This window comes from Lutra lutra, chromosome 14, assembly GCF_902655055.1.
Source record: "Lutra lutra chromosome 14, mLutLut1.2, whole genome shotgun sequence".
In the NCBI taxonomy this organism is placed as follows: Eukaryota; Metazoa; Chordata; class Mammalia; order Carnivora; family Mustelidae; genus Lutra; species Lutra lutra.
This window is the reverse complement of record NC_062291.1, coordinates 20372627-20444715: the sequence shown is the minus strand read 5'-3', so window position 1 is coordinate 20444715 and position 72089 is coordinate 20372627.

Here is a 72089-nt window from a genome sequence, read left to right as displayed (position 1 = left end):
ATATTGAAGTGTAGTTGACACTAATTGTTACATTAATTTCAGTTGTATGACATAGTGATTCAGTAATTCTATACATTATGCTACGCTCACCACAGTAAGTGTAGTTATATTACCATACATTATTACAATAGTATTGACTATATCCTCTATGCCCTACTCTTCATCGCCATAACTTACTTATTTTATAACTAGAAATCTGTCCCCCTTAATCCTCTTTACCCATTTTGCCCATCCCACCATCCACCTCTTCTTTGCTAATGTGTAGTTTGTTCTCTATATTTATGAGTATACTTGATTTTGTTTGTTTGTTTGGATTACACATATAAGTGAAATCATATGGTATTTGTCTCTTTCTTTATTAACATATAATATATTATTAACCCCAGGGGTACAGATCTGTGAACCATCAGGCTTACACACTTCACAGCACTCACTATAGCACATACCCTCCCCAATGTCCGTAACCCAACCACCCTGGTATTTGTCTCTTTAAATCTGACTTATTTCACTTGATATTAAATACTATACCCTCTAGTTGTATTCACGTTGTTGCAAATGGCAAACATTTTTATGACTGAGTAATATTCCATTATCTATCTGTCATCTATCATCTATCTATCTATATATATCATAATTTCTTTATTATTTATCTATCATTGGACACTTACATTGTTACTGTACCTAGGATATTGTAATAATGTTACAATGAACATAAGGGTGCATGTATGTTTTCAAATTAGTGGTTTCATTTTATTTAGGCAAATATCCCTGAGTGGAATTGCTGAATTATGTGGTATTGCTATTTTTAATTTTTTAAGATGTTTTATAATGTTTTCCATTCTGAATTCATCAGTTTACATTCCCACCAACAGAGTGCAAGGGTTCTCTGCATCCTCACCCATACTTGTTATTTCATGTCTTTTTTTTTTTTTTAAGATTTTATTTATTTATTTGACAGAGAGGGAGAGAATACAAGCGGGCAGAGCTGCAGACAGAGGGAGTGGGAGAAGCAGGCTCCCCAAGGAGCAGGGAGCCTGATATGGGGCTCCATCCCAGGACCCTGAGATCATGACCTGATCCAAAGGCAGACACTTAACCAACTGAGCCACCCAAGCACCCCTATTTCATGTCTTTTTGATGCTATCCATTCTGACTAATGTGAGCTGATATCTATTATGGTTTTGATTTATATTTTCCTGATGATTAGTAATGTTGGACATCTTTTTGTATGTCTGTTAGCCATCTGTTAGTCTTCTTTGAGAAACTATTCATGTCCTCTGCCCATTTTTATCAGATTGTTTGGATTTTTTGGTGTTGAGTTATAGAAACATTTGTATATTTTGGATAGTAACCTATTATCAAATATACAATCTACAGATATCCTCTCCCACTTCATAGGTTGCCTTTTTATTTTGTTGTTGTTTTCTTTGCTGCACAAAAGCTTTTTATTTTGATGTAGTTCCAGTTAATATTTGCTTTTGTTGCCCTTGCCTGAGGAGGCATAGTCATAAATATGTAGTTGAGGCTGATGTCCAAGAGATCACTGCCTATGTTTTCTTTTATGAGTTTTATGGTTTCAAGTCTCACGTTTGGCTCTTTAATCCATTTTGGGTTTATTTTTGTGTATGGTGAAAGAATGTGCTCCAGTTTCATTCTTTTGCATGTAGCTGTCCAATTTTCCCAGCACCATTTATTGAAGACATTGTCTTAGTCATTGTGTATTCTTGCCATCTTTATCATAGATTAATTGAGCATGGGTTTATTTTATAAATACCCATTAATAAAGCATGGGTTTATTTCTGGGCTCTCTCTTCTGTTCCATTGGTCCGTGTGTCTGTTTTTGTGCCAGTACCATACTGTTTTGATTATTACAGCTTTGAAGTATATCTTGAGATCTGGGATTGTGATACCTCTAGTTTTCTTCTTTTGTAAGATTTTTTTGACTGTTTGGGGTTTTCTGTGGTTTTATACAAATATTATACAAATATTAGGATTATTTGTTCTAGTTGTGTGAAAAAATCCTGTGGTATTTTGATAAGGTTTGCATTAAATGTGTAGATTGCTTTGCATGAGCATGAAATATCTTTACATTTGTCATTTTTAATTTCTTTCCTCAGTGTTTTATATTTTCAGAGAACAAGTCTTTCATCTCTTTGGTTAGGTTTATTTATAGGTAATTTATATTTATCGTAAATGAGATTGTTTCTTAATTTCTCTTTCTGCTAATTCATTATGAATATATGGAAACACAACAGAGATCTGTATATTAATTTTGTATCCTTCACCTTCACTGAATTAATGTATTGGTTCCAGTAGTTTTTGATGGAGTCTTTGAGGTTTTCTATGTATAATATCACATCACCTGCAAACAGTGACAGTTTTACTTCTTCCTTACCAATTTGGATGCTTTTTATTTCTCTTTCCTTTCTGATTGTTGTGGTTTTGCCTACTTCCTTGCATTGCGCAGGGTTTGCAGGCCATGCTCTTGAGAGGTCCAGCTGCAGCTCCTATTGGCTTGTTGGTGGGCGGAGCTGGTACCCACCCTGGTTATCTCTGATTCACATCTCTGCCACAGGTGCAGGTACCCCAAAGGGCAGAGCTTGCTCCCTGCACAGCCAACAAGAGGCCCAACTGCAGGAACTGTGGGTGTGCTAGTGGATGAGGTTAGCTCCTCCTTTGTTCAGAGCAGGAGTCACTTTGGAGTGGTGCCAGTCCTCCCGGGGGCTGCCTGCCAAGAGTGTTGGTGCAGAAACTGTTTTAGACAGCTGCCAAGTTGGGCATGTTGGGTGGGGCTGGTCTGCAGAGGGCTGCCAGGGCAAGGCACGTGGTGCTAGTAAAGTCAATGGAGAGCCTTACTGCTGGCTCCAACAAGTGCCCAGCTATCTATGCTGGGTGAGGGGCAGGAAAATGGCACATCTCAGTGTTCTCCTTCCAGAAGAAATCTCCTAGACATCCTTGCCCTTCTGGCACATGATGGAAGATGAGTCAGTAAATCTTCATGTATGCCCTGTGCTCTTCGCATACTGCTGCTTCTATACTGTCTCAGGCAGACTTACTTTTCTGACTCTTCAAGGGCAGGGAATTGGTTTCCTTTTGCCCTCTAGCTTTTGCTGAATCACACCTGCTGATTTTTGAAGTACCCAGAGTTAAGGCCCATTGGTTTTCAAAGCCACACGTTATAGGGCGTTGTCTTTTCAGCACTGTTCTGAGATGCTCCTCCAGTGCTCCATGGGGGTTTGATCCTCTCGCTTCTCTGCCTTGTGAAGTCTGTCCCATTTGTGGTTAGATGTACTGGGAGTTGGTTCCCAACCACGCCTCCACCTCTCCAACCCTTTTTGATGTGGGCTTCTTTCTTTGACTAGCTGTGGAAGATCTGCTCTGCGAACTCTTCCTTCAGGTCATGTTCAGGGTTAATTGCATCAATGTAGCTGGTGCCTCAGTGTGGTCTGTGGAACAAGGTGAGCTCAGAATCTTCCTACTACTCTACCTTTTAAGGCTTTTTCCTAAAATTGTGTTTAATATCACACACATTCATGAGACAAGGCAGGTGTATGTAAAGGTGGATATGTATAAATACATGTTTATGTGTTATATATGCATGGAGAAAGTATGAAAGGATAACTACTAGGTTTTTAAAAGTATTTAATTGCAGCTGAGCAATTTAAAAAGACAAAAGAGTTAATCAGAGGAGAAAAAACAAAGGTACCCGCCAAAAAAGTAACACTATGTGTGACAGGCTAATATAAATCCATTCAAAGATTTATTTATTTATTTATTTATTTATTTATTTATTTGACAGACAGAGATCACAAGTAGGAAGAGACGCAGGCAGAGAGAGAGGGGGAGGCAGGCTCCCCACTGAGCAGAGATCCCAATTTGGGGCTTGATCCCAGGATCCTGGGATCATGACCTGAGCCGAAGGTAGAGGCTTCAACCCACTGAGCCACCCAGGTGCCCCTATAAATCCATTTAAAATAAAATTTTAAAAAGAAAGATAAATACTTAATTGTTAAAGATTAGATATAATTGATTAAAATCTATTGTTTGCATTTATTAAATGTTTTAATATCTAAGCTAAAATTTGCATTTGTGAATTAAGAGATGTGCAGACTAGATAAGATTCTTTGTGACATGTTTTAAAATACTAGATATGTGAACAATGAAATATCATTGTAAAGTGGATAAGAATTCTTATCAACACTAACAAATCTAAGTAGTAACTGTGTGTATTTTTTCTATGAGTTTCAATTAAGCTTTTGTATTATGAACAGCAAAAAATTGTGGACAAGTTTATTTTGTTCTCTTCTGAGCAAAGTTACATAAAAATGTTCCATGTCTATAGCCCTGCTCAGTGATGATATTGGTAACTCTGCAAATTCCTCTGTGTGACATACAGGATTTCCCAGATTTGGACTCAAGTTAACCTGACTAACACACACAACACACTCCATTCTCACCCAGTTGTTTCTTACCATCTTATCTCCTGCAACATATTGCACTTACACAGTCACTTAATCTTATTTATTATGTTTTTAATTGTGGAATCTCTTCTTGTTTACCTGCTGAAATACTCATCAATTGTGGAGCCCGCCTGTGTCACTTCCATCATTACAATGACTCTTGGAGAGTCTGATGACCTCCTCTCTCTTGCACAGTCACACACTCTGTCTTCTGTTAAAGATAATTGTGCATATTTCAGTCTCTACCACTAGAATCTGTTTTCTTTATGGCAGAGGTTACATCTTACTTATTACTGAATCTATCTGTGCTCATGGAAAAAGAACATTCCACAGCACATGTTGGAGTGACCTGAAAGTAATTGTAAGGTGTTCTCACTTCACTGTGTCCCACAGCACTGATCTTTCAAGAAAATTGGTGATGATAGGTGGTGATTTCCTGAAATTTCTTAATGCCACATTGTCACAGATAAAATGCGAGTTATGGCCAGCTTTTAGGCAGTAATCCAAGAGTGTTTTAAAATAATCTCCAAACTGTGTAAAGTGCAATGAAATATCAGAGATGATTAATTGGGGATATATCCTGTAAAAATATTTTCAGATAGCACTCTGTTAATAGCTTTTACTCAACTAGACATTAAGCTAAAAGTTCCATTTCATCCATACTGCATGAATCATTTCTCCTTTTTTTCTGATGCCAATGTTCATGTTTATATAACTGTTTTTAATTGTGCTGTAGAATGAAAATGCCCACATTTTTTATTATTCTTTTTTTATTGGATAGAGAAGGAATAAGGGAAGACCATTGAATAAATACTACAGGTCAGAGTGGAAAGATTCTATTCTAAGGAGATAAGACCTGGAACAGTGGATCAGTCATGGGAGGGAAGGGGTAGTCTAAGACTTGGAATGAGAAATGAAGAATTTTGAGTTTAATGTGAAAGTTACATGCCTCGAGAATAATTGCAGATGATATGTCCTACCCTAAATTGATTCATTTAAGAAAAGAACTGGTTTGGGGCATCTGGGTGGCTCAGTTGTTAAGCATCTGCCTTTGGCTCAGGTCATGATCCCAGGGTCCTGGGATTGAGTCGGCATTGGTCTCCCTGCTCAGTAAGAAGCTTGCTTCTCCCTTTCCCACTCCCCCTGCTTGTATTTCCTCTCTTGCTGTGTCTCTCTCTATCAAATAAATAAATAAAATCTTAAAAATAAGAGAACTTGTTGAAATTCATTATGTACTAGGCTTCAGTGAAATAGCAAAAAGCTGTTCAAAGATCTCGTCTCTCACCTCATTTGAGTCCTACCTATTTTCTCTTACTAAGTATCCATAAATGAGATTGAGAAACTCGGGATATTATAAAAGAATATAAAACTCTCATAGTGAAAATACACCTGGGAGATGAACATGGTAGAGGTTGTGAATAGTGTAGTCCAACTTTATTGCCTGTATTAAAAAACAAGTTCAGTGGGGGCACCTGGGTGGCTCAGTGGGTTAAAGCCTCTAACTTTGGCTCAGGTCATGATCCCAGAGTCCTGGGATCAAGCCCCGCATCAGGCTCTCTGCCTCTGCTTTCCCCTCTCTCTCTGCCTGCCTCTCTGCCTACTTGTGATCCATGTCTGTCAAATAAATAAATAAAAATCTTCAAAAAAAAAAAAAAAGCTCAAAATATGATACTATAATGCTGAGCTAGTAACATCATTTTCGTATGAGATGGACCACCTGTTGTATAATATACATATCACTTAATACTTGGAAGAAGAAGATCTACATTAATAAATACATCAAAATTATGTATAGAAAGCTAGTATATATATACTCTCTTAGCTTATATTATATATTATCATAAATTATATATTATATATGTTATAGGAATCTAGTATCTATATACACATCTTATATATATATCTAAGAGAGTGTTTATGTATGAAGGTATATTATATGCCGATTATATTTTGGTATAGTACTATATAATATATTAATATTTCTATATTAATATATATTCATATTATATATATATGCTAAGAGACCGTTTTTCTAGAATAAACCTGACTTGGCTTGATTCAAAATTCTACTGTTAATTATCAAGTAGTAAACTATACTTGTATCTCTTGAAAACAGAGATTGTCTTGAAGCTTTCTCAGAATTGTACTTTGTAAGAATATAGATTAGGGATAATAGCAAATGTATACAATGAATGAATGAATTTATACATGTAAAGCAGCTGGCTCAGTAGTTGGAATATGAGAATGTTTGATAAATAGTAAGTATACAGAAGGTAAGATGTATAGTATTAATCAAGAAATGTGAGTATTAGAGATTCACACTTTAATATGTTCAACATGATAAAACAAGTCATGTAATTATAGATTTGGGAAATACTGAGAAATTTAAGGATAATTTGACATGTGTCTTCTCCCCCAATTTGCACACAGGACATAAGGGACCCAAAAACCCTTTATGTAAGGTGATTATAATTAAACCAGAAGTTATTCTTGATCCTGAAAGAATTAAGAACATAATTTGCATTGTTTTATTTTCATAGCTTATCAAATTTTACTGCTTATGAAAATTAACTTTGTTTCATACAGTAAAAGCCCACTTTTCTTAGTGTCAGGGGAATCCAAGTTCCTTAATTTACCATCTTCAAAGTAGGAGATGATTGACAGGTGTCCAGAACCGAGAATATAAGCATTGCCTGGCACATTCATTTCTTCATTTTACAGAGCAGATATTTTTGTGAAGTGTGCCATACAGTCATTGAACTACACAAATAAAACATTACTTTTCAGTTGAAATATCTACTAGTAAAGGAAATAGTTTCAAGTTTGAATGTGAGTCAGTTAAAATTCCCATTCTTAGTGGATGGCCAAGAATTCTGTATGGAAACAGTGACGGGTGATCATAAAGCATTCTGAAATGCTGGGAGGGATCTTCTTTCTGCAGTGTGATAGTTACACATTTCATACAGACTCTGTATTATTTCTAGTGGTGGGGTCATGGAACATGTACTTGTTTGTTTGATAAGCTTTTATCTTTCCTCTGACCAGCTCTTATTTATTACATGATAGCTTCACTTAGAGGAATTTTCTTAATCTTTTTTATGAAAAAAAAATTTAAAACAATCTATATACATTCAAAATCTTGCATGTATTTATGAGAACTGTAATTTTATATGATGTATATAATATTGCTCCTAAAACATAATTAAAAGGGGAAGACCCTCTGGGGAAAATGCTCAAGGACAAATAGAATCATATAGATTTTTCCACAAAGTACTGTTTTGTTCTGTAGAACCGTAGCTGAGATCAGGACAGAAATATAACCGTGCATTTTACTTTAAATTCCTGTCAAGTCTTTACTTGTGCTACAGTTCCTCTAAACATATAAATCTCATTGTCTTATTACTAGGTAGCAATATTATGTGATTGTCATCCCAGAGAGACAGATATCTTTCTCTCTGTGCTGGGAGGGATTTGGCAAGACTCATGGAAAGCAGAGTTGACATCACTTGAGAATATTTAGTGAGCTTAAAAACAGGAACATTTGTTTCAGATTTCCTCAGAGAATAATATCTTTTCTATCAAGGATGAATTTCTAAATATAGGGCAGACACTCTCATTACAGAGCACTCACTGCCAATATGTCCTTCATAATGCAATTATAGGAAAACATTTTCTGTATTCTATGGTAATCAATGTGTAAACATTATTCCACTGTACAAAGTGCAATATTATCGAAATTTTTGTTGTTTTTGGACTATTTGAAATGCCTTTACAGGTACACATAATTCTATAATAACAGGGCTGGTTAGATTATGTGGAATATAATAACATAATAACATACATAAATAGAAATAGAAATAATTGCTAAAATATAAAATAATTGCTAAAATAGAAATAATTAGCTATTTCATTCTAGGAAAAACTTCCAAAATTTTAACCAACATGCCACTATGATTAGACTTGTAGCTGTTATTAAAGGACAAACATCTTTATTACTTCTTGGTCTCAACAGTTGACCCTCTGACTAACTTTTAATAAATGCACAAAGAAAACTGCATATCATTGAGAAGTTGGACTTGAATAGTATTGGATCCTAAGTTCTTTCCTCCCAGGAAACATGGATCCGCCTGCTAAAGCCTATATCTGATATGAATTTTTTAAAGTGCCATTTTAGCCAAAAAAGATATCCTTTAAAAAAATGAGCATCTCTCTGATAAGACATTACTTTTTTTTTTCTCCAAAGATTTATTTATTTGAGAGAGCTTGCAAGCAGGGGGAGGGGCTGAGGGAGAAGGAGAGAGAATCTCAAGTAGACTCCCCATAAGTGTGGAGCCCAAGAAGGGCTTGATCCCATGACTATGAGATCATGACCGTGGATCATGACTGAGTCAAAACCAAGAGTTTGTCATTTAATTAGCTGAGCCACCTAGGTACATCCCTGGTGAGACATTTCTTAAATAATCTAACCATCATGGTAGGCAAAGTTCTAGAGATCATGAAACAAAATAGGAGACCATTACATTATTCTATTGAAAAGAAACTCTCATCTGTTGACAAGATGCTCTAGCATCTTAATGAGATGTTCAGTTCTGAATTCTTTTTGTTTGAGACACATTCCAGAGTTGTGTATTCTAGCTATATTTATATAGTTTAACAAAGAGCAAGACTTAAATAATTGATTGGATGTTTATGTGAAACATAAATGTGCATATGTGTGTGTTTGTGTTTGTGTATTTTTGTGTGTATATTCCCTGATATTAATTCCTTGATATATGGCATCACTCCTAATCTTAAGTTTTCATATAGTTTAATATATATATAATATATATAATTTTCATATAGTTTAATGAACATAGTTATATGTTAACCTCTTAGAAAGAACATGCCATTAGTAATTTATAAATGTCATGAAGGTAGGAATTTTTCTAAGACCTGTAAATATTAGAAGAATGGGAGAAATACACAGCATAACCTGTTTACATTGATTGATGATCCTGTTTCCACACAGAAAGAAATAGGTGGAAAGTTAGAAAGGAAGAAATGGTATCTTTGTACCAAAAATGCACCTTTGTAATCCAGTATGAACTATGCTATCTTCTCTTGGTATTTGTAATCTTTATTTCCTGTACCAATACCACTCCCTCATAATCAACAAAGTTTGATGATGGAGCGAACTATGTAGATAAAACAGTGTTCATTCTACCTTGTTCCTGGAAACCTACCAGCAATTTTATGACTAAATTTCTACGATGAGTTAGTGGTTCACAAAATTCCACTTTCTGTTTGAATTAAATAATTTGTAATTGTGCAAAACAGTTATTTATCATGACATAAACACATATGTTAATTGAAGAATTTTAAAACATCTTGAAATTTAATAATAAGAACTAAGTAGGCATTTTTAAAAAAATACTGTGAAGAAAAGTAGAACAGCAGACTATTCACTCAGTGGGACCAACTTTAGTTGTTCATGCTTGTGAATCCTTGTATGTGTGACGTTTGATGTGGTAGGAAAAGAACTTTTAAATGAAGCAATTCAGCAAAATTGCTATTTTGAATTGTTATTAAAGAAAGGTGTGGAATATATAATATTTAAAGGGGTTCATATATATTTGAATCATAGTTTGTAGACTCATTCTTAATATTTAAATCATAGTTGTAGACTCATTATTTTTAAAAATAAATGAGTAAATTGTATGAAAAATTTGTATGATTATGTTTACATAGTGTTTCTTTTTCTTTTCCTTCTTTTTTTTTTTAAGATTTCATTTTTAAGTAAAGTCTGAACCCCACATGGGGCTTGTATTCACAATCCAAGATCAAGAGACACACGATTCTCTGTCTGAGCTGACCAGGTGCTCCCACATAGTTTTTTAAATTATATTTCAGTATGTTTCTAATATAGAATGACTTATTTTGCCATGCTCACTTACTACTTTAATACTAAGGTGAACTTTAGTTTGCTTTTCAGTCATCACCATTTTAGTGAGTTGCTTCTGAGTATATTATGATCTGTTTGCCAACGAAACTGGTCGTAACTGCACCACTGCCAATGGTCCTGACTTGTCACTGAGGTGAGGGACGTACACCTTCTAAAATCCAAGGACACAAGTAACTTCTACCCAGCCTCTCTGAGAAATTTTGAACCTGATGAAGAAAGGTTTACTAAAACACTGTGCCAATTCTTATTGCTTTACTAGTTTTGCTCCTCCGCACTGTGAATTCCTCTTCTTACATACTTCCCCAAAACTCTACTGTCTAAAATTCAGCATTTGCATCAGTTCTTAAGAAAGATTTCCATAATTCCATCCAATCTTCAGCCTACCCTAATGATTTGTGTACACATCTGTCACTGCATACTTATAGGATCATTTAAAGATTTATATAATTATCTTTCTTTAATATTTCCATCTCTCTATGTTCTTGAGAGCAGAGACTCCATTTTATGCATCATGTGTGTCCTCTGCAGTTAGTGTAGTCATAGGCGCAAAGCTAGTATTCAGTTAGTATGGATGTGTGTATGAATGAAAATATTCCAGATGGCTCTTATTTTGCCCTTTATGACTGGCTTGCTCTTCCACTGGATTTGTTAATTACATTCTTCAGTTCTTTCTATGATCTAAGACTTTTTATAGTCTCCTAGATCATATCTCCTCTATATTGATTTACATATACAATATACTGTGGAAATTCATGTAATTACAAATCCTAGTGCACTGTTACCTGATAATTTAATTATCTTGCCAATGGTAATTAAATTCAAATTGCTGCTTTTTAACGTATTTTTGAATTCTTACTGGAATCCGAAATATCATTTTAATAAAAGAGTCTATATTAAGGGGAAAATGTATGCCCTAGTGGAAGGTGGTCATTTAGCGTGCTAATACTCAACTGAAATCACAAGAAATCTTTTTAATCCCAGGCAGTGAGCCTAAAGAAGTTAAGTAACCTCTCCTTTTATCCAAAGCAAGGCAATTGAATTTAATGCTCCCTAGCGCTCCTTCCATTTCTAATATTTATGCAAACAAAGCTGTCCTTTTGGTATTCCTTTGGAATTTATGAAAGTCCCCATCAATGATTCTATGCTAACCCTTCCAGTATTTAATTTATTCCATTCTCTGGCAAAGCTAAGACTTCCTTTTGCTTTCAATCTGCTTTTTATAGCTAGAAAGTTATGAAAAACATGATCTTATATTAAACCTGGCAAATTAAAACCTGTTTTAACTGGGCTTTTCTTTGTCTAGAAAGTATAAACATTCCTGTGGAAGTTCAGTTTCTTAGAACTCAATAAAGCAATAATAATGGATTAAGTTCAAAGTAGTTTTATAGAATCATTGCTTTTCTTTGGTTCTGTAATTAAGCAAGTAATAGTTAGGCTGTCACACTGAATACAATTCTTCAATTTAGAACCCATGTGGATTCTCATTATAGAGAAGATGAAGTGGAACAATTAGGATACAGTGATCACATTCCTATTCATTGATGATGGGCAAAATGTGTGTATTTGTTTATAAGATATTGTCAGAGACCTCACATAATGCAGAAATCGGTACAGTGGGATGCGTGGCATTAGAAGATGAAAAGGATCTTAGAGAGAGTTTCTTTGTCATCTTTGTCATCTCATATTTAATAAAGATGAAACTTATTGACATTTTATAAGGATTTATGACTTGAACTTTTATAAAAAATGTTGACAATTTTTATAGTACATGACATTTCTTTATTTTTACATAGATAATTTGTTAATTGTGTAGTTATTTGTAATTTCTTTTTTTAAAAGATTTTTTTAATTTATTTGACAGAGAGAGATCACAAGTAGGCAGAGAGGCAGGCAGAGAGAGAGAGAAAGAGGAGGAAGAAGGCTCCCTGCCAAGCAGAGAGTCCGATGCAGGACTCGATTCCAGGACCCTGAGATCATGACCTGAGCCGAAGGCAGAGGCTTAACCCACTGAGCCACCCAGGTGCCCGTATTTTGTAATTTCTTAATCATGCTTGCCAAAAAGTTAAATCTTATGAGAGCAGGGATCATGTTTGTCTTGGTTATACTGTCAAGCCCAGTAACACATATGTCATGCTCAATAGTTTAACAAATATTAATTGAATTAATACATCATAGACCTCTGATTGCCTTTGTTCCTGAATGTTTGATAGTCTTTGTTTCTCTTTTATCTCTGAGTTCAGAGGCTAAATGGGGATTTGTAGAGGGATCATCTCAATTTTGTTCAACACAGAAAAGATATTTTTTGTAATGATTTTCCAATGATAGAACCATTACATGTATTCTTGAAATTGCAGGTATTTTCAAGAGTCATATACTCTGCATTTCATATAGGATCTAGTGTTCTTTCGTTTGTTTGAAGATTTATTTATTTATTTGAGAAAGAACATATGTGCAAGGCAAGGGGTTAGGGGAGAGGGAGAGAAAATCTTAAAGCAGACTCCCCTCTGACCAGAGAGCCAGATGTGGGGCTCAATTTCATGACCCTGTGAGCTGAAAGCAAGAGTCAGGTGCTCAACCAACTGAACCACCCAGGTGCCCCTGTTTATTTTGTTTTATTTCAGTTTAGAGTCTCTGAAATGTTAGAATGATCTTTATTATTTATTTCATCTAAAGAACTGTGATTTTGCTGTGGATGTTGTAGTTGTTTAAGATTCTGTTGTGGTTTTGTTTTAAATGCACCACATGTTAATACATATTATTTTATACAGCCATTAGTTGGTCAAACAATATTTATCTCATTTGCAACATAATGGAAGTCAGGTTGCATCTTTTTTGAAATATAATAATTAATAACTTCAGTCATACAGAAAAATTTGTTTATCATTTTAATTGTATATTATCACTATGAAGAGCATATATCCATGGAGTACAAGGCAATTTAAGAAGTAAATATGAGTTCACAAGAAGTACTTAGCAGAGAAAGTTCTCTGCAATGTAATCTATATTTGATACTATCTCTTAGGCAAAGTATAAATAAAATGTACAGTTATGTCTACTAAACAACATAACTATCTTTGTAACTATAATGGTCTTATATTTAATATTTTATCATTTCTTACTTGAAGAAAAACTTTCTCCAATATTGCATTGATGAAGTCTTTGAAATGAACTTAATATGATAGCTACTAATATAAATACAATTATTTCAATTCATACTATAATTTTTAGAAAATGGGTGGAGAGTGTGGATACTAAAAACCATCCATGTGAAAATGATCTTTCAAAGGGCTCAAACTTGAAAAAAACAGTGTCAAGAAAGCATGCAAGGCATTAAGTCATAAAATACTGATATAATTTGTATGGTTACGATTAACAGAAGCAATCATAGTTATGGGCGTTATAGAATAAGATAGGTCATGGTTGGTTCCAGGTTTTCAACCTAGAATTCTAATGATAAGTAATATTTCATGTTGACTTCTTTCTTCTTCATGTGCTGCAACAAGAATATTTATAATCAGTAAGGTTTTCTGGCATAGCCAGAATGTAATCAGACACCTCACTTGAGAACATATGCAGTTGAGTCAATAATCTTTTTAAGGATTTATTTTTTTGAGAGACAGCACAAGCAGGAGAGGTAGAGGGAGAGGGAGAGAGAATCTCAAGCAGACTCCCTGCTGAGTGTGGAGCTGGACACGGGGCTTGATCTCAAGACCCTGAGATCACCTGACCTAAAACCAAAAGTCAGTTGCTTAACTGACTGTGCCCCCAAGTGCCTTTGAATCAAGAATTTTGAGGAAAAACTATCTAGCTAAATTTGTTCCTTAGTATACACTTGCTACTTTTTGATTTAAAAGTTTATTTTTATATATAATATCCAAAAATCTAAGATTTCCAGTGTCCAAGAGATTAGCATGTATGGATAAATAAATTCTTTTAATCAAATTGGATATAAATCTATATGTAATTTTTTCAGGCAAAATTAATGAAAAATATAATGCAGTTTAAATATTCAGTTAAAAGAATATTATCCTGACAAACAGGCTAATTTTTCTAGTTTGATGAAGAAGGCCTTCTTAAACTTATGTTCATTTTATTGCTCTCAGAGTGTGATCAGACCATTTTTTTTTTCAGTTTGCCTCATACTATTCAAGGACTTAATAACATCAACTATCACAAAACCCATATGTTTACTGTGAAAAGGAAAAAAATTTTTAAAAGATTTTATTTATTTATTTGACAGAAATCACAAGTAGGCAGGGGGCGGGGAGTAGGCTCCTTGCTGAGCGGAGAGCCCAATGTGGGGCTCTATCTGAGGACCCTGAGATCATGACCTGAGCCAAAGGCAGAGGCTTAACACACTGAGCCACCTGAGTGCCATGTGAAAAGGAAAAATTTTAATAGGACTTCAGAGAAAGTGATGGCTTGTTAATAAATTCTAAAACACATTCCTCCTGTCACATTTTTCTAATTTTTTCACTGATTAGGGAAACATATACCATCAGTTTCAATGCCATTTTAACAAATAATCTATTTTGGTTACAGATATGGAGATAAATTAAGAATGTTATGTAGTTTTCATTCAAAGCATGTCACACACAATCGATACAAAGAACCTCAATTTTCCAAAGGGGAAAATGCAAATCACATATGGGCTGCAATCTAATATTAAGTTGCATATTAATCATGGATAAGTATAACATTTTTTAAGCTTTATGGGGCTGGTCAGGCTATGACTCCAGGAGGAGTATTATTTTCTTTGAGATACTATGCACACAATTTGGGAAATTTACCACAAATAGATGCAGTTTATGTCTTTATACCACAAATGCTTAGTGTCACTGTTACTGCTATTTGATGACAAAAATGATTCTAATTTTAGCTTGATGCATTTTCTAATAAAAAGATAAATCTATAGAAATATAAATATTAAAAATAAACAATAAAACATAAGTCTGAGCACTACTTAAAGATATATTTTAACAAGCATTTGTTAGGCACATGATATGTACCCAGGAAATGTGATAGAAGCTATATACACATTAAATAGACTTGTTTTTTTAATAGAGCTCTCAGAATAGCAGGGAAAATGGGATAGGGAAAATAATTTTAAAAAGCAGAAGCATAGCAATGAAGATATGTAGAAATGTGTATGAGAGTATAAAGAAGAAGTCTTTTTTTGATGCCAGAGAAGTTTAGGGCACACTTAAAGAGGAAGTGAGGTTTAAGGTACATCTCAAAAATATTTTCCAGATGAACAAGTGAAAAGACAAAATGAACAAATGGAATTGCATGTCCATTTTGAGGAGTTTGGATAAGACTGGAGTGGGGCTAGAGGGATAATAGGCATTAATATTCTCATTTGGATAAATTAGACAGAAATTCTTAAAAGATAGCTAAAAGGAAATTAAAAAGAAATAGGTTCATTTCCGAGTTTGTTACTCGCAGAAGGTGGACAGTGTTAAGTGAATTTGATATATAAAGATGATATTTAAAATCTTAGAAATTCAGATCAAGATCTGGAATGAGGCCAGAATAGTAAGATTCATTAAGGATTTGCAGTTTGTAATAACCAAGTTCCATTACTTATATCACAGGCTGTTATCATAATTTTTAGTCTGCCTATCTGCCTTCAACTTCAGGACTCTCCAGTTCTCATGGGTACTATAAACAGATTTATCTTTCCAACAACACACACACAAATGATTGTTTTAATTCTTTGTCCAAAATTTTCCAAACTTCTCACTGCCCATTAAATCAAAGTGAAATGTTCTAGCCCCCCCCCCACTTCAAAGAAACATTATTTTCTGAGTTTCTACTGTACCCTGTGAATTCACTTATCATGAGACCCTGATGATACCCAGTGAAGGGAAAGGGGCATGTCACAAGTTTCCTCCTTTGGGTTATATCTTCTACTGCACTCCAAATCCCGAAATGTAACTCCCGTGCTTGGGACTTCAGGAGCATATCTACAAACCCTAACAGTGTATCACCTCACCAGATAGTGCCCATAGTTTTTCTGTATCCATATTTTTTTATTATAGAAAACAATCTCTATACTTAAATTTGCTAAATAGTACCTTCACTTAATGTTGTACAGTGATTTGATTTGAAAGCTGTTGTGCAATGATTTGAAAGCTGATTCAGTGCACTAAAAATTGTGCACACACAGTGTCTCCCATATTCCTTTTGGGAACTGAAACGTGAAGAAGTTGGAGAATGCTGTTTATGAGTTAGATGGGAGAGTATGTGAGGTTTCTCTGCTAATTGTCAGTCTGGTCTCATGAGGTTTGTGTCTTTCCATTTACAGTTTTGGCAGTCACCAAGTGGGGAGGTTTTCTCATCCTGCACTCTTTCCTTGGGTACAGGATTCCATCCTGGTTTTTAAATAGCATCCCTCCATCAACACTTTCACATTTAGCCCTGATCTCTACTCTTTCCTGGAGACCTGGAGAACAAACAGCAATGTGGACACATTGCTGTGTCTTTTTGGATTTCTTTGCTTTCTGAATTTCTTCCCTTCACCCCTGCAGATCTTACTGTTGTCCACTTTGCCTTCTTCTCAGGGAGATTCACATGTACAGAATATGTCAACAGGCCTCCATTTTCCTAGGTTCTGGTTGGCTTCAGTAAGTGAAGAGCTCTGGCAGGAGGTTGGAATGAAAGATGAGAGCTGATCCAGGGAAGCCATCACCTCACCTCCATCCCTGTGACATTTTCTTGGGCTGGATATATCCTTATGACACAGCCTGGTCCCCTGTGGTCTCCAGTCTCTCTTCCCACCTCCTGTCTTCTCTGGTCTAGGGTTGGTTATAACTCAGCTCTTCTTAGCTCTTACCTTTCCTGTCTTTCCGCTAAGCTCAAACATCTCTAAATGGCCTTTTCTTAGAAATAAAACAAATGAGCAAGGAAACAAACACGTGATTTTGTTTGGATTATTCTAGTGTGGAGTCTATTTAATTTGAGTATGCTCTCAGTTTCTTATGGGACTCTCTTATTTTTTCTTGATTTCCATCATAGCATGATAATAACATGTAATGATGTTTTTCATTTTTTGGTTTGCTATTTACTGTATCTCTGCTTACTGGAATAAAAACTCAAGTGAAGACAAGGGACTTCCCTTTTTCTTCATTGCTATTTTCATCAGCTTCTGGAATAGTGTCCAATATAAAACAGACATCAAATAAAAATTTTTGAAAAAAAATAGTTGAAGAACTAAAATTAGAGTAATTAACATGTTAACATATAAAGAGTCTAAAGCAAAGAACTGAGATTAAAATTAAAGCCATTATATCCATTAAGTTTTATCTTCTGTGAGCATTTTAGTATAAAAGGATAGTGCAATGACTCTAGATTTACAAATTTACACAGCTGGGGATAATCTGAATCTAGAAACCAAAATCAGATGTTTTAATTTTAATGATGGCAAAGTGACAAGTAGTTCAAAAGACATTAAATTTTAGCAGGAAATATCAGTTTCATACTAATCAGTAGCATTATATAAGCACATAATTTAAGCATGTGTGATGGCTAGTCAGTTTCTCTGCTCTCTGTTATACCAGTGAAAGTAACACTCAGCCACTAATTCTTTAATAGACTGACCAGGCCACTTCTGGCAGAACAATCAAATAGTTGCTCAAATATACAGCTTTGACTTGCTAGGAATGAGAATTGTTACAAACAGTAAGTGACAAGAAGTGACACTAAAAAATAGAGACAGGTTCAGTGTGAAGATGTACTGAGTCTTATTATTTTTAATCTTTTTTGTGTGTTACTAAAGCAGAGTTTCTGACAAGTGGTATACTGTCTCTACTCTGACTGACAGCCTAGTCCCCAGGGAGAGCCTGAGCTTTTCAGTAGATCAAAGCTATACCCTGCACATTAGTGGCTGCTGGGCCCAAGACAGAACCGTGGTAGCGCAGGGGACGTGCCTGTGTCGAGACCCCGGTAGGAGGAGGATATGAGACAGGAGAGCAGAGCTCTGCCAAGACCAAGTTCCTCACTGTCTATAGACACAGACTAACAGCTCCATTGTCAAACAAGATTAAATTCCCAGTTCTTGACTCCTAACAGTCCCTAAAACCACTGTTACTTCACTTTCCAGTAACCATTACATCTCCTCATCTAAATATGAAAACAAGTAAATGCTGCTTCATATTTACAAGAAGTACATGGATTTCTTTTATTGCTGGACAGATCTATTGTTTTAGATGATTATTTATTGATTTAAAAATAGTCTCACAATATTTCATCAAGAAAAATAGACTATAGGGCACCTGGGTGTCTCAGTCTTTAAATGTCTGCCTTCAGCTCAGGTCATGATCCTGGGGTGCTGGAATTGAGTCTCTCATCGGGCTCCCTGCTCAGCAGGGAGTTGTTTCTCCCTCTGCCCCTCCTGCTGCTTATGTGCTCTCTCTCTCAAATAAATAAATGAAATCTTGAAAAAAATAGGCTCTAAAATAAGAAGTGGATTCAGTTTCATTTGTGTAATATATACACTTTGTATAATATATATAATATATAAATACAACATACAAAATCATATATATATCATATACCTCTAGGTTATAAGATTATAGATTTTGTTTTTTCACTACTTTTGCTCATTTATAATGTCTAATATTCCCACTATATTTTCATATATTATATATGTAATATTTATTACATGGTTTATATTACATGTTATATAAAATTATTTTACATTATATATTATATTTATTTTTTTAAGATTTTATTTGTTTATTTGACAGAGATCACAGGTAGGCAGAGAGGCAGGCAGAGAGACAGAGGAGGAAGCAGGCTCTCTGCTGAGCCGAGAACCCAATGCAAGACTCAATCCCAGGACCCTGAGATCATGACCTGAGCCAAAGGCGGAGGCTTTAACCCACTGAGCCACCCAGGTACCCTATATGTTATATTTAATTTTAAAAATACCTAATTATAGTTATAATTTTGAAAAGAGGTCATGAATGATATGTAAAAGATCTGTAGTTATCAATAAAATAATTTCTACTTGGTAAAATGGAGCAGTAAAGACTTAAAGCAAATTTTAACATACTTTGTTAAAATCTATATAGTGCCTAGAATAGGACGTGTCTTGGAAGTTTATGGCATGTCTGTTAAATAAATAAACTAAGGTAGAATTCAAAAATAAATTGTTAATCTCATGGAAAAAAAAATTGAAAAACATTCAGACGAGCTATTTGAGTTTTCATAAGGAAGAAGGAAAAACTGAGGCCTAAGCAATAACAAACAGACAAATAATAACTTTAAAAGACTTTATTCATTTATTTGACAGAGAGTGGGAAAGAGAGACAGAGAGAGCCCAAGATAGGGGAGGGGCAGAGGGAAAAGCAGACTCCTTGCTGAGCAGGGAGCCCAATGCCAGCCTCAATCTTGGGACTCTGGGATCATGACCTGAGCTGAAGGCAGACACTTAATGACTGAGCCACCCAGGAACCTCGAACAATAAACGTTAGATATCAGTAAATAGTCTTAGTTTTTTGGTGCCTGTGAATCCTGAATAGTGAATTTAACTTAATCAAAATCACACTAATAGCAACAAAGTTAGACCTACAAACTACTCCTCTGTATTTCCAGTCGTATCTGTTTGTTTGTTTTTTTAAATTTCTGATACTTTTGACAACCTGAGGTAATACCCAGATAGAAATGGAGGTTGGTACAGAATTATCAAGTTCATCTTAGGAAAGTTAAGGCAGATAGCAATGTTCTAGGATGAGCCTTGGGATTATTTAGATGCAATGGAAATGTCAATCAGTAGAACTAGTTCTAGATTTAAGAATGAATCTGAGACTTGGAAAACCCTCTCCAAAGGTCAGATTCATGGCATCTGGATGGCAGCTTAAAACGTCAGTCTTTAGCCAAATATGAGTAGATGAAACTATGAATATTCTTGATTACATATGTCAGTTTATATTCTTATGTGTTGGAAGTATCCTAGGGAGGCTGACTATACATTCCAAGTCTATTTTTAATACACAAATCAAAGGTGAACTCCATTTAATTCAACAGAGAAGGTCTTCCCTTGTTTAGATTTTAGGAGATGGGAGCACAATAAGAAGGATGCAGTCCTTGGAATTGAGGCCTTACCATTCATCAAAAGAGACATAATATTATAAGGAATTTTGTGGTTTAATGAAACAGTGATAGCAACAAAGTGTTACAGACCTGATGCTGGGGGAGCCCCTAGCTATAGCCCCTAGCTATACTCAAATGTTTAAAAGACATTTGAGGGCACCTGGGTGGCTCAGTCTCTTGATTTCAGCTCAGGTCACCAACTCAGGGTGGTAAGGTCGAGTCCCACCCAGAGCGCTGCCATAGAGCTGGATGTGGAGCCTGCTTAAGATTCTCTCTCCCTCTCCCTCTGCTCCTCCCCTCCCCTGTCTTCCCTGCTCACCTCTCTCTCTTTCATCCCTCTCTCTCTCTTTCTACCTCAAAAATAAATAAATAAATAAATAAATAAATAAATAAATAAATAAATAAGAGACATTTGAGCTATACTTTCAGGAGTGGCTTTTGGATAGGTTTTGAAGGACAGGCAGGAAATGCCTACACACATTGGAGAGTGGTAGGAAGAAGTGATTTCAGATAGTTTCATATGTTTACTCTAGAAGCGTAACTAGCACTGTTCTTTAGAGTGCATGGGGAAATATCATCTGTTATAATTTTTGGATCTCCCATAGAACTCTAAGACAACAGGGAAATTCCCTGTTGGGGCCTGTTCAAGTTTGGCTAGACTTGGCCACTGTTGACAGCCAGAAATTCCTCTGACCAGACCTACTAGGAGAGAGACAGGCTGAGTGTGCCTGGCCATGTGGTTCTAACCCACAACTTCCTCTTCATCTAATTGTAAGCAATATTTTTTTTTTAAGCACTGCTAGCTTAAAGCAAATGTTTGGTAGTACTTCTTTTCAAACTTAAAATTTTATAATAACTAGAATAGGGATGTGTTTTGCAAGAAAAGAACACAAGATGTTTTTTCACTAGAATGAAATTGAAATTTTAAAAAAAATGAAAGGAAGGAGGAAACAGGCATATAGCCTTATGAGTTTGTATTTTGTAGTTATTTTTGAAAAAAAATGTTAAAGGTAGACAAATAGAAGTTTATAAAGAAAGAGAAAGAAAAGTTGGCAGTTCTCTTTTTTAGTGCTTCTGCATATATATGTGTGTGTGGGTTTGTTCATCCATGTGTTAGTGTGTGTGTGTGTGTGTGTGTGTGTGTGTGTGTGTAGGTATTTGTATGTGTGTATATTTGTGTAATTGTGTGTATGTTTGTGTGTGTGGGTGTGTTTGTTAGGTGTGTGTACCTGGGTGTACACATAGGTTTGTGTAGATGTGTGTATGTGTGTGTGCATATGTTTGTGTTAGGTGTGTGTATGTGTGTTCATATGTTTGTGTAGGTAAGTATGCCTATGTGTATGTGTTTGTGTATGTGTATGTGTGTGTGCATGTGTTTACATTAGGTGTGTGTATATGTGTGTGTATGTAGGTTTGTTAGGTATGTGTATGTGTGTGTGCATATGTGTGTGTTAGGTGTGTTTATATGAGGGCATATGTTTATGTAGGTGTGTGTGCATGTATATGTGTGGATTTTTTTAGGTATGTGTGTGTGTTTGTGTTGGTATGTGTATATGTGTGCATGTATGTGTAGGTGTGTATATGTGTTTATATAGATGTGTGTGTGTTTGTGTAGGTGTGTTTGTGTATATGTGTTTATATAAGGGTGTGTGTGCATCTGTTTGTGTGTGTGTATGTCTTTGTATAGGTGTATGTGTTTATGTAGATGTGTGTCTGTGTGTATGTATGTACATGTTTTATAAAATAATCTTTAAAGTAGTCAGGATCCACAATCAAGTGTACTCTGAAGGAAGCAATGTCAAATAGAACTTGTGAGTAGAATTTTCAAATAGCTTAAAACTCTAAAGAGAAAATTGAACTAACATTTCTATTTGTTACCTGACAACGTTGACAGCATTGCATAAACATTGAGATCACCGCATTTTTTGAGGAATCCCTTAACAATCTTTCTTTTATTCACCTTGGATTCAAAGGTACGACTAATGAAAATAGCGGTGATATAACCTCTTCTCTACAGATTTGTGTTCTTGAGTGCCAGCTGGTGACACTATGATGATACATAACACTAATAATTGATTAAAGTGACTTTTCTCCTCGACCCAGTGCTTGCTGATGTGTAACACTTGGTAATATATTATCAAAGCTACATCATACGGATGATGCCCCGGGACAGACTGTCACTGGAGAGTGCTTCCTTGAGTGATCGAGTTCTCCTTCACGGGGTCATGAAAGTCTAAGGCTGCACATTCAAAGCTAGTCTATGTAGCTATTTAAAGAGTAAAGTCAACTTTTTCAAAAAAATCTTCATATTTCAGAGATTGTAACAGGTGTATTATGGCTATGAGCCCTTGAATCCAAGCTCATAAATAATGCATTCTGGTTGCATTGTATATCCATGAAAAGGAGAGCCTTCTTCCAGAGAAAAGAAACTAATGGGAAACGGCAGACACAGTGAAGGCTGGTTTACAAAATGAAGTGTGATTATGGGCCTGGAAATTTATGGGAAAAGTTCATATGAAGTTTATAAGAAAAAGCAGACTCCATTAGGCTGTAGAATCGCCAAGGAAGTTGAAGTGATAAAGCTGAATGCCTGTGGTTTTAACCCCAAGTATTTAGGGGCATCTGGGTGGCTCAGTGGGTTAAGCTTCTGCCTTTGGCTCAGGTCATGATTTCAGGGTCCTGGGATCGAGCCCCATGTTGGGCTCTCTGCTCAGCAGGGAGCCTGCTTCCCCCTTTCTCTCTGCCTGCCTCTCTGCCTACTTGTGATCTCTGTCTGTCAAATAAAATAAAATCTTTAAAAAACAAAACAAGGGGCGCCTGGGTGGCTCAGTGGGTTAAGCCGCTGCCTTCGGCTCAGGTCATGATCTCAGGGTCCTGGGATCGAGCCCCGCGTCGGGCTCTCTGCTCGGCAGGGAGCCTGCTTCCTCCTCTCTCTCTGCCTGCCTCTCTGCCTGCTTATGATCTCTCTCTGTCAAATAAATAAATAAAATCTTAAAAAAAAAATAAAATAAAATAAAAAGCATGTATTTAAATGCCTGACTGTGAACTGCCCAGGAAAAAGTGGGTCCTGTCTGATATCCAAAGATGGGGTAATAGGTATTAATTGTCTGCACATTATAACGAATGGTGTTAGACCTACTTCAGAGGACTTGGTAAGAAGTAGACTACACTGATGATTTAAATATCGAGCTTTTTCAGCTCCTCAGTTTTTAATGTAGGGGGAGCCAAGGCTAAATATCCCTGTAAATAGAGAAAGGGATTTACACAAGTTCTCTCTTAGTCCACACGTGAGTACCTAAAGCTTTCATCTTAAATGCCAAAAGTATAAGTCTTTGGGCCCGTTAAGGTAAGAGTAAGAGTAAGGAGTCAAAATGTTAACAATTGAATTAAATATACGTTCTTTTGTTATCATTACATGTTTTTAAATAATTTTCACATTAAATACAGATTAACAATGAAATTATATATCAATACCTCCAAAAAAGCAGAGAGAATTAGTTGATGTTGAAGTCTCTAAAACCACATTTTTGCACACTTGTTTTTTGTTTCACATTTTCAAAAGAAGCCCTCATATGACCACTGCCTGCAGCAATATTTCATTAAATAAGGAATGTCTTCCTAAGGTACAGGGAAGTAGAGGAGAAGGGAAAGTGTGTGTGTATGTGTGTGTGGGGTGGGGGGCGAGGGTGGCCCTCACTTGTTTCATCTAGATGGGAACTCAGAATGAATAAATTAATAGCAGAAACTCAAATGTATCAAATTCTCTAAAATTGATCATCATGTTCATTAACATGTCCAGCATAGACAATTTCCATCTGTCTTGTGCACAACTCTTCCTATATGTATGTTAAATTAATTTGGAGATGACTTGTCATTGTTGTCAGGATTTTAGAGGGAAAGCAAATACAATTGTATGTCTTTGTTTTTCTTGTGAACTTTCACTGTCAAGTAATGCTTCTTATGTAGACTGTGACATACATAAGAGGGCTATAACGTGTGATCATTACTTGCAGTGAGTGAGAAATCTGAAAGCAACATTTTCCCCTAACTTTGAGAGATTAATTGTGTCTGCCTATTCTCCATGGGTGTTGTGTCCTCTGAGATTTTCAAATATCCACTGACTTCAGTTAGAGACTGTATATTAGTTTATAAAAACATTACACACTGAAGACTCTCTAAAGTATTTTACCAGATTAGTTGTCAAGATACATCCATAAACTGAAATCCATTTTAATGTAATGTTTTTATAGAAAACTGTAACTTCCTCTCAAAATTTCTGAATGGCCCAAATCTGTGAGTTTGGGAATAGGATTCAAAAAGGGGGATGGTGTTGAGAAGATGTGGTAAAGAGAGAATGAAGATGTGGGAACCAGAGCTACATGATTTCCCCCTTGGCACATCTTGATAAAATGTGTGCTTTTTGAGCATTTAAGAAGCACTTATAAATATTCAGTAAATGAAATAGCAAGTTATTTTTAGATAATTCTTCATTCATCTTTGATACTTGACTTTTCCCCCATTCTTTCTTCCTTTGTGGTATGAAATAGGACCAGGAATTGGGGAGGGGCCAAGATTCCAGCCAGCCAAGGGTGGTTCTTCCAGAGCACTCACTGGGCAATGGGGGACAAAGGAGGGAAGAATCCCACATTCTTCAGTGACCGTATACCTAGTATTGGGCAGTTAGTGTTCTGTGATTCAATTTCTTCATTTGTAATATAAGGAATAATTTTAGCATCTATGTTATAGGGTTCTCATGACTAAGAAGATCATTTTTATAAAGCACATAAAACAGTTCATGGGACATAGTAAACACTCTCTAGTGTGATGCATAGTTCAATTGAGCTTTGAAAACCTTTCTAATCTATATATTCTATTTTTCTGGATCAAATGTCAGCCTTGGAGCTGAAAGAGTATAATCGCTTGTCTTTTAACCTGAAAGATGTCAGCACTAGTACATGGATGTTCCCTTAAAGATATGGGTTATAAATTGCTGGAATTTTACCTAGACAAGATAAAATAAAGATATAGACCAAAGAAAACATTTATCTGCTTTGTGTTTCAACCAACACCTGAAGAGAGGGTCCATCTCCCAGCCTCCCTGTGTGTTCCACAGGGAGCATCCTCTTCTCCTCCTGCTTTGTGTAACTGTTCACTTCCTTGACTCTGCAGAGCTCTGTTCTCACCTCCCATTCCATCATCCTTGCTGTAAAATGCCAGTTACTTGCTTAGGAATCAGAGTTCAGTTGGATTCCTGCAGGTCCATTTTCTCCGCTGCACTGGTTATTATGGATTGGTGTCTGCCCTGACCACATTAACTCGTGTTCATATTTGACAGTAGACAAACAAAGCTCGTCAGTACTTTAAATAATATGGAGTTGAAATCACTGTGTCACAGAGCATGCTGTAGTAGAGGGAGCCGACTAAAAACAAGGGTGTCCATCCTGAGGAAAATCTAGGAGACTGTTGCTGCTCTTTGCTCATGTACCAAGTTGCAAATACGGACTATGACACTGTAGTGAACATCCAATGAATGCTGCTGTTTTGTAAGAACAACTGAAGTAGATACCAATTTAAATAAGATTTCCTTGAAATTTCAGCTCTAGTTTATATTTAAGTGAACTGGATGGCTTTAAAGTCGTTAAGTGGCACATCTTAAAAGTACCAATAACTGTCTCTTATGATTTGGTTAAATATGAAGCTTTTTTCAATTATTTTACTATGATACATTTATATAAATTTATATAAATTTTTGTAATAGAATAATAATAGAATAATTGAAGTCAATATAGAAAAATGGATTAAATACAACACAGAACCTGGAACAACATCACTGCATTCACCCCCCCAAGTCAGTTATTTCCAACATGAAAAAGTCACCTATCCTCCTAAAATAATATTCTTAATTAGCTTTACTATTTAGGAATTTTTGTTTTTGTTAATTTGTACATTTGGAGGCACCCATAGTTGTATACACCTGAAAAAAAGTTTATAATTATCTGCATTTGGCCATAAATAAAAATAATCTGTCATCTTTTGTGGAGTCACAAAATTGTATTCATCTTTCTTTTTCTGGCTCCAAAATTGTATTTATCTTAAATGATAGATATGTAAAATTATATGTATGTAAAATTCAAGTTAATTTTTGAGGAAAAATGTAATAGAAAATTATTCTTTTTTTTTTTTAAGATTTTATTTATTTATTTGACAGAGAGAGAGATCACAAGTAGACAGAGAGGCAGGCAGAGAGAGGGGAAGGGAAGCAGGCTCCCTGCTGAGCAGAGAGCCCAATGCGGGACTCGATCCCAGGACCCTGAGATCATGACCTGAGCCGAAGGCAGCGGCTTAACCCACTGAGCCACCCAGGCGCCCAGAAAATTATTCTTTTTTTAATATTCCAACACAGAGTTGGTCGGAATAGATTTTTTTTTTAAGATTTTTTTATTTATCTATTTGACAGAGATCACAAGTAGTCAGAGAGGCAGGCAGAGAGAGAGGAAGGGAAGCAGGCTCCCCACTGAGCAGAGAGCACAATGTGGGGCTCGATCTCAGGACTCTGGGATCATGACCCCAGCCGAAGGCAGAGGCTTTAACCCACTGAGCCACCCAGGCGCCCTGAAAATTATTTTTATAAATACATTTGTAGAATGTCATATATATGTATGTATATATATATATATTTATATTTCATATAAAGTAACTTCTGCTTCATTTGTTTCTTAGAATTGCCTTTTTATCTTTTTGTCACTAAAATTCCTTCTGTATCCCTGAAACAAAGTGACTAAGTTGGTAAAATACAACCGGGTCTGCTCATCATGTACAAAACTATTATGGCTAGAAGAGTTGACAGTTATCCCCAAGGGCTTTTCTTTTAGTATATGGCATTTTGATTTGGCTTCTTGGATGAAATGAAGTTCACTGCTATCTGTAGCATGTTAACATCCCTAATTTAGCATCACTATGTTATGGAGCACATAAATTCAAGTCAGCAGTAGTGTTTGTCAGAAATCTAGCGCTGTAAAGGCTTCTGATGCCTCTAAATTATGAAATACTAAGCCAGAATTTATACAGCCAAATAATTATGAAATGCTTAGTTCTTAATCCTGTAAAAGAAAACAAAAATGTTTTGTAGCTGTGCACTAATGATGTAATAATTATTTACATCTCTCTTTTGAAACACTTTCCCTTTTATTTATTTCACTGACTAGTGTGATATGGATGAGGATTTTCATGTGTATCTGAGAAGAATTTATTGATACTCTCAAACAACATGTCTCCTAACTTCAGTAGAATAGAAATGAGCTAGCTTCAGGCAGATGTGCTAAGAGTTAGTTCCAGGGCTTAATTTTGACAAGATAAAATGAAGAAAACATGGGTCAGTAGGATAAAGAGGAAGGCATATAAGAAAATATATATCGTATTGAACTGAATGATAATGTTGATAGGACATGTCAACAATTACCAGATATAACTAAATCATAGCTAATATGGAAATGTATAACTGTTAGAAAGAAAATAAATGTATATGAAGAAAACCTGAATATCATTGATTTAATGTTGTATCTTAAGAATCTAGAAAAGAACAGCAAATCAATCCCTCAAAATAAAATAATACAAATGAGTAGATGTTACTAGAAGAAGAATTAGGAAAAACCCATTAAATAGATAAAACCAAACAAGGCCTAAATTTATTATTTTACAAGATTAACGAAATGAATAAACCTCTAGTAAGACTGATGAGCAAAAAAGGAAGGAAATCCACATTACTGTTAGGGGAAAAGAAGACACCGTAGGCCTGCTCTATCCTCTGGGTCAGTCCTCCCTCAGCAGTGCCAGCATTGTGGCTCTTACTCTGACTGTAAAAAGCACTGCAGCAAACATCATCGGGGATCTATCACAGGTCGTAGGGGGTGGAGGGCATGCCTGAGGGTTGCACAGCAAGTCTGCAGATATTGAGAAAACAGAACTGGGCCAGAATCCAGGGGTGGGGTATTGGGGCTTCATAGGTGCCCTCCTATTTACCTAATTAGGAGCATGAGAGTGAGAATTCTGAGACATCATGGCAGAGTGGAGGCAGGGTCACTCATGCCATCCGTGTCTCCAGGGGGCAACTTCATGGAAGTGAGAGGGTGGGCTGCTTCCTGATCTGGCTGTTTGCTTGTGGCTTTGCATACAGCTGGCAACACATTGACTCAAAACGGATGTCTTTTGAGATGGATGCCTCAGCAATCAAAAGCTTGATGTCAGGTACTTAAACTACAAGATTCTACATGCACTAAAAAGATATTATGAACAGTTTTCTGCCAATCAGTCTGAATTTTTAGATAAGGCTTTCCCTACCTTTAGGAGGAAAACAGTAAGATTTACAGAAGGACAGATAGAAAATTTGAATAATTCAACATTCATTAAAGAAATTTAATCTATTATTAAAATCCTTCCTACAAAGAAATTTCACTGATAAATCTACCAAATATTTAAGTAAAATGTATAACTAATAATATATTGAAAAGTAAAAGGAAACAATTCATAATATATCACAAGTATTTATAAAAAGGAAAGATCACAAGCTAATCTCTTTCCCAATAATTGATGAAAAAAATTAGTAAATTGACTAGAAAGAGTAAATCTAAACAGAGTAAAACATGCCACAATCTAGTAGGATTTAACCTAGAATATACTGGTGGTAACATTAAAAAGTAACCAGTAATCAAAATAAAATTATAAATGAAGCAATCTAAATGAGTCTAGAGGTAAACTATTAAAACTTAAAAATGATATTATCAAGATCACAGTACATGCTTCATACAAAAAGATAAATTATTATTCCATAAACTGGAAACCAAGAAATGGAAAATTAAAATTTAAAAACAGTTATTCAGTCTGCATTGCATCAAAATCATTAAATGCCAAGGAATCAATACAATAACAGATATATAAGGATCTAAACTAGAAACTACAAAATATTAAAGAAGCTATATGTAGTTTAATAAATGTAGGAATATATCATATTAGTAATTTGGAAGTCACAATATTATAAAGATGTTAATTCAACCCCAGTTGATCAATATACTTTGTTCAATTTCAGTTACAACCATGAATATTTATTTTGTAGATATTGGCAAGCTGTTCCTTAAAGAAGAAGAAAAATATGATGAACTTATGAAACCTGTTATCAAAATGAATTATAAAGTTATAGGTAAAGGAGGCAGCTTAGTATTGATGCAAGCAAAAATAATTAGTAGAACATAATAGTGAATCATGAAACGCACACATATATCACTGCCTGATTTTTAAGACAGTTGACCTTGCCTTGGATTTGGAAAAGATGATCATTGCAATAAATGATGTTCAGTCACTTGAATGTTCAAATCTAAAGAAATGATTCCTGATGATTACCTCCAACTATAGCATAAGAATCATTCCAGACAGGTTATAGATAAATGTGATCAGCAAAACATAAAGTTTCTAGACGTTAATGTAGGCAAACCTTCCTGAACTTGGAGTAGGAAAAAGCTTTTTTTTTCCTTAAAGCAAAAGTTTCTTAAGATAGCACAATCCATAGAGACCTTTTAAAAATATACTAAAAGGGATGTATTAAAATTAAGAACATCTTTTCATGAAAATGTACTAATAACTAGGGAAAATGCAAATTACAGTATGTATTTGTGAGTACATTTATCTGACAATGGGTTAAATAAGTGTTTATATTTTCCTGCAGTCAATGACAAAACAGGCAAATCAATAAAAAAGGGGACCTAAAGAGGCACATCAAAATACATGATATTCAAATAGCAATAAATATAAAGTTCTCAAACTCATTACTTTAGTTCATAGGAACATGCAAATTAAAACAAAAATGAGAAAATATTAAATCTACCAGAGACATTGAAGAAAATAGATTGACAGTACTGAGTATTGGTGAAAATATGGAAATTTTGTGTCATACATTGCTGGTGGGAGGCACAAATTTATATAATATTTTGGCATGTTATTCACCACTGTCTATTATAGCTAAGAAAATGCAAATTCCAGAAGCAATTCTATTCTGAGGTATACTTCCAACAGATGTGCATATATTTGTTTAGCAAGAATTATATATACAAATGTTCTTATCAGCCCAATTCATAATAATACAGACATACAACCAAATACACAATGATGAGAATAACAGAAGAGTATGTAATGTCTGGAATGTACATAAAATGCTGATTTATACATAGGCCGATTTAATCCAGCTTTGGACTCTTTGATTGCGGATGGGATCTATTCTGTTTGTTTAATATGGCATTTTTTATTCCTAACACCTAACTTAAATTTCTCCTTGACACCTTCTAACCAAAGACCCAGTATGATGGGCTACCAGGGGAATCTTGGCTCCAGAGCCTCCTGCCAGACTGGCTGAGGGTTTCTGGAAGGTATTTTGCAGTCTGAAACTCCTTCCAATGTGTCAGACCTGTACCATATCTCAAAGGCCCTCCCTGCCTGTTCTTGCTCCCTCTTTGTGTATTTTCCACAGGTGTTTCACAGCTCCCAAAAAATCTCTTGTACTTCTGTGGCTTGACTTTGCTTCCTAAGGCATTCAAATCAATAGAGTAGCTTAATGGTTTTGACAATAACTTAACCTCTCTGTTATAATACTACAAACATAAAATGGGTAGAGAAATTTCTTATAGTTCATGAGGTGTAGTCCAAGGACTAAGGTCACTCATGAGAAGTATGTATCATTTGATAAGGAACTGTTATCCAAAATATACAAAGAATTCTTAAAGTTCATCAATAAGAAAACACACAACTCAATTAAAAGTAGTCAAAGACCTAAATAGACACCTCAGCAAGGAAGACATATGGATGGCAAATAAGCATATGAAAAGATATTCAACATCATATGTCTTCGGGGAAATGCATATTAACAATAATGAGATACCACTACACACCTATTATAACAGCCAAAATCCAGAATACTAACAACAAACGCTGGTGAGTTTATGGGGCCACAGGAACTCTCATTCATTGCGAATGAGAAGGCAAAATGGTGCAGCCACCTTGGAGACAGTTTGGCAACTTTACAAAACTAGACATATTCTTATCATATGATTCAGCAATCACAATCCTTCTTAATTGCTCAAAGGAGTTGAATATTTGGTCTACACAAAAACCTGTACATGAATATTTATAGAAGCTTTATTCATAATTACCCAAATTTGGGGAAAAAAAAAGATGCCCTTCAGTAGGTGAATAGACAAATAAACTTTGGTATATCCAGGCAATGGAATATTATTCAGCACTAAAAAGAAACTAGCTATTAAACTATGAAAAGATATGAAAGAGCCTTAAATTCATATTTCTAAGTGAAAGAAGCTAGTCTGAAAGGCTGTATGATATCCACTCTCATGACATTCTGGAAAAGGCAAAATTACAGAGATAGTAAAAAAATCAGTGGTTGTCAGGGCTTGAGGGGATGAGTATCCAGAGCACAGAGAATTATTAGAACAATAAAGTACTCTGTATGATACTCTAATGGTGGATACATGTCATTATACACTTGTCTAAACTTACAGAGTGTAAGTTCTAGAAGTGTGAACCCTAACATGAACTATGAACTCTGGATGATAATGATGGGTCAATGTAGGTTCATCAATTAACAAATGGATCACCTGATGAGGGATATTGATAGTCGGGGAGGTTGTGCATATGTGGCGGTAGGGCGTATGTAGGAATTTCTGTATCTTCTCTTCAGTTTTGCTGTGCACCTGAGACAACTCTAAAAAGTAAAGTTGTTATTTTTTATAAAGAATGTATCACATTCCCTGGCAAATAACTGGTCCAGAAGAATAATGATAATGATGATGATGGTGGTAATGATTTCCATTTGTAATTTTCAAATAAATTGACTATTTGATTAAATATATAAAACAATTTTCTAAGAAGACATTTCACTATAGTATTAAATAGAAAATAATCCATTGTTGTAATCGTGAAATTAACTTTCTTCCCCAAATTAGTTGAAAGAAAATTTGTATCCATGGCAATTTATACAATTACAGAAGCAGATATATTTTGTTGCCCTTGACTCAGCAAATTCCAAAATGCATAATTGTCCTGGTATATTTCCGGTCATCTAGAGTGATTGTTAGTCCTCATTTTGAACGACACTGAAAACTCCTAGTCAGGTTTGTGGCTGCATACCTTCCACACCTTGGTTTTGTAAAGCCTGGTATAGAGCAGGGGGAGGGTCAAAGCTGAAAGCCCACTCATCTTCCTGGTGCCATTGTTAGATTCTCTTGTCACTGTACATGTGTGTGAAAGAGAAGATACAGAAATTAAATTACAGCCATTATTTATCTCTGAGAAACAACCAACATTACTATTTTATTTTATCCGTTTATTTTCTATTTTTTGTGTGAGTATTTTTTTATATGTATGTTTTGAGCAGGAAAATGACATGATCTGATGAGGGTACTCACATTAGGTGGTCTAAATGGGAGGCAACAATGGAAATGGAGACTTGGAGGAGTCTGCAGGTGATGCAGGCCAAGGAGAGGTCTCAGGAAGTGGTGGAAGTGTCTGTGTTGAATATATTTTTAAGATACAGATACAGCCTTGCTAAAGGTTTGCAGTAGACACTGCCTAGAGGCCCTTGAAGACCCACCCAAACTGACTTGTCTCTCCTTCCATCCATGCACGGCCAGAACTAACTGCATGTGTCAAACTGATACTATCTTTCTCTGGCCTCCCACCTGAAGTTTTCCTTTTGCTTTTGAAATGTGAAACATTTGAGGATTTATTCTATGCATAAATGATCTGCACTTGTAGATAGTTCATGCCTAATGTGTGATAATGGGCTGGTGAACAAATGTGCCTCTCTCCTGATGGATGAGTTGTCTGTGATGCAATCAAAAACTTCTGGCAGGATGTTGCTGTCCTATCCAATAAGATACTCAGTGGTATCTAACTCAACATGTCTTATATTGGCTCTCCCTAATTCTCCACTTTATTCATTTCATCTTTACTATTGCACCTCAAGGTTGTATTCCTTAAGAGGTGGTAGCAACCTTTAACCTGGACACTCCTTTCTGAACTCAGTCTAAGAGAGTAGAAAGCAGACACTTAGGATATAATTTAGAGCTAGATTGCTCACTGGTTTGATTACAATAAGGAGCTTACTTTCCTTTGTAAGTAGGTTGGTGGGAACTTGTTCACATGCAGTGGGACTGCATACTTCATAGAGGCAGGATCTGCTGTGCTGAGAACCAAGCCTAGGATCCATTTGCAAAAGTGGCAAAATCGCAAAAAGAGAAATAATTCATAGCTACAAGATGTCTCCTATCAAACGGCCCTGATTAAAAAAAAATGGAATTTTATACATGTTTGGTGGATACATTTGAGAAATTGGAACTCTCAGAGTCTTCTAAAAACTTAAGAAGAAGAAGCAGCTCTATTCTCCTAGCTAAAGCAAAATAATTTCTCCTTGCTTGGAGTTTGGACAATGACTATTGTAGGCAGGTGCCTCCCAAAATCATGCCTATTTTTTCTCAAGTTCCAGCCTCCGTTACTTTTTAATTGATACCATATTAATTTACCATTAGGATAGCCTGATTAGGGGAGTACAATCCCTGACTCAGGATGAAATCACAAGCTGAAGGATATGCAAAACTGTTTAATATTGGTGAGAAGCAGAGAAAATAATATATGTGAGAGTGTGTTTTCAAGATGTTAGTCTGAGAGGAGAGAACCAGACTGTAAGGTTGAAAAGGAGAAAATGTACTGATGTAGCGACACTCAATTTATAGACTGGATGAGGATGGATTTTTAAAATTTGGACACAAAAGCCTGGAGTATCTAGAGCAGAGTTGCTAATACTGTCCTGACATAGGGTTGACGAAGGATCATCAAGCTCAGAGACTTGTACATTTTGAATGAATTAGGTCACACCTAGAATCTGTGATACTCCCATGATCAGGTGAAAAGAAATGCAGTACTCAAGGGGCTGCGAGATCTTAGCAAGCTTGATGGCCTGCTCCAGGATGGCCAGGACTGACAGTGGAAGGATCTCCCGAGAAATTGGGCTTTCTAGAACCAGTGGAATTTAGAATAGCAGGGGCAGGAGCATCCACACATAACCTTCCAAAGTAAGATAGTCATAATTAGTGTAATAAGCAGAAAGCCAGAGTGTGGTACTTTGGGTATCATGATTCACAGTGATGCTCATAATATCTCTTATATCTCAGTGTTCCCAGGAACAACATAGACAATAACATTTTTTTTGCCTATTTATTTAACAAATATGCAGCTTGAGGTATAATTGACATAAAACATTGTATAAGTTTAAGATATATAATGTAATGACTTCATGTATGTATATATTACAAAATGATGACCACAATAGGTAGGTTAATACAATTGTCACCTCACATAGTTACAATTTTTTGTATGTTGTAAAAGTTTGAGTATCTACTCTCTTAGCAACTCTCTTAGCAAAGATAATGAGAGGTTTCGATACTTTATACTTCCTATATAAAAAACAGTTATGTAGAACCTCTTTAGATTTTGCAGGAATGTGTTCAGAACTTGAGAATGCTGCTCAGGTTTACTTGTCAGGTAACCTAAGGAGCACCTTGGTGGCTCAGTCAGTGAAGTGTCTGCTTTCGGTTCAGGTCATGATCCCAGGGTCCTGGGATGGAGCCCCACATGGGTCTCCCTGCTCAGTGGGGAGCTTGCTTCTCCCTCTCCCCTTTGCTCATTCATTCTCTCTCTCTCTCTCTCTCTCCCACTCTCTCTCTCTCAAATAAATAAAATCTTAAAAAAAAAGTTTGTTATCAAATGACTTAAAAGAGTGCCACTTCCAATGGGACATAGAGACAAAGAAGGCTTTGTAGCAATGAAGTCTGTGATGAATGAGATGCCCTTTGGCTTTACCCATGTGACCAAGAATATTCAGTGGTGCTAGAGGCATCTGTGGTAGAAAAGGATGCTGTTTTGTCTTGTGGGAAGGCATCATTAGTTCTTCATGGGTTCTGGCCAATTTCTCAGAAGTGCAGCTAAACTTCTGGTCTCCCGACTGGGAGAAACTAGTGAAATCCCAGATGTAAAATTATGGAAGAAATTTCCCAGTGTGCATCACATGGACAGTCCTGAAGTGTGCAATTGTTATCAACCCAAAACTAAATATTTAGCTAATCTGAGACAACTGAGCTAAAAGGGTAAGGCACATGGGAAATTTCTTACCTCTTTCTCCCATATGACAGTCCTGAAATACAATTATTGCACTTCTCAGATAACTGTACCGTAGAATTGAGCAAGTGGTAGTATTTAGTAGTGGTCAACTTGATAAAATAACTCCAGTGGCTTTCCCACTTCCCCTGATTTATTCCCTTTGTCCTTTACTCTTTAATAAAGTTGCAGCATGTAATGGTTTTGTCTCTGACTCCACATGCTAGGGAAACTAGTCTAAGACATGAATTGAATTTGAAGCTTGACAAAGAATGGAACCAAGATAATCCACGGTTTTGTGTGAACATTAATGGTTAGACAGTAGTACTGTTTTCTAAGATTTCTAAGACTGAAAGGGGTCTGGGATTTGAGATGCTTCTAGACTATACTAATTATACATTGGTCGTAGAAATGACCCCATATTTTAGTGATACAAACAAAGGCACTTACTTAGTTTATTCTTCTGTGGAAACAAGGTTTACACTGGGCTCAGTGGACACTTTTGTCTCAACTGTGCTCTCTCATACATCTCTGGTTAACTCTGGGGTAAAATAAGGGCTGATTTGTTTAAGATGGCTTTAAGTAGGACAACTCATCTTCTGCTCCATAGAGCCACTCCTCACCCAGATGGCTAGGGGCTTGTTCATGTGGTATCCAGGCAAGTTTTCAAGGAGATGAGAATTAGGCAAAGCTATTTGAGTTCAAATCTGTAACTGGCATAAGGTCACTTTCATGTCATTCTATTGGAAAAAACAAATCACAAAGTAAATAGATCCAAGGAGGTGGGAAATAGGCTCCACTGCTTGATCAGAATAAGAAAATGCTGTCCTAGGTACCATGTGAAGTGTTTCATAAGGAGAAGTATTTTCAGCTGAGTCAGTTGCTACTAAAATGTTTAATATGAGAATTGGCTATTGGATTTAGCTGTCAACCTATTGCCAGTGGAGTAGTTGTCAAGATAATCTGATCATTGTCCATTGAGGTAGGAAATGTGGTGGCTGGGTGTGATTTGAAGTCAAGCAAGATTTTATTTTTTGCTTGTCTACTTGTTTTGCTTTTATGATGTTTAAGTTGGAGAATGATTCAATAGAGGAAAAGTAATCAGGAGTCATAACTTTTGTGAAAAAGAGAGTAAATGTGAGAGATTGTCTCAGTATCATGGTTTTAATTTTCCTTTCTAGTGGAGTTTTTTTTTTTTTTTTTTTACTTAAAACTCAATATCTGGATTTAATCATCAATTGCTGCTAATACTTAAACAGTTTTACTGGTGATTAGACTTAGTATAGTCATAATCCTTTTTTTGAGTAGTGGAATTGTTGCTTTTAAGCTTCCATTTGTAATTGGCAAGAAAAGCTATAGTGATTTATAGAAATAGACTTATGGATTCTATATTATATTCACCAGTAATACATTTTCACTCTTTGAAAAAAAAAAGTGTTTTTATTTTATTCTATTAAAAATTTGTATTTTGAATTCTCTAAAATCTCATAACAACAATGCCTTTATGTATTAAGTGTTAATCAGTTTTCTCACACTTACTGGCTGTTTTCTATTCAATAAGCACTGTACTAGGTGCAGTGGGTAATCCAGAAAAATGTTAGAAAAGCTTTACATTTAAGAAGCTTGCAGTATAGGAGAACCTGGGTGGCTTAATCTCTTGGGCATCCAAATCTTGATTTCAGCTCAGGTTATAATTTAAGGATCCTAGGATCAAAACTTGCATGGGGCTCCTCACTCAGTGGGGAGTCTGGTGGAGATTTTCTCTCTCCCACTCCCTTTCCCTCTGCCCCTCCCACTCATGCTGTCTCTCTCTAAAATAAAGAAGTAAATCTTAAAAAAAAAAAGAAGCTTGCAGTGCATCAAGGAGATAACAGGAATAGATAAGGAAAACTAACATTACTAAAGAAAATATATTGTATAAAAATGTTAAAAGTGAAGAGAAATTTTCAAAGAAAATTATGAAAATCAGACTATTATTTGTGTAACTCTTTAATTACAGGCAGATAATTTTTTAAAAATTTGCATAGTCACTTATGCATTTAGTCATTCAATAAATTATAATTAATCATTTGATGTGGATAAGAAACTAGGAAGATCCTTCTCCATGCTTTGGGCCCTCATTAGAGATGACAGTTAAATGAGAAAGGCAGTCCTTAATAATTACACTAGAATAAGGAGGCTGGGAAGATGGTGGTGTAGGAGGACCCTAAACACACCTGATCCCTTGGTATGTCTAGTCACATCTGCATAAATAACCCAGAGAACAACCCAAAGACGGGCAGAACAAACTCCACAGCTAAAGGCAGAGAAGAGGCCACATCAAAGAGGGTAGAAAGTGCAAATGCAAAGATGAGGTGGTGAGCTAAAAGGACCCCAGCGATCCACAGTCAGAGGGAGCTGGGGGCATGGAGAAGGGCAAAAAAATGCTATCACACCCGGGAGCATTCATGGGGGACAAAAACCCCATAACATTTGCTTTGAAAGCAAGAAGGGCCGAATTTTGTGATTTTGCAACCAACAAGTTTTAAATCCTGAAATTTTAGCAGTCAGTGGGTTCCAATCTGGGAGAGCCCAAAAAGTGTTAGGAAGCTGGGTCCCCCCTTTAAGAGACAGTATAACAAATAGCACCCAGAGATCTACCACTGAAGCAGCATTTTGAAAAACACCTGTGTCCACAGAAGGGAGACTTACTCATCTCAGAGTGTATCCTGAGAGGCAGGGATTGCAGGGAGCCCCCTCCAGGAACAAAGAAGTTGACAACACCATTTCCCTTCCTCCAGCCCTCAGTATAAACACACCACTACCTACAGGAATTACTCATGGCATCTATAGTCACTACCTAACTTGTTTAAACAAAGCAACTCCCCCCACCCCACTATGTGGATCCTCCCTTTCCAGTCATTCTTATGTCAGTGACTGTTCTACCATTCCCATCCCCCAGAAGACCAATATAAACTTCAGCAACACTGCATCTCTTGACCAGGGCGTTGTGCAGGGCATGGGTCTGAGCAGTGGCTGGTCACCTTCTGGGGAAAACATACACACCTTGTGAGAACTGCACTCCCCACTCAAGAGCTTTGCAGAATGGCCTCAGCCGACCACAGTCTTGGCAGTGGCTGCATATCCTTAGAGGAAGAGGACAAATAGAACATCATTAAAAGTCTGCACCCTGCCCATTACTTTCAAGGGCAGTAGATTTAGCTGACTTTCCTCAAACCCAGAAAAAGACAGAGAGTTAGACAAAATGAGGAGACAGAGAAGTATGTCTCAAATGAAAGAACAGGACAAAACCACAGAAAGAGACATAAGAGAACAGATAAAAGAAATATGCCTGCTAGAGAATTTAAAGTAATGAATATAAAGATAAGCGTTGGACTTGAGAAGAGTGGAGGACATTAGTGAAACCCTTAACAAAGAGATAAGAAAGAAGCAACCAGAGATGAAGGACACAATACATGACACTAAAAATACACTAGAAGAAATAAATAGCAGACTTCAGGAAGCAGAGGAACAAATTAATAACCTGCAATAAAGAGTAATGGAAAGTAATCAAGCTGAACAGGTGAGAGGAAAAAAAAATATGCAAACTGAGACTTAGGGAATTCAGGGACTCCATCAACTGTAATAAAATTTGCATTACAGGGATCACAACAGAAGAAGAGAGAGAAAAGGGGGGCAGAAAATTTATTTGAAAAAATAATACCTGACAAGTTTCCTAATCTGTAGAAGGAAACAGGTATCTAGATCCAGCAGTCACAGAGATCCTTCAACAAAATCAACCAAAGAAGGTCCACACCAAGACACATAGTAGTTAAAATGACAAAAAATAGTGATAAAATATTTTTAAAGTAGCAACAGAAAAGAAGTCAATTACATACAAGGGAAACCCCATAAGGCTTTCAGTGAACTTTTTAGCAGAAACCTTGCTAGCCAGAAAGGAGTAGCATGATATATTCAAAGGGCTGAATGGGAAAAACCTGCAGCCAAGAATGCTCTACAGCAAGGCTATCATTCAAAAAAGAAAAACAGATAAAGTGTTTCCCCAACAAACAAAAGCTAAAGGAGTGCATAACTACTAAACAAACCCTACAAGAAATGTTAAAGGGGATTCTTTGAGTGGAAAGGAAAAATCATAAGTTAGAGTATGAAAAGTAGGAAACACAAAAGCAATAAAAATAACTGTATCTGTAAAAGTCATATATGAGCTTCACACACACAAGAAAAGGGTGTAAAATATGGCACCATATACCTAAAACATGATGAGAAAGATGAGTAAAGAATGGGTTCAAACTTAGGTGACCATCAACTTAAAATAGACTGCTGTGTGCAGAAGATGTTGCATAAACTGAATGGTAACTATAAATCAAACACCAGTAATAGATAGGCAAAGAATAAAGAGAAAGAAATCTAAGTGTGTCAGTAAAGAAAGTCAGCAAAGCATGAAAGAGAAGAAAAGATTGGAGAAAAACTATAAAGCAACCACAAAACAAGAAACAAAATGGCAATAAATACATTTCTATCAATAATTACTTTGAATGTAAATGGGCTAAATATTCCAATCAAAAGACATAGGGTGATAGAATGGATTTAAAAACAAAGAAACAAAGAAAGAAAGAAAGAAAGAGAAAGAAAGAAAGAAAGAAAAGAAGGAAAGAAAAAACAAGGGGCATCAGGGTGACTCAGTTAAATGTCTGCCTTCAGCTCTGGTCATGATTCCAGGGTCTTGGGATCAAGCCCCACATCAGGCTCCCTGCTCAGCAGAGAGCCTGCTTCTTCTCCCTCTCCCTATGACTTCCACTCCCCCACTTGTGCTCTCTCTGTCTCTTCTGTCAAATAAATAAAATCTTTAAAAAAAAAAGACCCATCTATATGCTGCCCTTAAGAGATTACTTTCAGATCTAAAGACACCTGCAGATTAAAAGTGAGGGGATGGAAAAACATTCCAACAAATTGGACAACCTAGAAGAAATGGATAAATTCTAGAAACATATAACCTATCAAGCTGAAACAGGAAGAAATGGAAAATTTGGACAGACCATTTACCAACAATCAAATTGAATATGTAGTCAAAAAAAAAAAAAAAAAAAAAAAAACCTCCCAGGGGGTCCCCTAGGTGGCTAAGTCAGTTAAGCATCTGCTTTTGGCTCAGATCATGATTGCAGGGTCCTGGAATCGAGCCCTGCATCAGGCTCCCTGCTCAGTGTGAAGTCTGCTTCTCCATCTGCTCCTCCAAACTCTGGTTTTGCTCTCTCTCCCTCACTCTCTGTCTTTCTGTCTGAAATAAGTAAAATCTTTTAAACAAGCAAACAAGGAAGCAAACAAAAAAACTCCCACAAACAAAAGTCCAGGGCCAGATGGCTTCCCAGGTAAAGTCTAACAAACATTTAAAGGAGACTTAATACCTATTCTTCTCAAACTATTCCAAAAAGTAGAAGAGGAAGGAAAATTCCAAATTCATTTTATGAGGCCAGCATTACCCTGACATCAAAACAGCTAAAGATACCTACAAAAAAGAGAACTACAGGCCAATATCTCTGATGAACATAGATGCAAAAATCCTCCACAAAATACTAGTAAACTGAATCCAACAATGCATTAAAGAAAAAATCCTTCACCTCAATCACATGGGATTTATTCCCAGGATGCAAAGGCAGTTCAATATTCACAAATCAATCAATATGCTACATCACATCAGTAAGAGAAAGGATAAAAACCGTATGATCATTTCAGTATCTCAATGTAATAAAGGCCTTATATGAAAAACCCAGAGTGAACATCATAATCAATGGGGAAAAACTGAGAGCTTTTCCCCTAAGTCAGGAACAAGACAGGTGTCCACTCTTACCACTTTCATTCAACATGTATATAAAATGGAATATTACTCAGCCATAAACAAGGTTGAAATCTTGCCATTTGCAATACATGAATAGATTTAGAGATTATAATGCTAACCGAAATAAGTCAGAGAAAGACAAATACCATATGATTTCATATTTGGAATTTAAGAAGCAAACAAACAAAGGGAGGGGAAGGAGAGAGAGAGAGACAAGCCAAGAAATAGACTCTTAGGTATAGAGAACACACTGATGGTCACCAGATGGGAGGTGAGTGGGGGATGGGTGAAGTAGGTGTTGGGGATTCAAGAGTTCACTTGTGATGAGCATTGAGTAATGTATAGAACTGATATGTATTTAGATATTGTTAATATAATACTGTATGTTAACTATAATGGAATTTAAAACTTAATAAATAAAAAAATTACACTAGTTAATGTAAGTTTATGATTGTGTTAAATACTAGGAAGGACTGAAACCTGGTGCTTACAGTGTATCATAGAGAAATTGACCCACTAAGAGAAGTCAAGTTTGCTTCTCCAAAAAACTGACCATGACTGGGGCACCTGAGTGGCTCAGTGGGTTAAAGCCTCTGCCTTCGGGTCAGGTCATGATCCCAGGGTGCTGGGATCAAGCCCACATTGGGCTCTCTGCTCAGCAGGGAGCCTGCTTCCCCCCACCCTCTCTCTGCCTGCCTCTCTGCCTACTTGTGATCTCTGTTTGTCAAATAAATAAATAAAATCTTAAAAAAAAAAAAAAAACTGACCATGAGAGTTGCCATCTTCTGACTAACATTACTTATAATCCACCTGATTCTACTCTAGATTCTGTTTGTCTCCCTTCTCTGGAAGTAGGAATTGACTACCTAGAGAGCAGTTCTGGCTAATGAGCTATGATTTAACAGAATATGACCCTTAAGTAGACTTTTTTTTCTTCCTGATTTTCTTACTTTAAAAGAAAGAAAAAGATGTAATTGTACCACCATTCCTTCTACTTCCTGCTTTGAACATGGATATGATGCCTAGAACTAAGGTATAGATTTTTGCCAGCCTAACATGAAGGGTTCTGTAAGTGACAATTACAAAAGTAGTTGAGAAAGTGAGTGCGTTATATTTGCATTTAATCTTTTGACAGAATATGCTACTTATGTGTTATGCCACAGATTCACAAATGATGAAACTTAAGGTTGCAAAGTATAGTATTTTTCCATGGCAAATTAGTTATAATGTGTTAGGGCTACTATTTTAATCCGTTTGAGCCCAGATCCCATGTTACCACTATCACAGTATATTGCCTTTCATGATACCACATTCTAGGCCTGGAGGAACAGGTTGGGGCTTACACCAACAAGAAGGATTTCAGAAAGACAGGGTATGAAGAGAACTTTTCCAGTATTTATGTTATATTCCAAAGTCTCTCTAATGATTCAGTCACTGGCTGGGAGGGTGTAGCAACTCAATAGCTATTTGTGGAGTAAATGAACAAATTAATGGACAATATAAGCAGAATCAAGAAGTTGAAATTAAAAAAAATGAATTTAGAGGTGACCTCTCATTTGATAAGAGTAACTCAAGAATGTGAAACATCATTTGCTAACCAATTATTCAAAACAAATTTTTTTACTTTAAACATGTTTTAGAGAGTGCATTTTGGAGAAACTCTTAACACAGAAATATATTTCAGTGTATCTGAGTTCAATACCTGTGCTTGAAATTCATCAGTCCAAGGCCATTTTCTCCATGCAGACTTCACCCACATTGTGACAAAAAATGAGCTAATCATTGTCAGCTGGTTTTATTTGAAATGCAGTCTTTCAAACTTTTTATTTCAGAGAAAGTCAGTTTCATATAAATTTTTTAAATTGATAGGTAATATAGAATGGCTAGAAAATTAAGCTTGTGAAAGTAATTATGACCAGCTACACTCAAGGGAGCAGGATTGAGTGGGTCAATAGAAAGATAACTTTCACAACATAAAGAGATAGTACATGGGATTATATACAGCAATAAATTCCTATATTCATTTTATAGTCTGGCCATCCACTGCAGATTTGTCCTCTATATGGATGAAATTAGTTACACTTGTATGAGTTTCCTATTGCTGCTGTACAAATTATCACAAACATAGTGTCTTAAAGCAAGAATTTACATACCTTTTAAATGAACAGAAATAAAGGTATAACATCTTCTTATTAGGCATGCCAGTTGCCAATTTGTACTTAGCCAGTTTCTTTTTATCACAGACATATTGAATCAGATTAACTTTCTGCATCCTCAGTGATCCCTTTCCCTAACAGTTTAAAAATCTGCACGTAGAATTGAGTATAGAAATATTCATTTTTTAAAATTTTGTTGAACAGACTTACAAGCTAATCAATTAAACCCCAATTCTCTTGTCAGCCTAAAACCATGACATTTGCAGCTCTTGACCTTGTGATGAAGAGTATGATTACACAGAATCCTTTTGAAAAGTAATGTTCCTTCACACATTAAGAGAAGCATAGACAAACCATAAGTGACTCTTAATCTCACAAAACAAACTGAGGTTTGATGGGGGGAGGGGGTTGGGAGAGGGGGTGGGGTTATGGATATTGGGGAGGGTATGTGCTATGGTGAGTGTTGTGAAGTGTGTAAACCTGGTGATTCGCAGACCTGTACCCCTGGGGATAAAAATATATGTTTATAAAGCTGTAAAAAAAAAAAAAAAAAGAAAGGATGAATACCCAAGTTTTGTAGCAACATGGACGGGACTGGAAGAGATTATGCTGAGTGAAATAAGTCAAGCAGAAAGAGTCAATTATCATATGGTTTCACTTATTTGTGGAGCATAACAAATAGCATGGAGGACATGGGGAGATGGAGAGGAGAAGGGAGTTGAGGGAAATTGGAAGGGGAGGTGAACCATGAGAGACTATGGACTCTGAAAAACGATCTGAGAATTTTGAAGGGGTGGGGGGTGGGAGGTTGGGGGCACCAGGTGGTGGGTATTGTAGAGGGCACGGATTGCATGGAGCACTGGGTGTGGTGCAAAAATAATGAATACTGTTATGCTGAAAAAATAAAAAATTAAAAAAAAAAAAGAGAAGCATAGGCCATTAATTAACTGAGCATCACAGAACTGTATTTCAGTCTTCAGATGCTTAAATTAATAAATCATCTTTCCTTGACAAAGTCAAACAGTTTCTTATTAACTCATATAGTTATTTTAAGGCAACTGATGAGAAGTATAAGCAAAGAATGTCTTTTTTGACATGTTTAATTAGTAAAAGTCAAAATGATCATTTGTTCACGGTGCCATTTGCACCGTGCTATGACAGGAAAGATTTTTCTTTTTTTCCTCACATCCTTTGCAGGATGTGGGATGAACTTAATAAGCTTGCCCCCCATCCACCACACACACACACAGAAACACATGTGTCCCGAATAACATAGGACAGATAGGCGGAAGAGAGCTTTTGGTATTGCAAAGACAGAACATACAGACTTGACTCTCATTTCTTTGAATTTTAATTTCAACTGAACATGTTTTGATTGTGTACTTCAGTGACAAAAATATAAATTGTATCAAAAGTTTTAGGTACCCAGATTTCATGAGTATTAAAAAGGTTGAAATGACCTCTAGCCATTTTTACTTCAATGATATTAACTGGTAAAATATTCTCAAGATAAAAATATTTATGGGTTTTTTTTTCCTATCATTGCCTCAGATTTGAACATAAGCTACACAAGAGGAATGCTTATTTCTTAAACTAATTTTCTTGTTTCAAAATGAGCCATTTGAATATAACTATCACATTGATTTACACAAGCAAAGTTCTAACAATACACAGAAGGAGCTGGAGCGTATTATGCTGAGTGAAACAAATCAGAGAAAGACCAATACCTTATGATTTCACTCATATGGGGAATTTAAAAATCAAAGCAAATGAGCAAAGGGGAAAAAAAGAGATGTGGGGGAGAAACCAAGAAAGGCTCTTAACTATAGAGAACATACTGCTGGTGGGTAGGTGGGTAGGGGAATGTGGGAAACAAGTGATGGGGATGAAAAGTACACTTGGTGAGCTGTAGTGTAGTATGAGCTACACCTGAAATTAGTATTACACTGTAATTTAAATGAAAACTTTAAAAAAATAAAATTCAAAGAGATCTCTTCCTGTGGCTTCCCAGCACCATAACTATCTTCTTAGTTAATATTTATACATTTTACATTTTACAATATGGCTTTATATAAGTTATCACAATTGATATTCTCTGCAAAATGGAGTCCAGATGCTAATATTTCCTTGTTGTAATGTAACTGTAATATTACAAATGAGGGGCTTCTGTTGATACGTTGGTGTTGTCATGTGTCATAGAGCAGATAAATTATGAAGAGCAGCTTTACACAGTTTTTCTGATTTCTAGTAGTGTACCTTCCTTCCTTCTGTAAAGTAGTCCATCATAGAAATCAGAAAGCCTCATGAGTTAAATAAATGACAGAAATATTAGGAAGATTAATTTTTAATTCAAAACATGATTTTGAAAAGCATTGGGTCACTGGTTACTACTATTAAAGAAATCCACTTGAAAGAGTGACAAGTGCAATTCTCTGTATATCATTTGATAACAGGACAATTTTAAAAGATAAATCATTTTATCTCTTCAAATGAAAACTGCAAGTCCTATAGGTTGAAATCAATGAAGAAAAAGAAAAAAGAAGTACAGGAGTTACTCCAAAATATTTGGTCAAGTGTTTTGTTTTGTTTTAAGATTTTTTATTTATTTGACAGAAGGCACAAGTAGGCAGAGAGGCAGGCAAAGAGAGAAGGGGAAGCAGGCTCCCTGCTGAGCAGAGATCCTGATGCTGGGCTCAATCCCAGGACCTTGAGACCATGACCTGAGCTGAAGGCAGAGGCTTAACCCACTGAGCCACCCAGGTGCCCCAGCCAAGTGTTTGGTTACATTTCTAAAATTGTTATTCCCCTAAAATCCACATTCTCATTGTTTTGGGATAATATGCACATGGTGTATACTCCATCAAGGAAGATGCACGTGTTCTAGGAACACTTACCTCAGGCGCATATGCCCAACTTTTTAACTTTCAGGTCAGAAGGCAACTTATAAACAAGGAAACTCTTTGATATATAGTCACCAGTCACCAACACAAGTCTGTCCCTTATAGATGAGTCTTCATCTATCTATTACAAGAAGTGTTTTCAGTTTTCTTAATTCAGGACTATCTTTCACTCATGGGAGTATCTTCTCCTTATTCATTATGTATCATGCTCTAAAAGAAGTCTTTCCTCTCACAACTGTCCTCATCTGGACCCCTTTCTGCTTATGTTCTCCCTGCTGTCTGGGAAGATAAAAGATAAAAAATCTGGATCAAACTCTCACAGTGCTGGTCGAGATTGTAGTCAGTATAGTCCTCTCTGCCTGCTGGAGATCCAGGCATAAGACTTGCCTCTACTGGCCAATGGGTAGAAGCAGTGGCCTTTTCTAAAGGAGCATAGTACCTATTAAGATAAATGTGAATACTGTTTCCTCAGAGTTTCAATTTAAGATGAATGGTCGGGGTGCTTTTAGAAAATTAAGGTTTGGAGGGAGAATCTATGCTTTCTAAGGCTGGAAATAAGTGCCTGGGTTGATTTTGTGACATGTTTATGCTATTTATTACACAACGTAACATATATTGTCACTTGTAATATTGTTGAAGATTTATGATATCATCAGGAGGGAACTAAACACATCATGCACAGAATTTCACTTGGAAGATCTCTTTGAAACAAATGTATAGTTATTCCAAAATATTTGCTTTTCTCTCTTATTCATAAGTTTTTTTCTTTCTCCTGAGATCATTCTTTCTGGCTGAACTCAGCTTTCCTAGCTTTGTTCTTTTTCTTTCTATTGCAATTTTTATGTAAGGTAGTTAGGGTAACTTTCTTTCTAAAAATCTGAATCACAGAGATTTTGGAACTTTACTTCTACTGGGAAGGGATTTATTAAAGAGTCACAGATTTCTTTTTTTTTGGACAGAGAGAGATCACAAGTAGGCAGAGAGGCAGGCAGAGAGAGGAGGAAGCAGGCTCACTGCTGAGCAGAGAGCCCGATGCGGGGCTCGATCCCAGGACCCTGAGATCATGACCTGAGCCAAAGGCAGAGGCTTAACCCACTGAGCCACCCAGGTGCCCCCAAGAGTCACAGATTTCTTACTTTAAGAACATTTTAGTACTATATGCTGCCACCCAATGTAAATAATACTCATCATAGGTAAACTGGGACATTTAGAGAATTTTTTGGCTTTTGATTCTATAAGCTATTCCAAGAATATAAATTCATTGTAAGATCCAGAAAAAAAATGTATATTTATATATAATTTATGTCAAGTCAAAAAAAGGAAGAAGCACCATTTTCAATTACTTATCCCTGCATTTTTATAGTTGATATGCTTTGTCCATAGCCTCCATCCAGAACCTGTCATGATAAATATTAATCCTTTCTAAAGGATGGACTACAAGTCTTTATTACTGGAAGGAGTCATCCCTGATTCTCTGTCAAATCTGCCCATGTAGAGGTGGGAACAGGCAGCTTAGAAACATAAAGGTAATTCTTTTTCTTCTCAAAACTAGAAGCCTGGACCAGAATGTATTTCTAAGTGTATAGGTCCAATCCTAAAATCACCCTTGGTGTGACAGCTATAGTGCATTTACCTTTGTTGTTGTGACTGCAGAAATTATCTTCTTCCTCCTCCACTGCTCCTATGCTCTTTATAAGGCAACTCTTTCATGCCTTCTCACAACCTTCCCAGACAACTTAGCGTTGGACAGTGGACAGCATTGTAAACATAAAACTGGTAGTTGGAGTTCATTCACATTTTCTAGATCAATGTTTTGCAAAATATGGTTTATGTTTTAAAATGCAGGAGAAATATCAGGGGTGATTATTTAAAAAGGAGGGTTTCCAGACCTACGAAATAAGCTTCTATTGTCTAGAATATGGGAGTCTGCAGTTTAAGTAATACTCCAGGTAATCTCAATACACAAAAAGTTTAAGAAGCTCTTTAAAAGCTTATAGAACATGAAAGGAAAGGAGGAAGTGTGTTTACTATTTCAAACTATGTTAGGCACATAATTCATCTTATATCATTGAGGATACTCAGTCATTGTTATATCCTCTGTCCTGTTCTAAAATGTTTTCCAAAAAGAAGGCACCAGGCATTTGAAATGAATCCAAGGCCAACTGATTTCGACTCCGTTTCTTAGATTTGTGAATGTCCTCTCTTAGGATTATTTTAACAAATTAAATATAATAATAGCAGGAAGGACTTTAGACATTTTAATTATAGCCCAGGTGTATCAGTAATCTTTACAAAAACATATACCTGGAAGATGCTTAAAAAAATGTTGATTGTGAACAAATTTATTGTTGATAAAATTAACTGCCAGCTCACTCTACTTTTCTGACAATAAGTAATTAAGTTAAAGTGTTCCCTTTCCTTTTTTTTTTAATTAGAAAATAACTTTGGAAGTTTTACTAATTAAATTTCTTCTTAAATTTGTCAAGAATATTAAAGGCATAGGTCAAATGTATAGTAGCTATAATTACCATACCTGCACTTGCCATTTTTAGTTATGCAAGGTTTTTTCTTTGCTGTCACAAATAGACTGCAATTATTGTTATCAGTGTCAAATATATTACTGTCTGAGAAACACTGCAGCTTGCCATGGACCAAGTCATCTTTGAGTTCTAATTTAAGATACTGAATAGGGTGTTTCCTGAGTTAGTACAAACCAGTGTCTCCAAAGTTTACTTGCTTATCTCTTCTGATAGAATCTGGCTGGACTGTCATACTGAACTGGACTGAGCATGGTCAAGGCTGCAGGTGCTTATTCTACATGACCAAGTGTCAGAATGGAGATCAAATGTTGAACTAGCCTAAATTATTTTACTTTAACACATTGTGTCAAAGACAAAATAATTCCAAACTTTGGACAGGACAAGTTAGAAGCTATTATCTGGATATGAATTGCTGGGCAAAGGCTAATTAATCCTTATTAGCCTAGGTAACTATGATCTACAAGTAGATAAAGTGACGGTCATGAATATGTGTGGTTTAAAAAATATCAGTACTATTCAGTGGGATGAACAAGATGACACTAAGCTTCTCTCTTAGAATTACATACATTTTTAAAGATTTATTTATTTGAGAGAGAGAGACTATGTGTGGGTGAGGTAGAGTGAAAGAGAAAGAATCTCCAGGAGAGCTTGACCTGAGCCAAAGGCGAGAGTCAGATGCTTAACTGGCTGTGCCATCCAGGCACTCCAATCTCCATACATTTTTTACTGACAAAACCTAAATAAGACTGTTGTGAGCCTCTTTATCCTCAAGTTTATAAAGAAACAAAAAATAGCATTTCTTTTTGTTTAAGGAATGCTATTGTAGGATAATGTCAAACAGCAAAGCAGCTCTATGAATTCTCTGTTTGTATATCTCGAGCCAGTTATTTTTCCTCTCCCCTCCTGCGGAACTCCCCTAGCAAGATAGGAAGATGAAGGAGCAGAAGATAGTCATCTCTATCTTTGTAATCTGTGTGTTTTCAGTGCTTTTAGAAATGTAAAATCATCTATTTTTAAGATAAATCCTTGACATTAAATTTGTTGTTGTTGTTGTATGCCTCATTTGTAGTAAGGAAAATCCTGAAAAGTTAAGATTTTGGTTAATTTTGGGATAACAGGTGGTTTTATTGTACTATAAAAGAAAATATGCTCTGGTTTCATTTACTGATATTTTAACATACCAGCTCAAAGCTGGTATAAAACTGTAGATGTTTCTAGATGCAGATGCAATAAGACAGGGTTTAGAATGGAAGATATGAGATAGAAACTCTAATAATAAATCCAGCCCTCCAGGGGCGCCTGGGTGGCTCAGTGGGTTAAGCCACTGCCTTCGGCTCAGGTCATGATCTCAGAGTCCTGGGATCGAGCCCCGCATCGGGTGCTCTGCTCAGCAGGGAGCCTGCTTCCTCCTCTCTCTCTGCCTGCCTCTCTGCCTGCTTGTGATCTATCTGTCAAATAAAAATAAATAAATAAATAAATAAATAATAAAAAAAAAAAAAATCCAGCCCTCCAGAAAAACAGAGAAGCCATTGTTACAGTCATATTAAAACATCCCTAAGGATGTTTAGATACCTTCTTTTAAAAAAGTTTTTACTTAAATTCCAGTTAGTTAATATACAATGTAGTATTAGTTTCAGGTGTACAACATAGTGATTCAACACTTCCATGCATCACCCCATAGTCATCACAGGTGCACTCCTTCATCCCCATCACTTTTTTCCCCCACCTCACCACCCTCCTCCCCTCTGGTGACCATCAATCAGTGTGTTCTCTGTAGTTAAGAGTCTGTTTTTTGGTTTGCCTCTATCTATCTCTGCCCCTCTCTCTTTTTTCCCCTTGGCTCATTTGCTTTGTTTCTTAAATTCCACATACCTTCTGATAATAACATTCAAAACCCTGAGTATGGGGTAACAGTTTCTAATAAGCTTTCCTTTCTGACCATTAACACGGAAATGCAAAATCATTTGTTTGCCTGTGTTAACTGTGTCATTCTCTACTGGCCCTTTTAAAATTTCAATACATTATAATATTAATAGAAAAAGGGTTTTTTATACCATCAGAGGATATTTGCACATAATATTTTCTATGTAATAAAGTAAATACAATACAATAACTAAGTCAACTTAGCACTTATATTTTAAAATTTTTCTTGCAGAAATACAACCAGAATTCTAGATTTTTTCATATGTCTTTAGTGCACAACTTGATACCTCTGAAACTTAGGAAGTTTATTGACTTTAGGTAGCAGGGTTTCTATGTAGATATATCAAATAATAATTTTCTTTGCTCCAACAACATAACAAACTGATTTTCTCTTTTTAAGTTTAATCCCAATGCTCTGGCATGGAAATCTCCTTTATTTGGAAACAAAGATTTTGGTTTGAAAAGAAAATCGCTTGGAATTTGTGAAGTTTGTTATGGCAAATATCCAGGATAATTTAACCATTAGTCATCTAGCTACAGTATTCTCTCTTTGAAACTTCCTAGTTCACCAGCAAATAATTTTTCCCTTCAATGGGATTTCCTTGACATGAGAAAAGAAAATCCAGCTTTATTCTTGGATCAGCCTATACTCTGACCTTGCTCTTCTTACTAATATACAATTTTTTACTAATATATGCTATAGGGACTATAGTCTATTTCTAAGTAGTGATTTTTTCTATGTAAAATATAAAATTAACCTAACTTCTCTGATGACAAACAACAGCAAAAAAGCTTAATATTGTTTAAAACAAGATCCAATATATAATACAGGTTGCTATTGTTTTTCACATAACAATGTGCATAGATATTAGCCATATTAAAATAAAATGTGCTAACTTTTATTTTTCTTTAAAAATGTTATTTATTTATTTAAAAGAGAGAGCAAGAGAGTATGTTGGAGTGGGGGGAGGGGCAGGCGGAAAAGGATTTGCAGACTTCCTGCTGAGCCCAGGACCCTAAGATCATGACCTGAGCAGAAAGCAGACACTTAACTGACTGAGCCACATGCCCCCAAATGTGTCAACATTTAAATCTATTTGCAGCATAGTCTTGATATTAAATTACAAATCAAATACCTTTCACTTAAGTTTAGTTTCAATCAGATTTATTTATTAATTTTATGCTGTACCTGCTGTTTCTGGACATTTTTAGTATACTAACCAGTTTATATTTTCATTTTTATAAATATTACATTTATATGTTTTTGTTTGTGCAGGGGACATTATGTGAACAACAGTAGCACATGAAATTCATTTTTGTAATGCATGGCAGCTAATCCATTAGAAATATTAACTCCTATTGTTTCCACCAGGTTTTTGAAATATGAGAGACACTTCATTCATATATTCCTTAATTTTACTAGAACAAGGATTATATTAGAAACTTCATTAAAAATATAATAATATGTTTTCTGATCTCAAAAATGGATGAGCAAGGCAACAGACACATATACAACTTATTATGTGTTAGATGTCAGCAAAGGAGCACACCTTACAGGGAAGGATCTATTGGGGATATTACTGCAAGGGATCTTGATAGAAAGAAAATAAATTTTCAGACAGGAAAGAAGGGTAAAGGTTTGTAGACAGAGGAAAGTGTGTGTTATGAAGAGGTGAAACAATATGGCACAAGTAATTAAATAGTAGCTAAACCATATGGTCTATGCTGGGGAGCCTCTTATTTCATGCTGACTGCCTTACCCTATGCCTCTGTTCACACTCACACAGAGGCCAGAACATCCTCAGGTAATGTAGAAAACTTTAAATGATTTTTAGTGAAGGCAATAGTAAGGCTAAATCCTTTTAATTATCATTGCTCCTCATTTTCTATATTCATCTAATTCAAGTGTCAACAAGCAAATACATTGTTAACCAAACTTCAGAATGAGTTTGACATATATATATTTGTAATATATATATTTATATATATATAAATATATATATATAATATATATATTTGACATATATATAATTGTAATATAAATTTATATCTATAATTATATATTCATTAACATACAAATTCATTATAAATATATTAACATCATGTAGTGTATGTGCAATTATAATATTCATTTCCTGTCTTCATGTTAAAAATGACATAAGGAAAGGGGGACAAAGAGTAGGAAAATCAGATGAAACCTGTGGTTGAATGAAAAAATAACATGAAACCAGAATAAAATTTAACACACAGGCCCACGTCAGAAAATCATATCACTTACTAATGTGAGTTACTTTTTCATTCCGTATTTCCCAGGAAGTGAATTGGAAAACATGGCTAATTATGGGATTTATGGCAAAATAGCATTTTTTAAAAGATTTTATTTATTTACTTATTTGAGAGTGAGAGAGGTTGTTTTTTGTTTTTGTTTTTGTTTTTGTTTTTACCATATTTTAGCATATTTTACTACCTGTAAAATAAAGGTTGTTGCTCAGGAGAAGCAAAACTATTTCTCTTACTACTGTCTAAAAGAATGCTCACTTGTGTCCTCTAGGCTGCTATCTAATGCAATGAACAATGTGTGCCCTGTAGCACACTATGGATGGAACTGTAATGCATACTACAAATACAGAAGGCAGACCTGAAGGTCCTCTGCCTAGCACCCTTCCATAGGTACCTTCATTAATAGCACTAAGAGGCTTCCTTCAAGCTGAACAACACATTGGCTAAATATTTTCTGAGCACACAGTTACCGGTTGGCATGAGGCATGAGTAGACTTAAAACTATCTGCAGAGAAATAGGGAGATCTCCCATATCAGATAATCCTTTCAGTATAATGTGTTCCTGACCTAAAGGACAGAATTTGAAGTCAGAGTCTGTATCAAATAGCTGGGATTATTATCTATTTCAGTTTTCCAATTAAGAGTAGAACCATGTCTCTTAACAATTTCCTAACCTGGAGGTAGATTTGACATTTTCTTATAAAAATAAAGGGATTTGGCAGAAGAGATGTCTTAAAATGACATTAAAAGGAGATAGTAATTTGAACTGGGGATGGTGATACCTAAACAAAAGCCTAATACCCATCCACATTCTGTAAAGATGACCTCGATCAAGAATTAAGCTATTCAAACAAAGGGTGATAAGTTGTACATCAAATATTTATTATTCTTTTTCATTTGCACACCAATATAAAATTGTAACAGATTTGGAACACAGAGTATTCAAGCTCAGTTCACAGTAATAATGCAGGAGGGAAGACCAGCATTCACTCTAGTGACAGGAGAGTTCAGTACTTTTTTAAAACACCTAACAACAGGTATACGAATTAAGATTGAGAGAGACTATTCCAAATATCTCAAATAATGAAGTAGGTAAAATTCTTGAGAGCAAAAATGTTGTTTTATTTTATTTTGAAGTATTTCTGACCTCAAGTTAACAGTTAGTCCTTGATATTTGGTACTAAAAGGTACATTTCTGCCCTGAGTGATTGATCCTTATGGTAGAGGTTGTAGAACAAAGACATTACTATTTGGTGATTATATTTTGACATTGGCATTTGATAACTGAGTGATCAGCACAAAATATATGAATGCTAGTGTTAACTGGCAACATGCATATCTACTTAGACAGCTCAGCTGTCTCACAACTGAACTGTAGCTTGGCTGTTCTCACAACTCTTTAAATTGAACTGCTCTTGCATTCACCCCTGGCTATAGCATAAGATAAAGGAAGATCTGGTAACTTGGTGCCACAGAGGTAGCTAATCTGAATGCTCAGGGCCTCAATAAAGAGATATCTTGTTAGATCCCAGTATAGTTAGGTCATTTCTTCACAGTGGTGGATGAAGTGTGCCAGAGAAATTTGGCTTTGCACATGGAAATTAGCAGCAGTATTTTATGCCGTAGCTCATTTTCACCTGAATGTATTTTTTTTTCATAAGGATGCCTTCCATTCTTATTGGTTCTAAGTGTGTTCTGTGATAGACTCTTATATGGCCTGGAGTGTTTCCCATCTCCTGGTATGTATGCCTGTGTGTAATCCCCTCCCATTGACTGTGACTTCTTTCAAAAGGTTAGAATATAGCAAAGGTGATGGAATGTCTCTATTCGGATATTTAACATTGTTATTTTCATCTTGCTAGCAGAATTTCTCCCTGGCGGTCTTTGAAGAGCAAGTTGACATTTGGGGAAGCCAAAGCACAAAGGGCCTGAGGGCATCTCTAGCCAATAGTCAGCTAGGAAGAGTGCCCTCAGTCTAACACCACTAAAATAACCAAACTCTGTCCAAACCTTCTTGGAAGCAAAACTTTCCATAGCCTAGCTTTGAGATATGCTGATATCTCGAAGGAAGCTTTGTAGATAACTCAGGCAGGCTAAGCCTGACTTCCTGATACTTTAGATATCTTTCCTTTTTAAATTAATTCATTTCGCAGATAAGGGTTTTGTCCTTATTTCCTCCTAATTTGTGTATGGTGTCTCCTATTTCTTATTAGTAATTTGTTTTATTTTTTGTTTGATGATGTTTTAAAGTATTTAAATTTGTCAAATTTATATTAAGATTATTGTAAATCTGTAGTTTAATTTGGGGAGAACTCACATTCTCAAAATACTGAGCCTTTCAATCTATGAACATAGTATTTTCCAAGCATATATTTTTTAACCACGTACTGGTCTTGCAAATTTTCTTATTATATTTATTTCTAGAGCTTTTATAAGATTTTATTTATTTACTTATTTTAGAGAGAGAGAGAGTACAAGTTGGGGGGAGAAGCAGAGAGAGAGGGGAAAAACAGACTCTGCACTGAGCGTGGAGCCCGACTTGGGGCTCAGTCTCACAACCCTGAGATCATGACCTAAACCAGAGTCACCCAGACACCCCTATTCTTAGGTATTTTATGATATTGTATGTAGTAGCAATTTTAAATAAAATTTTCTGTTCAATGAAGTAATAGAATTGACTTATAGGTACACTTTATTTGAAATGACTTTAATGAAGAACTAATATCCACAGTTTTCTTACACATTCTTACTTTTTAACCTAATGCCCTTTTTCTGTCCTAGGATTCTATCCAAGGTAATGCATTGCATTTTGTCATCATGACCCCTTTGGCTCTTGACGGTGACAGTTTCTTAAACTTCCCTTGTTTTGGACTATGTTGATAGTTTGAGGAATATTGATCATGTATTTTATAGAATGTACTTCACTGGGATTTGTCAGATGATTTTATCATTAAGTTGGGGCTGTGGGTTTGGGGAGGAAGACCACAGATGTAAATTACCATTTTCATCACATCATATCAAGGGTAACACTATCAACATGACTTAATCACTGGTGATGTTGACTTTGACCAACTGACTAAGGTAGTTCTGCACAGGCTTTTCAACAGTAAAGCTTTTTCTTTTTGTTCCCCATTTCCATTTTGTACTCTAGAATAAAGTCACTATATTCAGCCCATACTTAGAATGGAGATTTATGCTTCACTTACTCAAGGGACAGTATCTACATAAATTATTTTGGATTCTTCTGCATGGGAAAATTGGCTATTCCTTCCCATTTACTCATTGGTTCAGTCATTTATTTATATTATTGTAGAATCCTAAATATTTATTGTATACTCTGGGTTATAACCTAATATTAAATATTTTATTTTGTTTCTCAAATTGTTCCAGATTTTGGTCATTGGGAGCTCTTTTTTTTTTAATTTTATTTATTTATTTGAGAGAGAAAGAGAGAGAATGAGAGGAGAGATGTCAGCAGGAGAAGCTGACTTCCTGCTGAGTAGGGAGCCCAATGTGGCACTCCATCCTGGGAGTCCAGGATCATGACCTGAGCTGAAGGCAGTCACTCAACCAACTGAGCCACCCAGGCACGCCTGGAGCTCTTTTGCTTGGCATCTATGTCTCTTTGACATATCCTGGTATGTTTTTTAAACCTATTCTGACTTTTGAACTCTGCAAGATTCTTCAGGTTCATCTTGTATGTTTCTTCTTCTTTTTTTTTTTTTAAATTTTTATTTATTTACTTGACAGACAGAGATCACACGTAGGCAGAGAGGCAGGCAGAGAGAGGAGGGGGAAGCAGGCTCCCCACTGAGCAGAGAGCCAGATGTGGGGCTCGATCCCAGGACCCTGGAATCATGACCTGAGCTGAAGGCAGAGGCTTTAACCCACTGAGCCACCCAGGTGCCCCTTGTATGTTTCTTCTGATCCAGGCTTAGAATTAGCCATATCTCGGGGCACCTGGGTGGCTCAGTCAGTTCAGCATCTGCCTTTGGCTCAGGTCATGATCTCAGGCTCCTGGGATCAAGTCCTGCATCTGGCTCCCTGCTCAATGGGGAGCCTGCTTCTCCCTCTGCAACACCCTCTGCTTGAACTTATGCTCTCTCTCTCCTGCTTTCTCTCTCTGTATCAAATAAATAAAAATTAAACCTTAAAAAAAAAAAGAATTAGCCATATCTCCATGGAGTCCTGGTTCCTGTTCCTTTTAATTGGATAGTTGTATTTGGAAACAAGATCTGGGTGATAGATATATGATAGATATTATGAGAGTTACATATCTATATACCCTTGCTCTGAAAGCTAAGAAAGATATATATATAGATGTATCTATCTATCTATCTATATCAGCTGACCCATATATGTAAACCTATAATATTATATATGCAACAAACTACTTCTACATTAAACTAAGCATGATCTCGTATTCATGTTTTCTGCATCTTTTGATATGAGAATCCCTTTTATCCTTATTTTTATTGGATTATGTGGTAAAAATATTGATACATTTTCCCATGTTGAACCAACCTTTCATTTCAGAAACTAAATCTCAATTATGATGTTTTATTTCTATTTTAAAACCAGCAGTTCCAGTTTGCCAACATTTGTTTGGGAATTTTGCACTTTTGTACATAAAAATTTCATCTGTAATTTTCTATTCTTTAAATATCCTGGTTAAGCTTTGAATTCTAGGTCATGCTGGATCCATAAAGCAAAGTGTTTCTTTTTTTCTATTCTTGAGTAAAAGGCCAAGTTATTTCCTTATTTTTGCTTCTTTGAAATAAATGTTTCTTTTTTGTTTAGCTGCTTTTATTTTTATTTGGCTTTTCACTAGAAAAAGGAGGGTTGTAAGATTCTATTAAGTATTATGGAGACAAATAAAACATGTTTAAGTTCCCCAAGGGTGTGAACAGGACAGAACAATGTAAACCCAAATGAAAAAAAAAAAAAATATCTTCCTTTAAGAAAACCTTTTCCTCTGGTTATTATTTTTCCACAATCTTTTATTATTCCAGGAGGTGTGATCTAAACTTATAGTCCAAAATACCTTTAATGGTTGGAGGAAAGATTTGGCAGATCATATCTCACGTTTTTTCCCCTCTATTTACTGGAGGAAATACATGTGGTGTTAAATTGTGGTATTTTCAACTTTTACTATTATTCTAGAATAACTAAAGGCATTAGTAACACATTCTTGTGATTTGACTAATCACAAATTTGAGTGACAACATTTCAAGGGTCTGAAAGTAAGCCTAGGAACACAAAAAAATCTATCTATTTGTATGATGAATTTTCTCTAAATCATAACAAAGCATTTCAGAACTTCTTAAAAATAGAATGAAAAAGACAAATCATGTTAGAGCAGGTAATTCATAAAGGAGAAATAAATGTGACTAATAAAATAAAAATCTCCAGCTTCAATGCTGATCAGAAAAGCAATTCCAAACAACACTGGGAAAAGAAAATAAAAACATTTTCCTCGACCTACTATCAGATTAAAATAAAGTATTGACAATATTAAGTATTAAGGAAGTAAGAGGTGAAAGTACCTTTTAGCAGCCATGATGGGCTGCTCACTAACATGTCCTTTTTGGAGGAAATTTTAGTAATAATCATCAAAATGTGAAATGTACAATATTTTGCATCTGTTGGTAATGTAATTTAAATTCAAAGTTCTTCAAACAGTGTTTAAGCAAATAAGGAATTGAGCTTACTCTGGGAAGAAGTCGGGAGGTGGTCTGTGTTGACACATGTAAACCATTATGTCACCAGGGACCTGGTTTCCCTTGTCTTCCAGCTCAACCATTCCCGGCAGATACTGAACAACCTCTAGCCCTGCTTTTGCTTTACTTGAAGTCATAGCTTACAGTCTGCATCTGTGTCCATACATACTAGCTGGAACTTCACTGCAGGGTTGTGAATGAGAGGTGGAAAATGCAGTTTTAAAGAAGAAAGGTTGAATTAATATTACGACTCTTGGAGAACCAGCTAGTAGTCTCTGCTGTGGTATTAGCTAGCAGTTCCTCCTGATGAAACCATTGGTGTAGACATGGAGATGGACTCCCCACTTGTCTCCTCAAGGCAAGACTTGTGAACATATGGGGAGCATACCTGTCAGGGAGCCTCCAGGGATCAGTTCCAGCCACAGTCCACCCTGTGACTTGTATATTTCTTTCATGTTGGTTTATTTGTAAGATCACAGTAAGTGCATTGCAAAGATAGAATATTCATCAGGACAGCCTCTTGTGGCATCTGCTAAGAAATAAAGTGAGCTGGGGCGCCTGGGTGGCTCAGTGGGTTAAAGCCTCTGCCTTCGGCTCAGGTCATGATCCCAGGGTCCTGGGATCGAGCCCCGCGTCGGGCTGTCTGCTCCGTGGAGAGCCTGCTTCCTCCTCTCTCTCTGCCTACCTCTCTGTCTACTTGTGATCTCTGTCTGTCAAATAAATAAATAAAATGTTTAAAAAAAAAAAGAAAGAAAGAAAGTGAGCTAATGACACCTGCCTGTCAAGTACTCCATTTCTGTTGCAGTTGTGGAAACAAGAATGTTGGCACATAGGATTCTGTAACAAAAACTGAAAGAGTGAATATTCCTTTACCTTTTCCTTTTGTCCAAATATAAGACAGCATAAAGATGAATGAAGCAAGCAGCATTTATCCATGCTCTGTCAGGAACAAACATTGCCTATGTGAAAGAGGCAATTTTGATGTCATAATAAAATACACAGATGGGTAAAATCAATTGGAAAGTCTAGGTATACAAACTGATATAAGATAAATAGTTTAACAATCCCATTTGATAATCAACTTTAATATTAAAATTTATTATTTAAAATTTAATCTTCAATAAATATGTCCCTTCAAGAAACTGACAACGTGTAAATAATTTATCTTTTCTATTTATGTTATCTTTAGGAGAAGTTTAGTTATGTTAACTTTAGGAGAAAACTGACACCTCATGAAACTAAAATAATCATGTTCTGCATTTCAAAATGGAAGAAAATTCATTCTGGGAACTGGGATTTTCTGGTTGACTAAGGATTGGAAGGGATGCTAATTGCTACTAACACACACACGCGCGCACACACACACACACACACACACACACACAGAGAGAGAGAGAGAGAGAGCGCCCTGGCAAATGTCCAGTGGCCTGAACAGTTAGTCATGTACAATAAAGAGCAGAGACTAAGTCAGGGGTAGAAACATGTCTATGAACACATATAAATAGGTAAAAGGAGTCAAGATTTTTGTGTTAAATATTAAACATCCACCATGGAAGAAACACTGAACTCCTAGAAGAAATTAGACACCTTTGTCATTATTACCCGAGAACTGGCCTGATGGCCCATGAAGGAAGTGATCATGACAGCAAAAATTGAAACTATGAATGGATCCCCCAGCATGGATTCCCACTTCCCAACCAGTCTACCACCAATTTGGGGAACCCTCTTGGATCTGTACTACAGTCTCAGACTCTTACCTACTCAACCCTTCTTTTGTACTTCCCTGCTTTCATAGCTATCAGACCTGCACTGTGCGGTAGGTGCTGCTCCTAACTTCTCTTCTCTTTCTCCTTTTCAGTCCTTCACTGGCACTGCTCCCCAGCAAAACTCTTGCATGAAGAATTTTATCTGGGCATATCTGCTTCTTGAGAGGGCTGAATCAATGCAACAGTAAGTTTTTAATAGAGATATTTCTTATTTCTCAAATTTCATCTTCTTAAAAAATTCCACGTCTTAATATAAAAATATAGCACTATAAAAATAGAATGAGTGCATGTACCCATAGAAACAATGCACTAATACTAGGGATGATAGAAGAAAATACACAGAGACTGTTTTGCACACCTGAGTCATGGCTTGCTGACACAAAATTGTGAGAAATTTGTGAGAGACTATGAGATAAGAGCATATTGAAACACAAAGGAGCAGACTGAGACACTCCTGACCTTGGACATTCATCTTGGTTTGCCATTTTTCATTAATAATTTACAATGACTATCATTTCATCCTTTCTAATTGTACTTATAGGGGAGGAAAAACAATTTTCCCTCTATTCCTCTAGGTTTTTGGCTGTGACCTCCCCTCCCCCCATAATAGTAGATTAACAGGAGACAAACAAACAGAATTATAAGGACATAATTACCTTCTGTAATATATGGGAGATATCCAAGAACACTGACTAACCTCTCAGAATGGCACAAGCGACTCTCTTAAATACTAGCCTCCCCTAATGACAAAAGAAAGATATGCGGGTGGAGGTGTGGGGGGTAAGACTGTTAATGGAAGGTTGCCAGGAAAAGCAGAGTAATAAGTAACAAGGGTATGGTTGTTAAGCAGAATAGGTTGGTGCCTGGTGCCTACTCCATTGGTAAGAGATTCTAAAGATTTAATCATCCTTCCCTTCCTGGTACAAAGAAAGAAACATTTACTAACGGAGATTTCCCCAATAGAGGCATACTTGGAAGATATTGTGGGTTTAGTCCTAGACCACCAAAATAAAACATTGCAATAAAATGAGTCAAATGAATTTTTTTGTTTCTTCCCAGGGTATAAAATGTTGTGTTTGTGCTATATTGCAGTTTAATAACTGTGTTATACCATTATGTCTTTAAAAACACCTGACTTTAAAAATGCGTTATTGATAAAAAAAAATTCTAACCATCAATTGAGCTTTTCAGCGAGTTGTAATCTTTTTTGCTGGTGGGGGACCTGCCTCAATGATGGTGATTGCCAACTGAGCAGGGTTGTGGCTGCTGAAGGTTGGGGTGGCTGTGGCAAGTTCTTAGAATAAGACAACAGTGAAGTTTGCTGCATCGACTGACTCCTCTTTCATGAACAGTTTCTCTGTAGCATGCGATGCCGTTTGATAGCATTTTACCCACAGTAGAATTCTCTCAAAATTAGAGTCCATCCTCTCAAACCCTGCCACTGCTTTATCAACTAAGTTTATATGATGTTCTCAGTCCTTTGTTTTCATTTCAACAATCTTTACAGCATCCTCACCGGGAATAGACTCATCTCAAGAAACCACTTCTTTGCTCATCTGTAGGAAACAACTTGTTCATTCAAGTTCTATCATGAGGTTGTAGTGATTTGGTCCCATCTTCAGGCTCCACTTCCTATTCTAGTTCTCATGCTGTTCCCAACACATCTGCAGTGACTTCCTCCCCTAAAGTCTTGAACCCCTCACAGTCCTCCATGAGGGTTGGAATCACCTTCTTCCAAATTCCTATTAATGTTGATATTTTGATCTTTTCCCATGAATCAAAATGTTCTTAGTGGCATCTGGAATAATGAATCCTTTTTCCAGAGGTTTTCCATTTACTTTGTCCAGATTCCTCCCAGGAATCACCATCGATGGCAGTTATAGCCTTAGGAAATACATTTCTTAAATAATAAGACTTGAAAGTTGAAATGACTCTTTGATCCATGGGCTGCAGAATGGCTGCTATGTTAGCAAGTGTGAAAACATTGATCTCATTGTACATCTTCACTGGAGCTCTTGGGTGACCAGGTACATCATCAGTGAGCCGTCATATTTGAAAGGAATCATTGTTTCTGAGCAGTAGGTCTCAAAGTCTGGCTCAAAATATTCAGTAAACCATGCTGTAAAGAGATACACTGTTGTCCGGGCTTTGTTGTTCCATTTCTAAACACAGACAGAGGAGATTAACCTGATTCTTAGGGGCCCTAGGATGTTTGGACTGGTAAATGAGCACTGACTTCACCCTAAAGTCACCAGCTGCATTGGTCCTAACGAGAGAGTCAGCCTGTCCCTTGAGGCTTTGAAGCCAGGCACTGACTTCTTTCTAGCTATGACAGTCCCAGATGGCATCTTCTTCAGTAGAAGGCTATTTCATCTACACAGAAAATGTGTTGTTCAGTGTAGCCGCCTTCCTGATGTATCTCAGCCGGACTTTCTGGAGAGCGTGCTGCAGCTTCTCCATCAGCACCTGCAGCCTCCCCTGGCACCTTGATGTTATGGCCATGGCTTCATTCTGTCCATGTCATGAACCAACCTCTGCTGGTCTCAGACTTTCCTTCTGCAGCTTCTTCACCTCTCAGTCTTCACAAAATTGTGGAGAGTAGGGACCTCACTCTGGGTTAGGGTTTGATTTTAGGGATGATAGAGCTGGTTTGACCTATCCAGACCACTGACACTTTCTCCCCATCAGCAATAAGGTTTTTTCCTTATCATTTTGATTTCTTATCATCCATGTGTTCAGAATAGCACTTGTAATTTCCATCAAGAACTTTTCCTTTAATAAGTCAATCAGAGAAAGACAATTATCATATGATCTCCCTGATATGAGGAAGTTGAGAGGCAACGTGGGGGGTTTAGAGGGTAGAAAAAGAATAAATGAAACAGGAGGGGATTGGGAGGGAAACAAACCATAAGAGACTCTTAATCTCACAAAACAAACTGAGGGTTGCCAGTGGGAGGGGGTAGGGAGAGGGTGGTTGCATTATGGACATTGGGGAAAGTATGTGCTATGGTGAGTGCTATGAAGTGTATAAACCAGGCAATTCATAGACCTGTACCCCTGGGGCTAATAATACATTATATGTTAATTAAAAAATTAAAAATTAAAAAAAAAAGAACTTTTCCTTTACGTTCACACCTCAGCTAATGTTTACTGTGAGAGGCCCAGCCCTCAGCCTATCGCAGCTTTGGAGAGATGCCTTCCTCACTCAGATTACTCATTTCTAGTTTTTGGTTTAATGTGAGAGACTTGTGGCTTTTCTTTTCACTTGAACACTTGGAGGCCATTATTGTAGTGTTATTAATTGGCCTAATTTCAATATTGTCGTGTCTCAGGGAATAGGGAGGCCCGGGAGAAGGTGAGAGATGGGGATCTGGTTGATTAGTGGAGCAGTCAGAACACACAGTTATCGATCAATTTCGCCATCTTGTATGGGTGTATTTCATGGCCCCTCCAAACAATTGCAACTGTAACATCAGAGATCACTGATCACAGATCAGCAGAACAAATATAATAATAAGGGAAAAGGTTAAAATTTTTCAATAATTGCCAAAATGTGATACAGAGACACAGTGAGCAAATGTTGGAAAAAATCGTGCCAAAGACCTGCTGAAGCAGGACTTCCATCTGTAAAAAACTCAGTGTCTACACAGTCTAGTTGAGGAAAACACCAGAAAATGAGGTACACCTGTAAATGTAAATGGCTCTTACAAAAGGGTACCTTCTTGGTGTTTCAAAGCTTCTGCTGTGTCTGCTATTTCTTTTTTTTTTTTTAAGATTTTATTTATTTATTTTACAGAGAGAGACACAGTGAGAGAGGGAACACAAACAGGGGGAGTCGAAGAGGGAGAAGCAGGCTCTCCACTGAGCAGGGAGCCCGATCAGGGCTCAATCCCAGAACTCTGGGACCATGACCCAAGTCAAAGGCAGAGGCCCAGCCCACTGAGCCACCCAGGTGCCCTTGTGTCTGCTATTTCTTAAAAATAATGAGCCTAAAGTCATTCTTATGCTAAAGAGAAATATTTGGGGTGGCAAATTCTGTTCCTCTTCAGACTTCACTCTACCCTTAATATTAATGAAAACTAATATATACTCAAATGTTAATTCCCATTCTAAACTGAAATGTGTGCATCTACTACTTCACATCACTATTCCTTTCAGTTGGCTGGAACATTTTGATAACTAAGATTTATTTTAGCAAAATTAATAAGTATATGAAAATAAGTATATGAAATTTTACCATTAATGATTTTCAGTTTCAGTTTATTAATATTTCCTTCTCATTTGTGATTTTAAGTATCTTTCAGACTACATGACAACTGCTTCAAGCATTGTATTGCTTGGTTTGAAATGAGTGCTATGTTTAAATAGTGATGTTTGATAGAGGGAGTACATTCCATATCCAAAATGTACAACTTAGACCATAAATTCAGAAAACACATATAATAACTGTCTATTATAAATACAAAATTGTATACCGTTTTAGATATATGATAAATAAGAAATATTACATGATGATATGGAGTTTGACTCAGCATCTACCCTGTTTATTTCAGGCTTATGTTACAGAAATTAAAATTCATCAGGGAAAATAGATGTTTGAATTTCTATAATTCCATCTACTTTATCTAAAAGGGTCTGAGAGGTGAATATGCTTTAATCTTGTAAATCTTTACATCAGAGCAGATAATTCTAATTTACCAGAGAACTAAAGTGGCATTTTAACATTTTTTCTACATGATCCATCTCATACATTGTTTGTCCTCCTTTACTGTAGCATATAGAAAATATGTTACATCTGTGACTGAGATAGTAAATATTCATTTAGGTATAACTCTATTAGCTGTTTTACAACATTGGTGATATATCAACATCAAAATGTAAATACTGAGGGGCGCCTGGGTGGCTCAGGGGGTTAAGGCTCTGCCTTTGGCTTAGGCCATGATCTCAGGGTCCTTGGGATCAAGTCCTGCATTGGTCTCTCTGCTCAGCAGGGAGCCTGCTTCTTCCTCTCTCTGTCTGCCTCTCTGCCTACTTGTGATTTCTCTCTCTCTGTCAAATAAATAAATAAAGTCTTTAAAAATTTTAAATACTGAAATATAAAATTATTATCATGCCCATGCAAATTAAAACAAAAAGTAAACCAAAAGCTTATGTAGGAATATTCAGCTCATGTATGGTATTGTATGATTTTAGTGTTGCCCTTAAGAACCCTGCTAACATGGAGAACTTCCACTATTCCAGAGTTAGTTCTTAACGCTGAGAATCTCACTTTTATCAGTGAACACATGACAGGCAATTCAGTGTGAAATGATTCTACAAAATAAGAAAATCTCTTATCTTTAAAAGACAAAAGAAATGATGACTCAATCCTCTATGCCAATCTGCACAGAAAAGGCAGGTTATGATAAAGTTCCTACCACTCAGAAACAAAAGTATTTGAGTTAGGCTGACTATTCAAATTGGGATCAGTTCTCCTTATTGTATAAAATGTCTTTATGTCATTTGTTCTACTTTCTTTTAGAAAACATGTCACTGTGTTAGCATCTTTAGATGGCAAAATGTCTAGTTAGCAAACATGTTTGTCTCCATATTTTGGAGAGTTGGGTAGAAGTAGGTTCACATGTTGGGAAATTTCATAGTTGAAATTACTCTGTTGGTATTTAAAAAATAATAATCATTTTGGGGTTAAGTAAGTTCAGGAATTGACATAAACTGTAGTTTTTCAAAGCAGCAGGCCTATTTTCATGGTTGCTCTATCCGACTTTTCTAAGTTTGCTAAACTATTCAGCTCAAACAAAACTTGTATAGAGCTTACACATGTTCCCTATTTTCTTCTATTTGTGATTAATAAGAAATATCAAAACAATGAATTTAGATGAACGCAAGCTGGATTCATTTTCAGATCCATTAATTTTTCAAGGATAGGTTTTTTTTTTTCCTGCCATTCATTGGCTCCTTTTGATTTCTACTGAAAGAAACACAATCAGAATTACATTAGCATTGCCCCCAGAAGAACGATCAGGATTGTATTGTGCTGTTTTACTTTCCTGATAAATAATGGCTAAGATGAGCCTGCACAGCAGAGCTATTATTCATCACAAAGTAACATCTGAAAATATTCATACTTATGAAGTTCACTATTTCCTATACTGTTTAGTCTCCAAAATGATTCCCAATGTAGAATAAAAAAAAGAACCCCTTCCCCCCAAAATGACAAAAATATGTCCAGTTCCACCTCCAGGTAACTACATGTGAAGTCTAATCATGTCTCTTTTATTCATAATTTTGCATGGGTTTTATAGTCACAGAGATCTGATATTGAGTCCCATATTGGCCACTTTGAACTATGAGATTTGGGCAAATCATGTAATCTCTTTACACTTCAGCTTTTGAGTATGTAATATGTTACAACAAACTGACCTAAGAGGAGGAAATAATTTATGCAAAATATTTAAATATCACATAGTAAGTTCTCAACAAAAATAAATATAATTATTATCTTCTGCAAAAGAGAATTCATTTTTAAATATTTTAATGGACATCTATAATGTGAAAACATATTTTGGAGACAAACCCTGCTTTTTATGGCAATCACAGTTCATTTGCCTAAGGTACACAGAATTTGCTTAGAACATATTGTCGCATGGACCAAAGTCCATTTGCCATTCTGCCTCTGTGTTAATAGCCAGTCCCCTTCAGGGCTGAGAGACTGTCCCATAGGAAGGGTTGGAAGAAAGCCGCTCCTCCTTCTCAAAAGCTCTGCGGGTCCAGAACACCCAGGTTCACAGCCCTGGGGGTCCCTCTCAGTCCCACAGGGACATCAGGCAAGTAAGAAGTGTTAACAGGGTTGCTTATCAACAAGGAAAGAGTAATTACAGAAAGAAAATCACAGGGAAATAATGAGAATGTGAGAATATGAGGTAGACATTAAAATGTGGGCTCCAAAAGCTCATGGGTTTAAATAGAGGCTTTTGCATGGAATACCTGTATGTTCTTGGGAAAGTTTTTGAGGCTTTTAAGTAATGTTTTTCATCTACAAACTGGGAGTAATAGTGGTTGTCATATTAGGTTGTTGTGAATATTCACTAGTGCAATCTAAGGTACTAACTAAAGTGCTCACCTATTGTGAAGTGTATACATAGCTATTGAAGGGGGAGGAGACTTGTGTTCACTGAGAAAAAATATGGAAAGAAATAAAATTAAAATAAAGAAGGCAAAGGTGAGTGAAAATTTGGTGTGTAAAATAGTAATACGAGACAAATAACAAGTTTGGTGAGGACTCATGCATTGTTGATGAGAATAGGTGCAGACACTTTGGAAAATAATTTAGCAGTTCCTCACTATGTTAAATATGGAGATACCAGATGGCCCAGCAGTTTCACAACTAGGTGTATATGCCCAAGAGGATTAAAGACACGTTCGCACACAGACTTGTACATAAGTGTTCATTGCAGCATTATTCATAAAAGCCACCAGGTGGTGAATGCATGAACAAAACGTCATACGTAGTTGGATGTCATTCAGCCACAAAAGGGATTCATGGCTGAATCCCTTACAGGCTCCCACATGGATGAACTGGGAAACTACTGTGCCAAGTAACAGAAGCCAGACTCGAGGGCCACATACTTTATGATTCATTTATATACAATGTCCAGAATAGGCAGATCTAGAGAGGCAGGAAATAGATTAGTGGTTGCCAGGGGCTGGGGGAGGGAATTGCCATTGGGAGGTTTGTGGGGGATGAAGTTGTTTTGGAAATAGTGGTTATGGTTGTACAACTGTGTGAATGTACTAAAAACCACTGAATTGTAAACTTCAAAAGGATGAATTTTATGATATATGATTTCTAGCTTGGTAAAACAATTGATCCTAGGAAAAACAGGCAAAAAAAAAAAAGCTCAATGTAGCAAAGAAGTAGTGAATTCTGTACAGATTAAAATATGCAGGTACCAAAATAAACTGTTCAATTTCTTTGTATACAGAACTGTGATTAAAATCTGGTTTTTCTCCCTTGAGATCACTGTTGGCTGAGTAGCAAAATATGCTTAAGTAACCAAGAATGAGCAAAGAAAGAATCAAAGTAAATAAAATACAAACAAAGAAATGAAGTATAATTAATACATTTAAAATACTCTTATTACATACTTAATCTCTGGTTGCTACAATTTTTTATGTAAACAACATTTTTCATAGGAACATGAACTTTCACAAATATAATGCCCTTAGATTTAAATATACAAATTTAAGTTTCAATTCCAAAATCTATCCTCATGAGGTACTTTAAAAAAATACAATGAGTAATACAAATAGGAATAGTTATCTTCACAACATAGCTCGTTTCTAAGAATTCTTCATTCTATCTGAACTAATTAGTTCGCTGCAGCGGCAAGCACTTACGATTCAAGCTTTCCAGCTTTACATATAGCACCTTCCAAGTTGCCCTGCTTTTCTTCAATGTCAAAGATCTCCAAGTATACTTTATGGGTTATTTTGTGTGTATCTTTCCTCATTCCTCTGCCTGGACTTGTAAACATCACCACGATACCCATGGAAAGAGTTGCATAAAACACTGGTATTTCAGCAAAAATAGAACTGTAATTTGTGAAGTAACCAAGTACTATAATTTAAAAGAGGACAGCAAGATGATCTAGGAAAACAGTAACAGAAGATAGTTAATAATGTGTGAACAGAAAAGAACTGAAATTCCACTCATCTGCTTGGCATGTTAGTTTTCACAGACACTAAATGCAATTCTCTTTCTGTAGAGAATTTAGCAACACTCGGTGTGAAATCAGCCAACCTGAGTCTCTTAGGTATTATCCTATGGGGACTGATGTTACACTGGGAAACTCTAGAACAGATCTATGACCAAAACTTTTCTAATCAGTTAGACGTTTGCTCTGATTGGTCAGTGCTGATCCAACATTAGCCAACATTTGACCTTAGTTAACTAAAAACAGCAATTTACCAGGTTACCTTAGAAGTTTCTATATAATTATGGAATAATGTGCAAAATGAAGAAAAATTGGGCCTATGTGTGCTTGTTTATTGTCTGTGTGTGTGTGTGTGTGTGTGTGTGTGTGTGTGTGTGATGTTGGAAACGGTATTTTCTAGGACATTTCACTACTGATTCTGAATTATCGATGCAAGCAGCAATCTTGCCCCATTAGCTTAGATTTATCGAATGACTTTGAGAACTAGGTCAAAGAAACATAAGCTGGACATAAATGAACAGTGAACCAGCCCTTCTTTCTTTCGCTAGCTTGTTGGTAATGGGGTTTAATGACAATAAAATAAATGAACTTAAAATAAGTCTATTGCTTAGTGCTTCCTTGAGCTTCCACTAACAAAATAAAGAAAATAAAATAAATAAATAAATCTACTGCTTATTTAAAATTAAATGCTGGGTTATTCTGCTGTAAATGAACAAAATTTTTCCTTCTAAAATTAGTATTTAAAAGGGATCCAGGAAGTATTAACTCAATGGAAATGCTGAAAAATGTTAAAACTTGAGGATTCTGGGAAATTTTTCTAAAGAGAATAAATTTTATGGAGCTTGACACCAGAAAAGAATGTTGTAGGCATGTGTAATTCCATATTCAATTTCAAAGAATTTGTGCTATCTCCAGTATTTTCCTCTTAGGCTTAAGCTTTCCAACACAGGGCACCAAACACCTATCTAGACATTGAAATTAGTCATCACTGGTTTTCTTCAATGTGAATAATAACCTTTATTGGTCTACCTCTTATTGTATATTTGGTTTATTTCCTACATCTACATAATAAGAATTATCTTGTCCTCTCATTTCTATCTATAGTCTGGAGAACAACTGATCTGTCTTGTGATTTGATGGGACTAAACTGTATTCTAATGAATATGCAATATTAAATTAATATTCTCCATAACAATTCCAAGTACATGGAGGAACACTGAATAATGGGAATGAGGCAATGAAAAAACCCACTCACTTGGAAATTCAAACGTCAAAATATCTTTTATATGACTTAGTTTCAATATACTCCATTTCTATTCATTCTGTTATTTCATATGCTAATTGAGATGAAGTTCAAATCATAATACTGAACTATAAATATCATTGACTTTCTTTTTCAAGCTTTTATGAGTCTTATTATTAATGTTAATATAGATAGTTGGTCGCATATCTTATATAATTAATCTTTTCAACTGGCCTTTTAGGCTACATTGGATAAAAAAAATTGCTGTTTCAGAACAGACAGAACTTTTCTCTTTTTCAGGGAGGGAATACATATAAAGCACATTCAATGCCAAATATTAAAGATAGTAGATATCATTCTAGGAGGACATATTTCAAAAAGATAATGGTTCCAACGTTCTCTAAAACCATGAATAGCAAATAATTATTTTAAGCACTGGTAGCTGACTCCCCAAAAAGTGTCCACACCTAGGATCAGATTTGAGATTCTAATAGGCTACAAATGACTGAAAAGTTGTAATATTAGTTTATTCTGTGGAGGGCAGAGAGTGGTGTTTTTAAATGACCTTTAAGAAGTTATTCATGATGATTTTAAGCAAGTGTGTTCTGGAGAACCTCTTGGATACAACCTCCTCTCTTCTTTGTTGTTCATACACATATTTTTATGGAATTATTCTTCAGCCACTATCAAAATTCACCGTAATTAAATTCCCAATTCATTAGCCCTTTTATTTTCTTATGTCTTTCTTAGTTGAGATTTCTCAGTGCACTGCTTTGACAACATCCACTCTTTTGCCCTTTTTAATTTTTTTTTTCTATTTTTACTTTTATTTTTTTAGACCGAGAGAGAGTCAAGTTGGGTGCAGGGGAGGGGCAGAGAGAGCAAGAGACTTTCAAACAGACTCCATGCCAGTGTGTGGGGTGCAGATCCCAGGACCCAAAGATCACAACCTGAGCCTAAATCAAGAGTCGGATGTTTAACTGACTGAGCCACCCAGGCTCCCCTCTTACTCTTCTGTGTTTGCATCGTGTTGGTCTGGCCAGGGCAGCTAAAAAAGGTGGCATATAAAATGTCGGCAAGTGTGTGAAGAGGAGGATGGCTTAACCACAGCTAAATCCCTCCAAATATGAAGGAGGTATAGCTTAAAATGCATTGGGTACAGGGCTTTAGAGGAGGAACATTTTTTGGTATCTTCCTATGTGTTAAAATACCATGCTAATTATATGTAAATATTCCAACCACACAATGTGGCAGATAACAATATCTACTTGTTAAGGAAGAGGAAATAAGTCTCAGACAGATTGCGTAACT